At 37.5% G+C, this 72,089-nt stretch overlaps 5 protein-coding genes across 6 annotated transcripts in view; 2 read left to right on the top strand and 3 right to left on the bottom strand.

Moving 5' to 3' along the window:
• The first annotated feature begins 4,978 nt into the window (after window positions 1–4,978).
• neurod6b (neuronal differentiation 6b) lies at window positions 4,979–7,699 on the top strand. Its single transcript, XM_067453316.1, has 2 exons — window positions 4,979–5,280; window positions 6,159–7,699. The coding sequence occupies exon 2, from the start codon at window positions 6,164–6,166 to the stop codon at window positions 7,121–7,123; it is 960 nt and encodes a 319-aa protein (XP_067309417.1). The 5' UTR covers window positions 4,979–5,280; window positions 6,159–6,163; the 3' UTR covers window positions 7,124–7,699.
• A 28,498-nt stretch (window positions 7,700–36,197) lies between these two features.
• xcr1b.3 (chemokine (C motif) receptor 1b, duplicate 3) lies at window positions 36,198–40,697 on the bottom strand. Its single transcript, XM_067453317.1, has 2 exons — window positions 40,187–40,697; window positions 36,198–39,601 (listed from the first exon to the last, which is right to left on the bottom strand). Exon 2 carries the CDS (start codon window positions 39,589–39,591, stop codon window positions 38,545–38,547), a length of 1,047 nt encoding a protein of 348 aa, XP_067309418.1. The 5' UTR covers window positions 39,592–39,601; window positions 40,187–40,697; the 3' UTR covers window positions 36,198–38,544.
• Window positions 40,698–41,236: 539 nt separating this feature from the next.
• On the bottom strand, window positions 41,237–42,634 carry xcr1b.2 (chemokine (C motif) receptor 1b, duplicate 2). Its single transcript, XM_067453318.1, has 2 exons — window positions 42,527–42,634; window positions 41,237–42,406 (listed from the first exon to the last, which is right to left on the bottom strand). The coding sequence occupies exon 2, from the start codon at window positions 42,404–42,406 to the stop codon at window positions 41,339–41,341; it is 1,068 nt and encodes a 355-aa protein (XP_067309419.1). The 5' UTR covers window positions 42,527–42,634; the 3' UTR covers window positions 41,237–41,338.
• Window positions 42,635–46,484: 3,850 nt separating this feature from the next.
• xcr1b.1 (chemokine (C motif) receptor 1b, duplicate 1) lies at window positions 46,485–48,782 on the bottom strand. The gene is made up of 2 exons (XM_067453319.1): window positions 48,670–48,782; window positions 46,485–48,159 (listed from the first exon to the last, which is right to left on the bottom strand). The coding sequence occupies exon 2, from the start codon at window positions 48,157–48,159 to the stop codon at window positions 47,077–47,079; it is 1,083 nt and encodes a 360-aa protein (XP_067309420.1). The 5' UTR covers window positions 48,670–48,782; the 3' UTR covers window positions 46,485–47,076.
• A 1,869-nt stretch (window positions 48,783–50,651) lies between these two features.
• Window positions 50,652–72,089, top strand: part of fyco1b (FYVE and coiled-coil domain autophagy adaptor 1b) — a 28,555-nt gene continuing 7,117 nt past the window's right edge. Inside the window, exons 1-15 of one of the 2 annotated variants that reach the window (XM_067452749.1) lie at window positions 50,652–50,741; window positions 51,276–51,376; window positions 53,422–53,528; window positions 54,648–54,773; window positions 58,166–58,272; window positions 59,106–59,249; window positions 60,811–60,904; window positions 61,535–63,661; window positions 66,387–66,479; window positions 67,458–67,576; window positions 67,677–67,844; window positions 67,993–68,136; window positions 68,969–69,159; window positions 71,280–71,400; window positions 72,050–72,089. The exon at window positions 72,050–72,089 is cut by the window's right edge and continues 59 nt beyond it. In XM_067452749.1, the coding sequence (XP_067308850.1) occupies window positions 51,325–51,376; window positions 53,422–53,528; window positions 54,648–54,773; window positions 58,166–58,272; window positions 59,106–59,249; window positions 60,811–60,904; window positions 61,535–63,661; window positions 66,387–66,479; window positions 67,458–67,576; window positions 67,677–67,844; window positions 67,993–68,136; window positions 68,969–69,159; window positions 71,280–71,400; window positions 72,050–72,089 (3,633 nt within the window). In that variant the 5' untranslated portion in view covers window positions 50,652–50,741; window positions 51,276–51,324. Of the gene's footprint in view, window positions 50,742–51,275; window positions 51,377–53,421; window positions 53,548–54,647; window positions 54,774–58,165; window positions 58,273–59,105; window positions 59,250–60,810; window positions 60,905–61,534; window positions 63,662–66,386; window positions 66,480–67,457; window positions 67,577–67,676; window positions 67,845–67,992; window positions 68,137–68,968; window positions 69,160–71,279; window positions 71,401–72,049 lie in introns of those variants that run through there. The other variant, XM_067452750.1, reaches the window with a different exon arrangement.

Genomic DNA, 72,089 nt, shown 5'->3' on the forward strand with positions numbered 1-72,089 from the left:
ACATACATTTATACATCTTATTTAGACATATAGTAATAGTTATCAGTGTATTATGAATGTATAAAGGCATTATTACATGTTTTCCTACTGAAATTCGTGATTAATTCAGGTAGTTATAAAACATTCAGTAATTGTCAGTGAGCTATTTTTGTGAGGATGATTTAAAGGTGCACTATGTAGTATTTTTGCAGTAAAATATCCAAAAACCACTTGGCCAGTGTTATATATTTTGTTCAGTTGAGTACTTACAATATCCCAAATGTTTTCTCACAATATTTAAATTGTGAGAAAATTGCTATTTTATCTAAGGACCGGGACGTTTCAGCATAGCGTTTGAGCGAGTCGCCTGTCAATCGCGTCATATCTGCGTTACCCTCGGTTTTATTCTGCTGAAGCGCTTTACTCTTAGCAGTGTGAACATGTCACAGCAGCACCGTGCGAACGCACAGAGTAACGTCAGAACATCATTTTAAACACACTTAAATGTATCTAATAAGATAAACAGAGCTGCTTTACCTCATAATCATAACCGGAAGAGCGGATCAGTGCTGTTGGAGCTGCACGCTAAAGCTGATCACCCCCACGCTTTTACCGCTAGCCTAACGTTAATTATTAACCAAATGCATCCTTATGAGATAAATCAGATATAGATAGGCCTGCACATAATAAACACAATATTACAACTTACATTTGAACAAAACAAAAGGCTGCGAATGCACATGCAAACTTGCAGTCATGATGAAGGTGTAACTCCAGCTGTAAAATGGTCCCAAATAGAACTCGGGCACGCTCGCTTCATTTTTCCTCCCGTTTCACGCTTGAGCCGCACACATGACCCTGCTTAATCGATGATCGATAAGTCTTATCGATCAAATGTCTTATCGACAATTAATCGGTCATCGATTAATCGTTGACATCCCTACTTGCGAGCCGTGTGTTTGTATAAAAATCGCTCCAACAGCCGTGCTCAGCTCCACAACACTCGGTCCTGCTCTACTTCACACTACAGTAACGTTAATAATCACATCCATGAACATGATTTCTGCCCGAGTCCTATTTTCCACCGGCTGTGAGGTGAAGACCACATGTCCCAAGATGCTGCGCTCACACTTGGTGTCATCAAACTACACCTTTGTTTAGAATAGGCGCCCTCCAGTGGACGGAAAGTTGCATAGTGCACCTTTAAACCTCATAAAGCTTTTATTAAGTATAGATTTAAAGACTCAGTTCAACAGAAAAAGGAAACAAACACAATACGGAGGAATATGGCAGATAGAAATATTATAAAAAATGAAACTATACTTGATATAACATAAAAACTAAACCGCTGCAATATCATATACAAATTAAAGAAAACTAAACAAGCAACAAAATGAAGAAAAAAAGAACAAAATAAGAAAGCAAGTGAATGTAATAAAAAATAAGGAACAAAATGAATATATGTCAACAAAACAAGCAACAAAATGAAGGTAAAGAGGTTTCTTTTTCATGTTATATCAAGTGTACAGTTTGCATCATGTGAATCACTCTGTGCTGTGTTTGTCTCCTTGAGTCTTTATCTATACTTAATAAAAGCTTTATCAGGCCTAAATCATCCTCACTTTAGACGAGCTCACAAAAATAGCTCTCTGGCAATGTTTTATAACTACCTGAATTCATCACGAATCACAGTAGGAATGCATGTACACTGTAAAAAAAATATTTAGAAAAAAAGTTACCTGGTTGGTTACCTGGTCTTAATTTTGAGTTCACTGAAATTGATATTTTGAGTTAATACAATGAACATTTTTTGAGATTCGACAACCTTTATTAAAATATTATTAAAAGATTTTGTAAGCATATTGGGTAATTGTGTGTTTTATTTCTGATGATGCAGCGAAACATGCCAAATAGTGCTATTTTCATGATTTATCAATTTTTTTATGTGGTTCAGATACAATAATATTTTGAGTTTCTATTTATTAAACAAATTTCCTTCATTGTATCAACTCAAATTTTTTATTTCAATAAACTCAAAATTTTAAGGCAACCAGGTTACTTACTTTTTCAAGTTAAACCAACAAAAACAACCAATTTTTTTTTTACAGTGTAATAATGCATTTATTAATGCATTGAGTAACTATTACTATATGTCTAAATAATAAAATGTATAAATGTACATTTAAATATTTTATTAATCATTTACTTATGTTGTGAACCACTGAAAACTGGTTTGTAAATATAATAATTTAATACTTAATTTAGAAATTATAAATTGATCATTAATCAAGTATGAAAAAATGATTATTAAACACATTACAGATATTCTTATAAATCAAGAACAAAACATTCACAGCTGTATTATAAACTGCCTACTAATGCTTATTACTGCTTTATAAATGATGAATTGATTATTTACTAATGCTTAACTACTGATTAATAACGTGTAGTTATTATAGTGTTACCAAAGTCTTTAATGTCACTTTTAATCAATTTAATGCTGAATAAAAGTATTCATTTCTTTCCCCAAACTTTTGAACGGTAGTATACCGTAGTATTTGCCTAATGCCATGTCCGAAAATATCTGATTCAATTGTTCAGTATAACGCACCCTAAAGTCATTCCTGTCCACAAACTTTCTCCTCGGAGTGTAAGAGGACTCATGTCGAGTGTGTGTGAATCACTATATGGCAGATAAATGCATTTCCCCTCTCTCTCTCTCCATCTCTTTCTTTCAACTACACAATGATTTATTACCTGAAAAGACCAGAGAACTAATTAGTGGAGTAATTAATTAATTTAAATTTGCATATTTGCATTTGCAATTAGTGCAGTCAACTGATTAGTCTGAAATGAGGAGTTTGACTCATCAGATGCTGGTGTGAACTGGACCAGAACGTGCAGAATGCCAGCTGAGGCGTTTTGGGGGGCAGAGTGTGAACATGAACGCGTGTGTGTGTGTGTGTGTGTGTGTGTGTGTGTGTGTGTGTGTGTGTGTGTGTGTGTGTGTGTGTGTGTGTGTGTGTGTGTGTGTGTGTGTGTGTGTGTGTGTCCTGTGTGTCCAAATGTTGCCGTTTTGGGGACTGCCCTCTGCTGCACAGAGAAATATTTACTGGAAAAGTAGTAGTTTGTCTACTATATGATTTAAAGACGATGAAGCGTAACTTAAACACAGCTGCACTTCTAACAGTCTTCTCGCAAGACTGCACTACAGAGATTCAGAGCTGTCAGACACTGTGGACTGAACTTACAGTAACACTGCAACACCAACACCAACAACACCATCAGTACAGTGTTTATCTCTGCTCTCAGGAAATATCTATCTATCTATCTATCTATCTATCTATCTATCTATCTATCTATCTATCTATCTATCTATCTATCTATCTATCTATCTATCTGTCTATCTGTCTGTCTGTCTGTCTGTCTGTCTGTCTGTCTGTCTGTCTGTCTGTCTGTCTGTCTGCCATCATTATCTATCTATCTATCTATCTATCTATCTATCTATCTATCTATCTATCTATCTATCTATCTATCTATCTATCTATCTGTCTGTCTGTCTGTCTGTCTGTCTGTCTGTCTGTCTGTCTGTCTGTCTGTCTGTCTGTCTGCCATCATTACCTATCTATCTATCTATCTATCTATCTATCTATCTATCTATCTATCTATCTATCTATCTATCTATCTATCTATCTATCTATCTATCTGTCTGTCTGTCTGTCTGTCTGTCTGTCTGTCTGTCTGTCTGTCTGTCTGTCTGTCTGTCATTAATCAGTCTGTCTATCTACATTGTATTTTTTAAATTGTGAATAAAAAAAATTGATTATTGTATTATGTTTAACAAGAATAACATCCTATTTAAATTTTTTCTATACTTCTAAATTTCCACTATTATTTAATGAAAAAATTATGCGGTTTGTTGAATTTGCCAAATAGTGGGGCAAGTCATTGCTATACAACATTATAGCATATAGTCGTTGGAACATTGCCATTGCTTCTAAAAAAGTAAATACAATTTTTAAATATAATAACTATAAACTGTATAAAAAAAAAAAAAAAAAAAAAAGTTGTGTCAACTTAAAAGCAACCGGCTGCAAAGCATTCTTGAGTTCACTGAACTTCAGTGGTTGAAATTGAGCCAACTCCTTTTTGAAAGTTCACTGAAACTATTGGTTTGAGTTACAGGAGTTATATATATTGTAATATTAATAAATAGTGGTTCCATAATGAATTTATAGCTTTTAAAATAGTAAAACAATTATAGAAGGCAAAACAATCAATTAAATAACAAAAGCATTCAAATGTAACATTTAAAACAATGTGAATAAAATGAAATAAAATAATAGCATACTGTATGAAACCATAATTTTCCTCCAATGATAATTTGAAACACATATGACAACTCGCCCCAATCTGACAACAATGAGAAATATGAATCATTTTCGTTTGTTCAACATTTCAGTCTGCCTTCATTATGATTCTCTTCCCTCAGTAGTTTTATTCACATGTTTACCTAATAAATATTGCAAACATATGAATTCTTGAGACAAAGCCATTGTGACAGCTTGCCTCAGGGTGAATTCGTGTTGATTGGGACACTTTTTGCCATTGAGATGACTGAGAAAAAGTTTCCTGAATTCACCATAAATATCTAAATATCACAGTTCTGATACCGAAGCGAGGGGTTGGCTGTGTATCACAGATCACGACAGCACAACGAATTCATTCTTTGTTCTGTTTACCATCATAATGCTCTTTCACATTTATATGCATGCAGGCTATGTGCAGAGATTTGATGTAATATCTGAGCATTTATTATCCATCAGACGACTCTAACACGCATACGTGAAGACATCTCAACTGATTTGCTCTTGCCTGCAGCATCCGTCGCCCTATAATCAAACACACGCTCCACTTTAAAGTCTAAATCATTTAGTCGTTTCTACACTGGTATTGCCGCAGCAGTACTGGCATTAATCTCTCTTTTTTACCCGGAGTTTTTTGACGGTAAATGAGAGCCTCCCGGTGCCCATTACCGTGCGCACCAGATGATGAGAGCGGAATGAAGGTCCCTAGAGACTGCATCATGTGACCAACAAAACGTCAGTGGCAGATGGCATGGGTACCAGCGCTGGTGCCTGGCATGGGTGTCATTTCTCTGTGAAAGAGAGAGAGAGAGAGAGAGGGAGAGAGAGAGGGGGAGATTAAAGGAATTCTTACAGCTCCACATCAAGCACATGGGAGGCAGCTCTGAACGTCGCGAGGAATTTGAACATGCAAGCTGAACACTGAACGAAACAGGTGAGTCTCCAGATTTACAGAATGCATGTGTTGTTGTTGTTGTGTTTATTGTTAAAAATCGCTTAGCTCCATTCTCTGCTATACCTTATTTGTGTTGGTACAAGCAGTGTGCCCAATGGCATGCTTTTGAGTTCACCCAGGATCGTTCTGGCTATTTTATTAATTGTTGTTTGTCAGAGTAGGGCAGCACCGCGCCAGATTAACCAATTAGAAATGAGCTACATGTGTAATCTCTATCATACGTGACCACCACCCTCCTGAACCAACAATAGAAGCTGTAAATCTGTGTGCACAACAACAATTCTGAGTTGATTAAGTATCATATCACATCTGGTTAGTAATTTGATTTGTGATCATGTTAATGGGTGTTTAAAATGACAAAATGTGCATCATCTGAATCAGCAGGTTATCATTCGATTGGGCATAAAACATCCACACAAAATGTATCACAATATGCTTAAAAATAAAAACTAGAAATATCCTTCATGATCAGAATGCGTTATCCAATGCTCTCGCACTGAAAAATTGAACAAAATAAACCCAGTCTGTTTTGAGTGAAAATACTGATCATTATGGGATGGTATAATAATTTAATCTGATTACCACGTCAATGCACAAACCATTGAGACATATTGTAAAAATGCCACTCTTTTGATAAGTTCTTACATTTGCGAACTAATTTGTAGCAGACACATATCAAAGTTTGAAACATTTTTACAGGCACGTTAGGCCATGGTCTCGTTATGGCTTTAGCAAAATGTTAAGTAGAAAGGGGGAAATGTTTACATGGTTTTTTAAAAAAAAAATCTTTACTAACCCACGGCTTCCGGGTAATCATGACTGTTTTATTTTGTTGTCATTTTTTTCTTGTTGTACAGGGACGATGCTAACCGTACCATTTGAAGACCCAGATATGATGCGCGAGTCTCAGTTTGGTGCGACATTCACGCGTCAAGAAGACGCGCGGTCACTCAACAGCGCCGATCTCAAGGAGACGGAGGACGACAACACGGACAGGGACGAGGAGGAGGAGAGAGAGGACGACGAGAACGGTCTCACGAAGAAGAAAGGCGCGCGTAAAAAGAAATTCGGCGAAGGACGCGGCGACCGTGTCAAAATGCGCCGCCAAGAAGCGAACGCGCGCGAGCGCAGCCGCATGCACGGCCTCAACGACGCGCTCGAGAGCCTGCGCAAAGTCGTGCCGTGCTACTCCAAAACGCAAAAACTCTCCAAGATCGAGACTCTGAGGCTGGCCAAGAATTACATATGGGCTCTATCTGAGACTCTGAGCGCGGGGAAGAGGCCCGACCTGCTCGCGTTCGTGCAGACCCTGTGCAAGGGCCTGTCGCAGCCTACCACCAACTTGGTCGCGGGTTGCTTGCAGCTGAACGCCAGAAATTTCCTCACAGATCACAACGGGGACGTGTCGTTCTCGGGCAGGCCTCAGTACGATTCCCTGTACCCGTATCCGAACGCTGCTGAGATGGCCACGCCCACCGGCCTCAGCTCTGGGACCCGGGACAGCGTCAAACCGTTCCGGCCGTACAACTATTACGCGTCCTATGAGTCCTACTACGACAGCGCGTCTCCGGAGAGCAGCAGCCCTCATTTCGACGGCCAAATGAGTCCTCCGATTAATTACAACGGGATTTTCTCGCTTAAAAAACACGAGGACCAAGTCGAGTACAGTAAGAACTGCCATTATGGGATGAGATACTGTAACGTTCCCGGCCGGGGCTCCATGTACCGCGTTTCCCCAGACAGCCATTTTCCTTATGACTTACATCCCCGCAGCCAATCGTTCCAGAGCCAGGACGAATTAAATACGGGTTTCCATAATTAAAAGCGAGCATAGGGGTTGGACGCCAGCTACACTAATCTGTTAATTAATTAGTGCGTGTTGCTGATTGTTTTGCTTTGTTTTGGGCACGTTTGATTTCATCATAAAATCCTGTAAAATCAATTCTATTTATTTCAGACTGCTATAGGTTTGCTCATGCATTGACGCAGGCTGTGGTAGGCCTATTACAATCAATGAATTAATAAAACAAAAACAAAAACAATTCTTGTCTCGTATATACTGTGGAAATGGATTTATTTGCGTGTTACATGAAACACAGAATCATGATAGCAATAATGGAACTATGCAACACAGTATCGTGCAGACATGTAAATAGCCTTATTGTGTGAATTTTATTATTTATAGACATCTGTGTCTTTGAACTATACCCACTCATCCTTTTGACTGATCCCGCTTAATGTAAAGAAAACTATTGTGATTTTGCAACGTGGAAATGTTATTTTTTCCCCTTCTTCTTCTTCTTCCTCTTCTGTTTATTTTGTTGACAGAGGAACGCTGATGTGATCTTGAGGGGCTCGTGCACTTCGATCGACTTGTCGAAATAAATCTTGAATGTGATCAACTGTGTTTTGCTCTTTCTTTAGGAAGTCACCTGAAAGATGAACATCAATATACAGCTTTAATGTTTTAATGACATATGTAAAAACTGATGAAAAAATAAAACACGGCACGAGACTCGACATTTAACCTAGCCTATACGTTTTATTAAATCATATTATTATTAGGTTATCAGGCTCATATCTGATGATAAAAACGAATGCAGAATGTACAAATGAAGGAATTAAAAAATCTAGAGAAAGCGTGTCTTTAAGGCAAATGCAGGAAAAACTGCATCACTAAATTATTCGTTTATATTGCAACGCACTTGATAAATAACTTTGATAAACTTTGACACTTGATTCATCCAGCACGAATGAGTCTGACAATCTGATCGAAAGACACTTAGCCTATATTTGTTGTTTGTAGCTAAAGCTTCTTCTTTTTTTTTTAAAGCGAAGGTTACGCAAAAAACTTGAAATAATAAATATTCAATTAGCAATTGTTTGCATTTGACCTTATGTTTATTCATATTTGGATATAAGTGCTCCACTGGGGTTTCAGCATGAACATGTTGAATTCATTATGACCTTTTACAATCTTGTTAATAATGTAGGCTACCAAATAGGCTAACGGACTTTAATGCAATTTATTATTATTATTTATTTATTTATTTATTTGTGTTGCTATCATCATTATAGATAAGATATTAAATAAAACATCTAATGAATTTACACGTTTAGTTACAGCTTTCCTGCAGATTTTTTCAGATCAACAAGATGTCGGAAAACACATGTCGGGAGATGACAGTTGCTGTATGTTGGTTTTAAAATATATATATGTATATATATTTTCCATCCCTTTTTTAATATAAGGTAGGCTATATATATTTAAAACTATTATCAAATATGTTTCAAACTAATTTTCAAACAAAGTTTGCTTCGCAGTTTGTAAAACGGAGACGGAATTCAAGATCACTGAAAAAAGATCGGTGATTCATTCTGATTCTTCTTTATTATTATTATTATTATTATTATTATTATTATTATTAGCTATTAATATTATTATTAGCTATTTTTATAACTATTATCATTATAATATGATTAAAGCGATTGTCTATTTGAGAGTAAAACAAATAGTTCTTGAAGTCGGACATTATTGACTCGGTGCAGCCAGAGTTTGACCGTATTCACACAAATTTATATTTATACATATCCGTCGATTAAAATAGCATATTTAGCCTACTAGATAAAACAGCATTTGCAAATATGTTTATTATTTTCACATAAATAAAATTGATCTGAAACCGAGGATTTCCCAGTCTAATCTGTGCGCGATGAATTTATCAGTCATTTACAGTCATTTAAAGTTCAGGTTATATTTTACAGGTTGTTAGATAATTTACATTAGACGTTATACATTTGCGGATACTTATAAATATATTTTTATTCAGGCATAAAATAGACCCTATGCTGAAGCAGCGAAGACAAAACGTAAACGTGTGTATATTTAGTTAAAATAAAATAATACAATAAAAAAAAGTATTTTATATAAAATAATACATTCTGAAATATTCCTAAAATTGCTGTGAGGAAAACGAAAGCCATGCTGGTTTTTGCTCCTCTGTGACATCATCTTGTCCTGCTCTTATAGTGTGAAAATGTGTCTCAGTGTTTGGCATGTGCATCTCTGGAGCTGGAAACCTCCAGGCCAATGACACCATCCTTCCTCTCACACTCATCCTCTCCTTCAGTCAGCCTCTGACAGCTGCTCCCTGACAGGAGGAGTGTGTGTGTGTGTGTGTGTGTGTGAGAGAGAGAGGAGAGAGAGAGAGAGAGAGAGAGAGAGAGAGAGAGAGAGAGAGAGAGAGAGAGAGAGAGAGAGAGAGAGAGAGAGAGAGAGAGGTCTGCAGGCAAACAGTCTCGTGGGTGAAGGTCTGAATGCTTGGCATGCATTTGCTCTCTTTTGACTGAGAGGTTAACCATGAATGTGCCCCCCCTTTCTCTCTCTCTCTCTCTCTCTCTCTCTCTCTCTCTCTCTCTCTCTCTCTCTCTCTCTCTCTCTCTCTCTCTCTCTCTCTCTCTCTCTCTCTCTCTCTCTCTCTCTCTCTCATAGGAGACTATAGAGGTAAAGTATAGAGCAGCATATGGCATATTCTTGTGTGGGTGGCAGAGCTGGGGGCGTCAGTCTGGCTTTTATATGGACACAGTTTTCACATTCATATCTGTTCTTTATGAGTCCATGCGACCCATATTAAAATGCTATTCATAATGTATGCAACACATGCATATATGCATATACATAAACACATACAATCAACTTACTCTAAGTGAATCAATTAACGAGTGGCTCATAATTGCACCCCATGGCTTGATTGTCAATATGTCACAAGTAAATATGAATAGCATTTACAATAAATTACACTTCTTTGTGAAAATATATACAGTATATGTGACAAGAAAAAGAGATAGATAGATAGATAGATAGATAGATAGATAGATAGATAGATAGATAGATAGATAGATAGATAGATAGATAGATAGATAGATAGATAGATAGATAGATAGATAGATAGATAGATAGATAGATAGATAGATAGATAGATAGATAGATAGATAGATATTAGTATAATTTTTATTATTGCATAACATAATTAGTCTCTTCTCAATTCACAACATAGCTCTTGGAAAAAAAATATCACTGAGGATGAGAAAAGAGAGTTAAAATGAGAGTTTAAAAAAATCAATTAGAAAATCAATTGAAATGTTTTTTTTTTGTTTTTTTTCTGATATAATGAAAGAGGAGATATAGAATTACAGTCCTCATAAATAGTGATTATTTAAATGGACAAACAGTGTCTTGAATGGTTAAAGGGCACAATCCCTCTGAGTCTGGCATTGCCTAAAATAAATAGCCTGTTAGAAATAATCTTGGTGATTAAAAGTGAAAAATGCTCTGCCCCCACAATGGTGATTTACCACCTTAAACTTTGGCTGCAGAAGTGAATAATAATTCCCAGAGAGAGAGAGAGAGAGAAGAGAGAGAGAGAGAGAGAGAGAGAGAGAGAGAGAGAGAGAGGGGGAAAAGGACAGCTCTAGTCACATCGTCAACCCTCCCCAAATTTCCAGCCTTCCCCGGGACACAGATGGCCTGGGACACAAAACTCTCCCTATTAAATTCCTAATAATCATTTCTCTTGTGGAATGGTGTGAGAGACTGGGGAGGGGAGGGGGTGAGGCCGAGGGATCTGCTGTTTTAATTAGATGCTTTAAGGAGCAGAGGCGGTGTGGGAAGCAGTGCATTCTGGGAGTGATGGGTGCAGGGCTGCCATAAAATGACACCACAGCAGAAGCCAGGAGCTCATTTGCATGTCAGATTGGCATCGGATTGGCACGAGGCCTGGGCACGGGGAAACACTTCTGAACTCAGCAGTCAGAGGTCTGAAGAGGAGAGAAAGACTGCAGTTATGTTCCAGGGTGTGAGAGACTATTCGGAGAAACGAGAACAAAAATTACGTAACACTAATGCACGATAGTCATTTTAGAAATGGCATACGCATTAAGACGGCTCTGTAAACGTTCGTTCCAAAACAAATATCCGTGCAAATCTTGACTGATTCATGTTGTGAATGTTTTGTCTTCATACAATGCCACCACAAATTTACTGCTTGTGTGTGTGTGTGTGTGTGTGGGGGGGGGGGGGGGGGGGCACACAAATGTGTAAAATGACATAGGTATGACATAAGTACTATTACAAGGAGAGGGTGAATATGAGGACATTGGCCATGTCCCCACTTTTCAAAAGGCTTATAAATCATGCAGGATGAGGTTTTTTTAAAGTAAAAATGCAGAATGTTTCCTGTGATGGGTAGGTTTAGGGCAGGGGGCAGTGGAAGGGGATAGAAAATATGGTTTGTACGATATAAAAACCATTACGCCTATAGAATGTCCCCATATGTCACAAAAACAAACGTGTGTGTGTGTGTGTGTGTGTGTGTGTGTGTGTGTGTGCATATAGGTTATTCATATATTAATATGCGGGTGCTGTCAAATTCATTAATCGTATCTAACATAAAAGTTTGTGCTTATATATAAGTGTGTTATACACACACACACAACACAAACTTTTATGTTAATTGCGATTAATCATTTGACAGCAATTAATATTTAACATTTTTAATTATTTTTTTAATTTATACTTTTAAATATATTACAAAAATCCAAAAGATTTATAGACTATTTTAATACTAGGCTATATACTATTTTTGTTAAAATGTAATAACATCACACTGGCATACATTCTGACAAGAATAAAGAAATATTTGTTCAGATCATTCTTAAATAACTTCATATTCTCTCTCTCTCTCTCTCTCTCTCTCTCTCTCTCTCTCTCTCTCTCTCTCTCTCTCTCTCTCTCTCTCTCTCTCTCTCTCTCTCTCTCTCTCTATATATATATATATATATATATAGCTCTGGAAAAAATTAAGAGACCACTTAACATTGAGAAATACATGTTAAGTGGCCTCAATTTATATATGTGTGTGTGTATAGAAAGTAAATGCTATTATAATACTGTACGAGTATGTGCACACCCCCACACACACTTACAGGCTACATATGCACACACACATATAGCTTTATGATAATAATAATAATAATAATAGCATTTACACTCTGCAGGGCTAACTTGACAGACCTATTTTCATACAGTAGAAGTTTTAATTTAATGGGAATGAATATGATACAGCCATTGATTAAACATGTATGAGTTCCCGTCATTTATATAAATCATAAGTTTATTGGAGCCCCAGAAAGACTAATAAGAGACATATTTAACTCCCATTAGTAAAAAGTGATGGCAGATCATTTATAATAGCGTGGTTCTTGCTGAGAGGCGCAAAGCTATTACCGTAAAGAGTTCATCGCGAAGAACTTCATATTCTATTGACACTTGTCCAAAGTCGCGTTTTACAGCACAAGAAAATGACGAACAGACAACGCGACTGTGTAAAAAGCTTTATTAACAGACGCGTATCGTGCCTGAGGGACGAAACAGCACTTCATTTCCTCTTCTTACCATCAGCAATTTGAAATAAAAGTGAGTTTAAAGTCTCAGCACAGAAAATAATCCGACATTAAATGAACATTAAACTGAGCAGCTTTCCGTGTGTCAGATTTCTTCATGTCTGTGCTGTTTGTCTGTGAGCTAATGGGACACGTTCCAACTGCCATTACCCAGGAACACACCTGCTGTTCACAACTGATACCAAAAAATCTCAAATAAATCAAGACGTGGAGTTGATTGGAAAATAAAATCTAAACTGTTCGAGTGTGAAACTTCTGCCACCATCACAATCATTTTAAACTGTTCAAACGGAACTCTGCCTAAACTCTCAGAAGAAAAGGCACCAAAGCATTCACTTAAAGGAATAGTTCACTCATAAATGAAAATCACCCCATGATTTACTCCCCCTCAAGCCATCCTAGGTATATATGACATTATTATTTTGATTCGGACTTATATAAAAAAATGTCCTGGCTCTTGGCTTTAGGGCAGCTCAAAATTTGAAGAACCAAAAAAATGCATTCATCCATTATAAAAGTACTCCACATCTCCGGGGGGTTAATAAAGGCCTTCTGAAGCAAATTGATGCGTTTTGTAAGAAAAATATCCATATTTAATACCTCATAAAGTAAAAAATCTGGCGTCCACCAGACCGTCTTCCGTATAAAAAAGCTCAAATGGTGTGACAAATGACGTAACCTTTTTGAACTGCAAAAACTAGGCCAAAAAAATGTAATACTGACTTTGACACTTTGACATGCTGTACCAAAGAAAATTCTACACAAATTATAGATCACAAACAAACAAAAATTATTTAAAATGATCAATTGATTTACAGTGTCATACAAGATAAGGAAGAAAAATACTCATGTAAGTGTATGTGTAATGTTTGTGGTACTTTTTTTTAAATAGCTTTCAAGATTTTATAATAGGACTAACTTTAATGAACATTAGCTAAATTATACGATAAATAGAGATGTCATGGTGTCATACCTCATGGGTATCACTTTGGTGAGTAATGTAGCCAATAACAGACATGTTTGTTGATTTCCAGAATGCAATTATTTTTTGCCACACTTTTTCCTTCCCACAGACTTCCCACTGAGGTGCCTTGATACAGCACTCTGGGAACAGCCTATTCGTTCAGAAATGTCTTTCTGTGTCTTACCCTCTCGCTTGAGGGTGTCAATGACGGCCTTCTGGACAGCAGTCAGGTCGGCAGTCTTACCCATGATTGCGGTTTTGAGTCATGAACCAGGCTGGGAGTTTTTAAAAGCCTCAGGAATCTTTTGCAGGTGTTTAGAGTTCATTAGTTGATTCAGATGATTAGGTTAATAGCTCGTTTAGAGAACCTTTTCATGATATGCATGATATTTTTTTGAGACAGGAATTTTGGGTTTTCAAGAGCTGTATGCCAAAAATCATCAGTATTAAAACAATAAAAGACCTGAAATATTTCAGTTGGTGTGCAATGAATCTAAAATATATAAACGTTTAATTTTTATCATTACATTATAGAAAATAATGAACTTTTATCACATATGCAAAGTTTTTGAGAAGGACCTGTATATGGCTAATTTTGCTCTTCATGACAACTGTAATGGGGGAGATTTTTTTTATAACTCATTTGTTTACATTATAAAGTTCTGCATAATTAAGGCCACTTTGAGTGACAGGTGGATAGCAATTTATCCTGTCTGTTAGTCATTGCATCACCTCAGCTCCGCCCATGTCCCGCCTCTTTGCCCATTTTCTGTCATCTGGGCATGATGTGCTGGCAAAAATAACATTGAATTTACTAACCTGATCACCTGATCAGCCGCCCTGCAGCTCAATTCATTGGATGAGGTTACATTGACGAGTAGATTTAGGGATCAGTGTTTGGCCAGTACTGTCGGTCAATCATCGGCTGCAGGGCGGAGTTACTGTCGAACTGGTATTGAGGAAAAATTGAGCTGTTCAGAAAAAGCGCAGACTTTGTGTCAGAGAGCGGCGAAGTAAAAGTCACCTCTTTGTCATTGTCAAAAGTGCTTTTCAGCTTGCACAACAGGGGTGGCCACCCCTTAGCTACACCCCTGAATACACCCCTACATCTTTTGATTAATGATTTTTTATTTGTTCTGAGCTTTAAAAATATATAAATCATATTTTCATTTTTTTTTGTCTTATCATATCCTGTTAGTGTAGAATAAGTAAAGCTGATTTTTATTATGACAAAAAATGTAAAAGTAAAATTTTTAGGCTGATACATTTTTATGATACAGTTTTATTATAGAAATGTTCAGCTACGACAGTAATAGACTAGTGATGCAATCTACTCAACTTTTTATGAAATTTCCATTTTGAATGGAAAAAATGCAATCACGATTCATGTAGGCTAATTCATAAGTGAATGTGACAATGAGGCAAAAGTGTGCATTTTCTACATATTAGACATACGAATAAGAGTGAATTTGTGCACATTTTAAAATAAAATATTATTTGCAAATAGTTTAAATGGATTACTTAATTAGCCTACAAATACAATTAGACCTAGCATTCTTTAAAACAGCTCAAACATGCATTTTAGGACTATAGTTAGTTCACCCAAAAATGAAATTGATGTCATTAATGACTCACCCTTATGTCGTTCCACACCCGTAAGACCTCAGTTCATCTTCAGAACACAGGTTAAGATATTTTTAAAATTTAGTCCGAGAGTGTATCCGCACACTATACTGTCCATGTCCAGAAAGGGAATAAAAACATCATCACAGTAGTCCATATGTGACATCAGTGTGTTAATTAGAATCTCTTGAAGCATCGAAAATATAGCATTGTCTACTCTTCCTTGTTTGTGTTCAAACCTCAAAAAAGATTCAAATGGTTGTGAACCAGTGAATCAATCGATCAATGATTCGGATCGCATGCCAAGCTACGGAAATCACGTGACACTGGCGATCCGAATCATTGATCGATTCACTGATTCATAACCGTTTGAATCTTTATTTGAGGATTGAACACAAACAAGGAAGAGAAGACAATGCTGAATAAAGTCGTAGTTTTTGTTATTTTTAGACCAAAATGTATTTTCGATGCGTCACGAGATTCTAATTAACCCACTGATGTCTCATATGGACTACTTTGATGATGCTTTTATTCCCTTTCTGGACATGGACAGTAAAGTGTGCATAAACGCTCTCTGACTAAATATAATAAAAAAAATCTTAAACTGTGTTCTGAAGATGAACGGAGGTCTTACGGTGTGGAACGACATTAGGGTGAGTCTTTAATACATCAATTACATTTTTGGGTGAACTAACCCTTTAAGCTTTTTCTGGGAAACCGGAGGCTAGACTATGTTTATGTAACTATCTGGTTTCACAGACTGGATTTAGATGAAGCTAGGACTAGGCCTTAGTTCAATTAGGGCATTTAAGTAGCTTTTATTAACATGACTTAAAAAAAAACCTGGTGTGCATCTTGAGACAAAAAAATTCAGTTGTTTGTGAAACTTGCACTGACATATTTTAATATATCAGTGCAAGTTTCACAAACAACTGAAACATGCATCTGTAAAAACCTGGGGAAAAGTGTATTAGTGCCTATAAATGGTACATATTAGGGTTCTTTTTTTCTGAGGGTAATAATGTGAACAATTTGTGAATTGTTGCATATCGTCTGTGTTAATTAATTCTGCATAACCAGGAATATAGAAGTATATTTAGTTGTCTACTCTCTGGGAGTAAAAATTGTAATGTGTCGGTTACATAAGAAAGACTAAAACCTTGATAACAATCCATGCATTCATTTATTTCCTGGCCTCCGAGTAAACAACACAACAGCAGGGTGAATTCATGAAGACTGGGGCATTTGCCCCGAAGGCTGCGAGTAATTTTTTCAAGGTGGAGGTGTACTTGACCCAGGGCTCCCGGAGCTTCAACACCAGATGTGTGATTGTGTGTTTACACTGCTGTTCGCTGAACTATGAACTATTGAAGTGCTCATTCAAAGTCATTTGCCGTTTTGCATTGCATGCTTCTCTCACATATGATCAAACAGTGCTTCTTACATTATGTGTATTTCTACATAGAGCTGTAGAAATATCATAAGATGCTGCATGGCTTCAATTTTTGATGAAAACATCCAGGTAATTAGAAGGAAGGCGGAGCTTTGTGACACGCCTCATACTGGGCACCTTTTGATGTACATCAGTATGCAAATTTATTCTGCACTATTGGGTTTTTACAAGCATATGCAATGTTTACATTTCACACAAATTCAAACACAATTGGTTGCAGGCCTGTTTTACACCATTATTCACTCAGTGGAAGCTTACATTCAAAATGAATTACAAATGAGGAATGTGATCTGTCATAAGGAGAACATGGGAAATGCTGAAAAACGAAATTACGAAACTAGAAGTGTACGAGCTAGTATAGAAATGTAAATGTTAATGTAAGTTAACCCTTGATATACTGTTGGGTTTTTGATCATATTTTTAATTAGATTGTATATTTATTATTATTTTTTTTATTATTATTATTATTATTATTGTTTTGGTATTAGGTAGCCCTGGTAGGCTGTGGATTTATTATAATTATTTGATTTTAGTTCCAAAGTTTCTAAAAGCAATATTTTGTTATCATTTTTTATTTTATTTATAAGACCCACTGATGTGTAAAGAAAAATCATACGGGTTTGAAATGAATGTGGGTGATTATACAGTAAATGACAGATTTTATTTTTTTTGGATGCATTATTGCTTTAAGTACACATGTGGCCTAAACAGTACATTGATTTTTTGACAGTCACATTTCACCCTCTGTCCTCCTGTCCTGCATGCCGTTCTGTTGTTCAGCTCATGATGTTCCTCTGTTCCACCTGTCCACCGGGACAGCCCTGTTCTCCAGGACTCCGCCCCTGTCTCTTCCTGTCCTGCGATTGGACGGAAGTGAGCTATCTGACTGCAGAGGGGGGAAAAAACTTGGTTCTCATCCAACAAAGTGTCATTGGGGACACGCATGGCCTGCTGGAGGCAGAGACTCTGGCGCTAATGGGGCCCGCAGCAGCACCTGGGGATTTTGCAGAGAGGGCTGGAGGAGGAATTCAGAATGCCTCGGTAACCAGAAGGACTGTTTCCTTCTTTCACTTTTTTGTTACCTTACTTTCGAAATGCCATGGTGTGGTAGTCAGCAATCTGTCATGTTTGTTTGTCATTAGCTGTTGGTTGACAGCTTGGTTTTGGAAAGAGAGATGACGGACGGACGGATGGACGGATGGATGGATGGATGGATAGATAGATAGATAGATAGATAGATAGATAGATAGATAGATAGATAGATAGATAGATAGATAGATAGATAGATAGATAGATAGATAGATAGATAGATAGATAGATAGATAGATAGATAGATACGCAGTCTGGCTTCCTGTTACAAAAGCGATGATCAAAAGGCGCGGAAAAAACACTGACACTTTGTAACTGTTCACTGTGAGTGCCGTATGCTCTTTGACCAGTCATTTACGCTGTCATCAGCCGGGTGTTGACAGGGCGCGAGCCCAGGTGAGCCCTGTACAGCACATGTTGCTATCTGTGTTTAAACTAAACTCATTTAAGTCTTGCTAATTTAAACATTCAAGGGAAAGGTGCGAAAGAGAACTGCGTGCACACCGTAGTCGCGTCGGGCAGTGTGCAGATACTGAGTTCTCTTTCGAGCCCTGCACTTGAAGAGACAAATTCACACACAAAATTATCCGTTTGGATGAAAAAAATCCGTTTGGATTATTATCCTAGAAAACATAGTTGATTATGTCTTAAAGTTACACTGTGTAATTTTTAGCGCATAGATTGCTATATAGGGCTATCGTAGAAACATGGCGGTGCAAAATGGCGACTTCACTGTGAGGGGACCTGTGGTGTAAGTAGGCTATAGGCTATATAGAAACTGCTCAGTTTAAGGTAGTTAAAACATAATGGCTCATTTTGTAAGGTCGTTATACACCACTGAAAGCATAGTTATGTATATTAGATTGCATTTCTGTCAATAAATCCTCATAAATGCTACACACTGCACTTAAGTAAAGGTAACCCATTGAGAAAGACAACGCATGTGCAAATACTGGATCCATGCTCTTCCAGTGACAGCAGCCTAATATTCCGGTTAATGTCTGTCTGTCTGTTAATCAGACAACAAAAGAAATGGAAATCCCTCACTGATCTTAATTAAATAGCTTTTGTAACTTCAATTAATGCCTACTATAGGCATTCTTAATAGCAAATCTTGTAATTTATACATTGAGTATATAAAATGTTATTTTACATTTGAGCCTACTTTATTCAATTTACCCTAAAGTTAGATTCTAATACAATCTGAAAGGCACTGTTTAATTTTTTTAGATAGATTTTTATAAACCATATAACGAAACCCTGATTATATAATTTTGTATTGATTTATTTTATGCATATGGCATAATGAACCTGAACTGAATAATAACTCGATCTATGTTTAAATCTTCTTTCTCTCTGTAAACTTCTTTCGACAAAACTTGTGAAGCGGATTTCATATATAAAGCACATATGTTCACCTAAACAAGATAAGACTATATTTACACGAGCAAAGAAAAACATTTATTATTTCATTAAAAGCTTGTTTGAAAAAAAAATCAGTATGAGAGAGAGAGAGAGAGAGAGAGAGAGAGAGAGAGAGAGAGAGAGAGAGAGAGAGAGAGAGAGAGAGAGAGAGAAGTGGTAAACAGGCAGGGCAGGTGTTGACGATGCTAATGAAACGGATGACAGATGGCGAGTTTCTCCGTCGCTCACTGTGCGGATAATGGATGAAGGTAATCAAATTCCTCTGTGGCTCTGTGACTTTCCTCACAACTTTCCCATCAATAGTGCCATCAAACGCCAGCGCCGCACCTCACGGCTGTCACACACTCTGTGTAGCTGTAAGAACCCCGTAAAACTCCACACTGCCTTTAATGCAAAGAAAGATCCTTTAAAAAGTTAAGGTCCATTCATACAGGACTTATTTTTGCATCCGTTTTACCGTGCTAGACATGTATTTGATCACCGTTTGCGACGCACCAGACGCATCATAACGACAGTAAGAACCTCCATTCTGTTGTTTTTAAGCACAAGGTTTCTGAATCTGAGAAACATCTCAGGTCTCCTCCTTTTCATTAATGTGCATAAACACAGAATAAAATGCATCGAAGCATATATATATATATATATATATATATATATATCAAGATACTTAACTCATGATATGATATTATTGCAATACTCAAACACAAAAGGTTAACAAATGTAGGCTACTGTTTATGTACTGATTAAAATTCTGAATGAGGTATTATTGGGTGTGGTAATTAATAGGATAGCCTTATGCACAGAATAAATATATTCTATTCATGATTCTAAAGCTGAAAATGCAGAATTATTTTAGACAAATATGCTTGCACTATATTCAAAATAATCTAGAACAATTTTTACTAGTCCTTAAGACATTTAGCATTATCAAGACCCACAAATATTTCCTCATTGCATTATTAAACATTATATTTAACATTTTGTTTATTGTAGCCTAGTACTGACACTAAAACTCTGTAATCGTGAATATTTTCTCACACATTTTCATTTTGGGTGAATTACACAATGCAGATCATCACTATACACGATACAATAGTGTTGCGTTTTTGTATTGTGATATACAATATATTGTTAGACCCCTAATATATATATATATATATATATATATATATATATATATATATATATATATATATATATATATATATATATATATATATATATATATATATATATATATCCTATATATTTAAAAAGTGATTTATAAAATATATAGTAAAACATAAAGGCATTATACGACAGAAGTAAATACTTACTTATGTCTTTTTTTTTTTGCCACTTTTTTGATTCCACATTTTGAGAAATAAGCATAATTAGAGAATTCATGTAAAAACTTAAAAGCCTAAATATAAAAAGTAAGAAAGAATTGGAAGCCGTGTCTCCAAATCCCACAGAAATGCTGCCTGTTTAGTCACCGACTGATTGGGCAGCAGGACAGCTGCCTTTGGTTTGAGACACAGCCAAAATTCACAATAAAGCAGCCTCTTGTACCTTATTGCTTAATTATACTGATTCTGAATTTGATTACAGGTTTTAAGATTTGCTGACATGTGTAGAGAAAAACACACTCCTCTAAAGTGCCACTTGACGACAAAAAGAGAACCAATACACGCAAACAATTTAGTTTCCGTACTCATGATTTAGTCCCAACACTGACAAAATACATTAATAAATTCTATTCTTCAAAAAAAGCAAAGAAAAAAAAAAGCATATGAACCCTCACATAGATGGGGAAGAATTAGTGAGTGAGACATTTTCACAGGTCTGTCTTATAAAACAGATTTCTCTTGTCAATCTTGCTTAGAGTAACAAGGTGCTAATTACGGCAGATGAATTTCCAGGGCGGCAAAACATATTGGATCTAAAAAGTGTAATTCCTTGTGTGGGAGGGGATGGTGTCAAATTGTGCATTTGTTTCATTTCTTTCTATTGATTTATTCAATTCTTTCTTTGTTTCCTAATCATGATTTCTTGGTGAGTGAGATAGATCTGTTCTTTTGTGCTGGAATTAATTAAATCTTTGGTTAAAAGTAGTCTCGCAACTCTAGGCCCCGAGAGAAGAACATAAACATAATTATTATTAACAATCGTCACTATGGGTTAGAGCATTGAATGCTGAACCCTCAAAATGTTATTATTGCAAAATGAGGATAAATAAAAGAAATATATACAAATTTAAAATCTAATAATACACAAAAAAACTCTGCCTTTTTTGTAAACCGGCAGTGGAAACTGAACTGCAACAACTACTTGGCACATCATACAACTTTTTTTCTTCTTCTTCTGGTGCATTAGGGTGGATTCTGATGATTTACAGAAAGGGGTACAGGGGGCATATCATCTGAAAGTTGTGGGTCCAATCTCTGCCTTCCACCGTAGGTCCTTCTTGTCAGTTTTGTGGTCTGTATGCGGTTCAAGTTCTGCACTCTTAACTCAGGTCAATCTGTAACCAGACTTTATGTGATCAGACAACCAGTGTTGTGGATGTCGTCATCTTCAATATTCGCTTAAGTCACCAAAATTAGAAAATGAGCTTCAAATCTTCATCCAATATCGGCTTGAATACTTGACTTAGCAATGTAAAACTCAAGGCTTGTAATATGGTTGTGGGTTTTAGTCATCAATAAGGTTTTTAAGTTCCAACTTTTACTTGCTCTGCCAAAAGTTCACCTTTCAACAAAGAATTATATTTTAAAAAATGGTCAATGTACAACTATATATACACTGCCCGGCCAAAAAAACAAAAAAAAAAACAAAAAAAAAAAAACGCTGTTTGGATTTAAACAGGCAAATGCTTAAGAGTCCATGACAGGATCAATATTGCAGTGATTATTATGATTAGAATGTTATATGTTTGGCAACAGTTCTTCTAACCCTAAGTGATGGAGTGTGTAGCTTTTCAAGAAGACACATCATGGCCATATTCCAGGATGACAATGTCAAGATTCATCAGGTTCAGACTGCGAAAGAATGGTTGGTAGGGAGCGTGACGAATCATTTTCACACATCAATTGGCACCTTTACAGAGTGCTGGACTCTGGCATTGTCAATACAAGATCTTGACCAATAACATAACATTTCCATCAAAAGGTGCATTCATTTTCGGTCAAGATCTTGTATTGAGAATTGGTTGTTTAAGAAATCAAAAGCCACACTCCTTATCAGGGTGAGATGAACTGTTGCCAAGCATATAACACAAGAATCACTCAAATGATTCAGTCATAGGTTTGCCTATTTAAATCCGAGCAGCAACTTTTTTTAGCCGGACAGTGTATATTTTTTTAAATATATAGTAGGTCTATAATTGGGTGTAGTACATTCATAATAATGCTTTTATGACACCTACATTTGTGCACTTTCAACATCAAGCCAGCTAGAAACATTGTATTGGTGAAAAATCTGAAGATTTTGCAATAACAGTTGTGGAATACATTACAGAAAACCAAACGTGTAACAATAGGTGTAGGCTTAACTTGGTCTAAGACCAAAAGGGTTAAAATAGATGCAGACTTTTGTTACTTGGGCAGTACGTTAACAGATTACCCTAGAAACACCTTAGCAACCACCTAGAAAACCCCAGCTTGAATTTTGCACTGGAAAGCACCAATCTAAGATCAAAAATACCACTGTCTAAATAAAACGTTTAAGGCAAGTCGCTACAGGTGAAACCCATGTTTTTTCCATGCTCAATTGAGATTTTTGTACCGATACTTGTCTATTTTCAGACTAGTGGAAAGAAAAACAATCACATGTATGTGTTGAATTTATTATGTCGATCACTTTATATGATGAACAGATTTAATTTAGGCTTTTATTCACATTTAAATTTTGGTCAGCAGACATAAACCTAACCAAACCTGTTTGTTGTGCGAACCTCATTGGTTCTTGCTGAAGCTCAAACGTGCTGCATAACTTGTGAATTAACCTCATTGGTTCTCACACATCAAGTGAACATTTACATTTACATTTATGCATTTAGCAGACGCTTTTATCCAAAGCGACTTACAACTCAGGAGAACAGGAAGCGATCCGTCAAGAAGAGGCAACGAAACACAAAAAAGTGCCCTAAATACCAAGATTTGTACACTGCTCAGAGTAGCAAAGACCAGAAAAGGAAAGAAGAAAGGAGAAATAGAGGGGGAAAGAGGTGTTTTTTTTTTTTTTTGTTTGTTTTTTTTTTTTTTTTAAATGTAAGATTAAGTGCTCATGGAAGAGATGAGTTTTTACCTGTCTTTTGAAGTGAGTGATTCTGTTGTGCGTATGGAGGACGGAAGATCGTTCCACCAACCAGGAACAATGAAAGAAAAAGTTCTAGAGAGGGATTTCATGCCTCTCTGTGATGGTACCACAAGCCTGCGCTCATTAGCTGAGCGAAGGCTTCTGGTGTGTTTGTAGACGCGTAGGAGTGAGTCGAAGTATGCGGGTGCTGCGCTTGTGGAAGATCCATGAGCAAGAGTCAGGGCTTTGAATTTGATCCGGGCAGCGAGTGGTAGCCAATGCAGAGAGATGAATAGAGGTGTGACATGAGCCCTTTTGGGCTCATTGAATACAAGACGTGCTGCAGCGTTCTGTGAACATGCTTGAGCTTGCGTTTATCATGACTGATGTGTGAGTTGATGAATGTTTATATGTGAATAAAAGCCTAAATTCAATCTGTTCATCATATAAAGGGATCGTGTCTCTTTAGAAAATTTGGACTAAACCGCTCAATTCATATGGATTAGCTTGATGAGCTCTTTATGAATTTTTTGAAGCGGTAGTTGCGTATCTGTCAATGGAGGGACAGAAATTGCTCCGATTTAATCAAAAAGATCTTCATTTGGGTTCTGAAGATGAATGAAAGTCTTAAGGGTTTGAAACGACTTGAGGGTGAGTAATTAATGACAGAATTTTCATTTTTTTTAGGTGAAATATCCCTTTAAGCATTCATGCCATCCAGGGCCGTTGTCAACAATGTGAACCTGGTTTCATTATGCATTTGAATAGCCTCTTTGTGCTTTGCAAACAAACTTATAAGCTAATGGAAGCAAGGGCATATGGTTTTACATGCATAAAAAAACAATCACACTTGCACATAAGAGTGCCCATCCACGCATGCACCCTCCGATGTTAATGTATAGATAGTTTGATGATCGCGATGGCGGCGGTTGATCCGCGTATGGCTCAGAGAGCTCTGATATCCTCGGGCACCGCTGCCAAGCTGCCAGTCGGTATCGTCACACCTTACTGCCTTTAAAGATTGCCCTGCAGAGACAGCAGGGAACGCTGAACAGCCGGGCAGCCCTGGAGAGTTACGAGGTGGGAGCCATGCCAAGACGTGCCCACCAGAGAGAGAGAGAGAGAGGGGGTGAGGGAGGTATCCATCCACAGCTATCATGAAGGACAGAGAGGGGGAATTTTAACAGAACCGACACGGATCCTACATGTACCTGCACAGCCAATCAATTCTCAGAGTCTTTGCGACGATGCTGCGTGAGATATATGCGCAAACATGCAGGCCCGCGCCGCCGTAATCCACAGAAATGGCAATGGAAGACAGAATGTAAATGAGGCTGTTATTGCACAGTCGCGTTCATCAAACTGAGCTGGAGAGACTTCAATGGCCCTGATGAATATGCATGCAAATTTGTTAATTAAGTTAATTATTCTGCTGAAAATTCATTTGTCTTCCCAAGGACATTTCTGCAATGATTTTAACATGTTTCTACCATTAGTCATGCACAGTGCAGTTTAAAATCACTTTGTCCACTCTGTTTATTTATTTATTTCTCAAAAAGTTTCACTCCCAGTGGGGGACAGTGTGCAAAAGCTCAGAGGTCGGCAGGGGTTACGCATATGTGTGCATGTGTTTAAGAAAAGCAAGCTGGTGCTAGCACAAGCGTAAGAGGTCAGTGGATGGCCAGTGTCATTTCAGAAAAACGAGGCATGCCAGAACAAAAAAAGCTTACGTCTTGATCCATATAAGGAAACCGTGAAGAACGTAAAGGTATGATAAATGTCGATATACAAATTCTTGCACTATTCTATGCCGTTCTGTATAAATACTGTGAAAATTCCAAAATGATGAAAGTGCACTTTAAATGCTTGAAGGATGCACTTAATTCACCAGATAAAAAAAAAGTGTGGAATGTTGGACACGTCATGCACTCAACTTTAATAGTGAGGCAGGGTTGATGTATTTTTGTAGGCTGACACGGAACTAGCATCACCCTAGTCTCAACCTCAGACATTACGCCCACGGACCTGAACGTCTGATGCATATGGCACACTTAACTGGAAACACTTTAGGATTTTCATAGTCGTCATCTGATTATGATTATTGAATTCTACAGGATGTCCGGGAGACGTGTGTGTTGCATTCTTTAACGGTCCTCCTGGAAACAAAGCCGTTGTGGCGCAGAACGCCGTCATGTTTACAACTGTGACAATGAGCGCTTACCAGTATCAGTTAAACGCTGGATTTTCAAAAGTAGGCAATGTGAAGTTTGCGGTTCAATTGTCTTGCACAAAATTCTTGAATGAATCATTTATACATGCACTCTGGTCTGTTATCTTGGGGACATCGACATTTTTACAATGGTTGTGTTACATGTCAGTCAAACGTCCTCTTGGGCGGTCCTTGGCCAATTAAAGCTGCGTAAAGTCCAGACTTTCTGCCGTCAGTCTGAAGGTCTGGCTACATGAGAATAGCATCCCCCGTCTCTCATAACGTCTGATGCATGGCACACTTAAAGGGTTACTTCAGCGATTAGCATATGGCTTTCTATCAGTAGAAACCCTGGAGTATATTCGAATGATCATGCTTTCCCCCCTCGTAGTCTCCTGAGACAAGAGATTTATGCATTTTATTTCTGGAAAAAATCCTCCGATGACGAAAATATCGTCAATTTGCGTCGTCGGAGGATTTTTTTGCCAGAGGCTAAATACTACAGCCAGCAGAGGGAGCTATTTCCAGATGTTTTCAACCCGTCCATGGGGGATGGAGATCACACTCACAGCTCAGCTCGCAGCTGCAGGCATTCATGTAAACGGAGCGGCCGGCGGAGCAATGTAAGTGTTTTAACTTCTCAAATTAATTCCCATAAAAGTTAAGCTTCCAAAGGTATGGACTGAAAAACGCGCCAGACTGAACACACGCTGTGAATCTATGCCGCGGTCGTGATTACCTCAGCTCTCATCACGAGAGCTCATTGATCACAATGCATGTAATCTGACTCCTGCAGCGTTTGTGCTGACACTCCCTCAGCGGCTAAATCACATTATATTGAACAGACACGTTCAGTTTTTAACCCTCTATGGTACGGTGTTGCCTCCAGGCAACATAGTCTATTTTAGATTATTCTTAATCAAATGAAACACCAATGTATTGTTCAAACCTATCCCTGGGAAGAAGAACTCAAATACTAACCAATGAAAGTGTAAAAAAATGGGTCACATGACCCACAGGGGTCCATTTTGTGTCCTGTTTCAGTCATGTGCACAGGTCACATGACTCCATATTTTCTCCAATGAAAATGGCATTTTTCACTAATTTCCTGTCCAGATAATCACCCACAAAAATATGAGTCACCTTCACTGGTTAGTAAAGAAGTATTTTCAAGAACTTTACATTATACATCATCAAATGTTTTAAAGTAAATAACAAAAAACTGTGTGTTGCCTCAAGGCAACATTGTACCATAATGGAATCATGTAAGGCCATAGCAGACACACTAGGTTGGATATAAATACAGCATATTTGTAAGGAAAAGAGTTAGAATTATCTAAATATATCTGCATTTTTGCACTATTGTAATGCATGTATAAAAATAGTAATGCACATACTATAACTGCATTTATTATGATCTGCACATTTTCTATAGCACTCAAAAAAGGTATAAAACACCACTGATGAGGATGAGGATGAGGTGTCGTGATGAGGAAGATCAGGCCATAGTGACAATCCGGTAGGGAGAGAGTGAGGGTGAGATCGAAGATGGAAATGAGGATGAAGATGGTTATGATATGATATAATAACTTGATGTAATAACTTGATGTGATGGCTTGATGTAATGGTTTGGTAATACATGTTCCACGATGGTACAATGTTGCCTGAGAGCAACACCTGAATTTGAAATGTTGCTTTTTATTAAATATGAAATTTGTAATACATTATAAACTGGATAAATGTGTTTGTTCAGGTCTCTGGTTAAAGAAATTGATTTTTTCAATACATTTATTCATTTTTTTCTACATGAAAACATAAAAAGTTTAAATTTGTCCATTGTGGTACAATGTTGCCTTGAGGCAACAAACTTTTAAAAAATAAATAAAAATAAAAATTATGAATTTTTTTATTGCTATTGTTAAAGTGTCCTATTTTAAGCAGGAAAAACACCACAAATAATTGTTTTCTCATTTAAATCATATTGCGTACCATAGAGGGTTAATTGTAGTGTCTGTTCTCTAACTGAACTGATTTTATGAAAATGAACGCAGTGGGGAAATAATCAGTGATTCAGTAGCGGTGGCTTTGGGAGCGGCCTCGTAGGGCTGCGAAGCATTCTGGGAATTGTTGTCTTTCATCCCCATGAGATAAAAATACATTTTTTTTTGTCTTTTCTCAGTCTAGAAAGCACCAAATTCAAAAATAATTTCACATTTCTACTACATTGATGACCCAGTTTAAATACAGATTCATCTTCCCAGCGCTGAAGTACTACCCCTTTAACTGGAAACACTTCAGGATTTTCGAAGTCATCATCTGATTAGTTGAATTGGTAGAAAGTAAGGTCTCCTTAGTGTGAAGCGTAAATAATAAAATCGGCTACACAAAAACGACAAAATCTACACAACTAACTACACCCCGGTCACATGACTTCAACGTGACCATCATTAGGCTTCCGAAAACTCTTAAAGTTTGAGTTAGTATAGTTTGCAAAAGCAGACTAGTAAGTAATTCTTAAATGAAATCCCAATTAAATCAAGTTTTTTGGGCTTTTAGTATGAATATATTAGCCTTACTGTTATCTATAAGCGAGTGTGCTCTTGTCTGGCTATCAAGACCAAGCTCAATTTAAGATTGAAGATTGGTCTGGGGAGTCTGCTCTGTATTTTCTACTGCACAAGAGGCGTGATCAACGAGCATAATTCAAATGACTCTGTACACAATTGGATAGTCCTTTAACCAATCAGACCACAAGAGGCGTGATCAACGGGCAATGACCTATTGCTTTTCTATCCATCATCGTGTTAAACCCGCCAATAGGCATCCAGGTGGATAAGACAGTCTCTGATTGGTTCCCACAAAAGTGTAACAGAAGCAAATGAATGCACAGGTTTGCAGAATGAGTTGCTGGGTGAAATCAAATTGCTGTCAGATCAGGCTGGGTTTACCCAGTCTAAGTGTGCTCCGAAACAATGAGAAAATTCACATTAAGAAGATAAGCATTCAAACTTACAGTCTCTCATTTCTGTCAGTATACGCATCAATGATTTTGATGACATCACTGCACTTCTCATCAGATTTTCTGTCCAATCAAATGCTCTCTAGATTCTGAAGCATCCCACCCCCCTAAATTAAAAATAGACACAACAGTGTAAATATGATTTACATTAAGGCGAATGAAGTCTGTGACACAAACCGGCGCAGCTCTGGTCCAGAGACACGATAGCACAGAGACGATGCAGACCAGGAAGTATATTGGACCCATTTGCACATTATGCTATATTTTAAATTGATATGGAGGATTAGGTGGAGAAACGGTTAGGTCAACGGCTCTGGCCGAGTTGTCATATAAACCAGTGGTTCTCAAACCACATTTTGCATGTCTCCCTCGTCTAACACATCCAACTCAACTCATCAGCTCATTAGTAGAGACGGCAAGACTTGAATTAGTTAAACTCTATTTGCAGCCATTTTAGGAAAGGGGAGGTGCTGTTTGATATGTCCCACTCTGTCTTCCTTTTTCAGTGGAAATAACGTCAACACATTGAATAATGCTGCACGTTTCATGGCACTTCAGTCACTTGTTATAGACACTTGTTAACAACCAACTTTAAGGAAAAACTTTAAAAAAACATTAGTGTTTTAATTATGTATTTTATATAGTAGAATAAAACTTGATCTTGTGTTCACCAGTCATTGACTTCTTGACGAAACGGAAGTGCTAAGATGCAAACTCCGGGTTTTGACCGACAAAACTCTAGCCTGGTTAAAACCAGACCATTCTCAGTAGTAACTGAGTTATGGTCTGGCAAAGCTTAGATAAATCATTTCCAAAGGAGCGTCACCAACAGACGTCGCTCAAATTTGGATAGACCTAAAGACCAATCAGAGCGACGGAGAAACATCTGAGACTCTGACAGCAATTCTCTGTTTGGGGTTGCGAGGAAGATTTTGCAATGGCTTCTGAAGAATTTTGCCGTTGTTGTAAAAGAAAGATGATAATAGCATGGTGTCCACCGCCACTACATCAACATTTTTGCTAAATTTGGAAACCAGCATCTCAGATCGACTGAAACATCTCGGATTGACGGTTGAACAGAAAACATCGAGCTGATCGCATTTGCCCCTGTTGTACGGCAACTGAGTCTTTGGAAAATTGTGTCTCACAAACTTTATTTAACTTTAGATTTTTAGATATGTTAGAACATTTTCAGACTTGAGCATAGTTACACTAGTTATTTATTTATAATTATTTACATTTTTTACATGATTGCCGGATCTAGTGTGAGGAAATAAGCACAGAAAGGCCAGATCGAGAGCTGCTGTGTGTGTTAGCACATGATCACACTCCTACTCCTCCTCATCAAAGTAGCCGGTGTAATCCACATCTGGTAGGCGAGTGTTGTTATTTGCTCGGGTTTTAACAAAAAGGAAAAGTTTAAATCGCTTAAAACAGAAGCGATAGCTGATTGGAACGAGTGATGTTCCACGCCGGCCTCCATCTTGTAATAAGCAAAATCTGCTTCACCGTCGCTGCGCTGTCGTCATCGTGTAAAGCCCGCCCCACCATTTCTGATTGGTGCCGTGATTTCGACGGATTAGAAATGGGCTTGAATGACTCTTTGCCAGACTACTTGCAGAGCAAATCTAAATTTGCCGGAAGTTGTCTGGGTTTTCCCATGGAGGCTAACAAAATACGTCTGTCAGTTTATCATCTGATGTTGAATGATAAAATGACCATATAAAGTTCATAAACTATGGTTGAGTGCATAAGAACATAGTGTGTCATTTGGGACACAACTGTGTTTTAACAAATTTTCAACTCATTGTCTTCCTTAAATGTAAGTTTATGGGATTTCCCTTACCCCCCCCCCCCCACCCCACCTGTTTATATGTTTTCCAAGAGAAAATCGTATGTCCGAACATTTAGAACAGTAAAAGATGTGTGGTGTATTAAAGTCCATAGCACAAATACAGGACAAGTTTTAAGCCCGGGAGCATTATGGAATTGTTCAAATTCACCCTAAGTAGCCTACGCCTTAGCAAGCGCTAATAAATTAGACGGTTCTGGTTATAATGAGGAAGAGATTAGTGTAAAAATCCTTTAGAGAACAGATGTCTATCGGCTTCAATCAATGCCACACCTGGTTATTAAAATGCATCGTTTCATAAGCAAGACCTTTGAGTGAGCAGAGAATAATTCCTTTGATATTTAGAAGAGAAGAGTTTTGTTTTCATAAGATGAGTCTCTAATTCTCTGTTCTGGCGGTTAAATTAAAATCATGTAAATAAAGAGTTGTTGCGCAGAACATCATAGGTGTAAAAAATGATGAAGAAATAAATATAGTTGTAGCCTGTATTCCATAGGTCTGACCCTGTAGATTAGCTGTGCAGTGTGACTCATGTTTTTGGTTTGATCAAGGATGATTTGAACACTGTTTCCCTCCAATCTGCTCTCAATTAACCCTGATGTCCTCCGAGGTTTGCTGGAGGCATGTGCACCTCTTTCCCTCATATACAATACGGACTCTGTATCTGCAAATGCAGTTGTAAATCTAGTTATAATGGATTTTTTGAATTATATATAATAGTACATATTATATTTATACTTTTTTTTTGCATATATATTTATATTTTTCTACACACACACACACACACACACACACACACACACACACACACACACACACACACACACACACACACACACACACACACACACACACATAATTTATAATTTTTAATCATAAGAATGTTATATGTATAATAGTACACATAATAATTTAACTTTTTGTGTATATCTGTATATTTCTAGGCTATCATTCCTAAGAAGATTTTATATTATTGTAGCCTATTTAGTAGATATATAATACATCTAATAGTAATAATGATTTATTTTTTCTATTTAATAATTTCTTCAGTATATTTCCGTATTTTGTAATCGTATGAGAAAGCTAGTTGTCACACTTTTTACTCCAGTGAACATCTCATCAAACTTAATAGTGGAGCATGTTGTCACACTGTATGGGGTAAGTTGTCTCAATGGGACCCTGCCATTAAATTTCATGCAGTAGTGTAGATCACAAAACATGAAGAAACATGAACACAGCAAAAGTAGGCCATCATACCCTTGTTTGGACCAACAGATATTGAAATGGATCCATTTTATAAAAATAAAAAAATAAAAAATGTAATATGACATTTTGCTCAGATCTATTTTTTTTTTTATAATGTCAAGGATGAAAGACAGGCATTTGCTTATCTAATCTACAGACTTTCAGAAAACAAGGACATTGAAAGGCAGCAAAAGAAACGAAACCTCAAACTACGTTAAATAAAGACAGTAGGAAAGCAGGTAAGAACAAGAAGGTCTAATGAGACTCTATTGAGCAGAAAACAACATCTGTTTGGCTCCTGGCTATAATCTGAGCACACATTTGCCAGAGAGGTACAGTATGGTAAAGGAGCGCGTCTTTCAAGAAACTCAAAGTAAACAGATGAAGTGAACAGGTTTGTCTGTTCTCAACTTTTCCGACGAGGAGAAACTGTTTCCGTTCAAACTGAGAAGATTTCTTCGGTCTTTGAAGGAACGTTAGATAGGTGAATAGCAGGTGTTTCTCTGAAAACACAGAGGAATGTAAAATATAGCTCCATGTTATGAGCAAGACCTCCATCACATTCTGAAATGTTGTTCATGTTTGGTGAAACAGCACGATCAAGGACATTTAGCGAGGCATGGCAGTGCTATAAACAGACTGTCATTTTAACACTGCTGAAATGTCAAAGCAGACGTGTTGTCGTGTTGGCATCATGGAGAGATCATAAAATGATACACTTCTGTTCAAAATGTTCGAGTCTGTACGATTTTTTACATAAAGAAGTCACTTGTGCTCACAAAAGCTATACGTTATTTGATTAAAAATAAATGTTTTTTTATTGAATATATTTTTAAATGTAATTTATTCCTGTGATCAAAGCTGATTTTTCAGGATCATTCCTCCAGTCTGCAGTGTCACATGACCCTCCAGAAAACATTCTAACATGATGATTTGCTGCTCAAGAAACATTTTAGCTTGTTATTAATGTTGAACATTTTGCTTCATAATTTTGTGGAAACAATGATACTTTCTTCTTTCATTAATTCTTCTTTGAGACAAAAGAACAGCATTTATTTAAAACGAAATCATTTTGATCAATTAAATGCATTGACACTATAGAAAGATTTTGTTAGCTTGTCAATGTTCAGTTATGTTGGACATGTTTTGAAATGTATGGTTAGCATTATGTGTTTAATTTATTTTGCTCATACAACTAAATTGTAGGCTATAGTTGCATGGAACCCACTTAAAATATTTTTTTGTAGAAAGAGAGTGTAGAAATAACTGAGTTTTTAAGTAATGAGAACAATGATGGGATTAGGATTTATACCTAAATGAAAAAAAAAGAAAATACAAATTGTCTGGCTGTTTTATTTTTTAATAAAACTTGTAATTATTATTTTATTTTATTTTATGTAATCAATCAGCTGGGGTAATATGGTGATATTGATTAGCCTTTTTTTAAAATATTCTGTGAAGTAAATACTACAGAAAAAACGAATGTAATTTGAAAAAGAAAAAGGTAGTTCATCATAACAAAATGAAAAAGGTAGTCCAGGCTAGAATACAAAAAAAAAAAAAAAAAAAAAAAAACATTCCTATAGGCAAACTCTATACGTATTCCATTCAAACTTGCACATTAAAGTGTAATTATAAACACTATAAAATAAAGTAAAACTATTCAACTTTTCTGATTCCCCTCGTGTACTGGGGTTTGAATAATTAATGAGGTGTATCACTGTTGTCCTGTATTTAGCTGTTTTAGCTGTGTTTTATCATTGCCTTTGCTGTTATGTTTAGTAGCTTGCCATTTTGTGACATTTGGGGACCTTTTGAAACGATCTAAGCACAGTCTAAAATGCACGGCACAAGTTCACTTAGGCTACATGTCCGAATCCACTTTTGCTAGTTTAGCTACGGGAAAAATGGCTGTGGTATAAAAGGGCTGTACCTATTCTCTTAAAGAGTCATGATAGTGAGTCAATAAACCAATCAGAGTCTCATCTCCCATTCCCTTTAAAAGCCAGCTGCTCTCGCACTATGGCGGATTCGCCGTTTACAGCAGAGCATTTGCAGAAGTTTGCTAACATACAGGGCTTAGATTAACACAGGAATCGTTCAATTAGGACATTTAGGTAGCTTGTATAAACGTGTTTTTAGAAAAGAAAACATTACTAGTGTGCATCTTGAGACCTTGGCACTGATATATTTTAAGATCTGTCAGTGGTTGCCTTCAGTTAAAACAGCTCAAACATGCATTCGTGACTAAACCTTGTCTGTGAAACCAGACAGTAACGTACTGGTACGAAGACTTCATATACATATTCAACTTGATTTGAATGTGTGTTAAATCTCCCCAGAACCGGGCTAAGCCTTGTCTAGGAGAGCAATTGACTGCCGTCTGTTAGAGGTTTGTGGTTTGGGAGTTTAATGGGATCAGATCAAGACAGAGATGGTGTGGGAATCTGAGTTGCACTGAATGAGATATCTCAGGCTATTAGACAGATATCACACATAATCACGTTAGGTGTTATATTAAAGATACCTTGGAGTATATGCGTCTGTGATATTCAAAACGCAGAGGCGCGTTCATATGAAATACTCCAGTGAAAAGCAGAGAGCTGTCAATCATTCAGTTTGTCATCTGAGCCGGACGGTTTACTGGCAAATAATCGGCTTTTATTCACTGTGAACTGAGACGACTCCAGGGGTCCGTGGGTCCAACAGTTACGGTTTGATTCCAAACTAGCTTTTTGTGTGTGAAAATATCCATTAAACAAAAATACAATACCTCCAAACAATTACAATTGTAATGTTGTAATGTTGTAAATTACAAAACAATTGTAATGTTAGCTAAAGTTCGGTTAAAATATTAAGCATTTCTTCCACAATAAAATGTACAAAACCTTCATTTGAAGCATGACTTCCTGAATTACACAATGTCCTGCTGCTCTTATATATAGGCTAGCCTATACACACACACACACACACACACACACACACACACACACACACACACACACACACACACACACACACACACACACACACACACACACACACACACACACACACACACACACACTTAAAGTTAATGGAAACCATAGTAGTGAAGCAAGGTTTTCAGTGAATAACTTTTGCCCTGTTTTTCATACAAAACAAATTTATGAGTTCAGATTTAGTGAACACATATTGTAGCCTACTGTTTTAATGGTGTTTTATGTTGCTTCGAAGCTATTTCTTTAATATTACTGCAAAATTAATTATGAAAAAGAAAAAAATTACAGTAATAAAAATAACATTTGAAGAATGTTCTTCATTGTGCCAAATGTGTCACTTGTTGATAACTATTGCCACCTAGTGGATACTGACGGGAATGACTCATCCTGTGCCCTTCTTATAGATGGTAACCCAGAGACCTAATAAAAAACTCATGAAACATTTCGGTAACACTTCATTTTTTTTGTCATTGTTGCATATGTTACATGTGGTTACTATAGCTGTAAATGTTGACTAATTACATGCAACCCTTTATCAACTTTTTTTTTGCAACTCTCATGCAAACCCTAATGAAAACTGATGCCTAATCCTAACCCTTTAGTAAGTACATGTAGCTACTTAATATTATTCAGTAATTAAATGTATAATTACAGCATAGCAATGATACCTTCAAATAAAGTGTAACCAATATACTTTAAAAAAAAACATAATTAAATAAAAAAACTTTTTTAATACATAATGGAAAATTATTTTTCTCCGAATTCTGCAATCACACTTGGTTTTCCATCTGCTTTTTTTTGCCTCTGTTCCTCTTTCATTAAATCTTTAGGACACATTACATTCATGTAGAGAACCACTTCTCCAAACAAACTCAAGCATACATCTATTGATGTAATACATGCAGTTCAATGACACTTTTCTATTTTTGCTGACCTATTATGTTACATTAAAATACATTTAGGCTACATTAAGTTCATAAAGACAGTTACTTCAATACACATATGATAAACATGTTTTCATTTGATAGTTTGGGTGAAACTGGTGGTATAACTTTAATAATAATAATAATAATAATAATAATAATAATAATAATAATAATAATAATAATAATAATAATAATAAATAAACACTAAAGAAGTTTGGTATAAATAATAGATGGCTTCATTACAAAATAAGCAGTGAAGCCATTTTGTTTTGTAATAACCAACATTGAGAAAGCCATTCTGTTACCATGTGACAGTAAAATAAAATAAAGTATACCACAAAGTGACCCTATATAGACCCTCATGGCTGTGTGTGTCAAGTATATTTATAGATAATGTGCCTGTTTTTATGACATTCAGGTTAATTCAAAAACTGTTAATGTATAAACCAACATAAATGCCATTTAAATTATGGCGTTCAGGTTTTTTTTTTTTTTAGATATATTTATTTGATTGTTTTTAGGTTTTATTCAACTTTGACATTCAGGTAACTCTTAACAATAAGATTTCATTTGTTAACATGAGCCAAAAATGAAAAACACTTCTAGAGAATTTAAGCGTTTTGCAGAAAATGCTTACCAACAGTTTTTGTTTTTATTTTTTTAAATAACTATGGCTCCATTTCCCAAAACTCTACACATAAAACCAACCACAAAACCCACATGATGCAAAATATCTCACATTTATCACTTCATTCAAATTTATTTTAACTTCTCTAAAAATGCTCCTTTGACTATACACACAAACATAAAATGATTATCCACATACAAATCAAACTTCACACAGAAAAATGTAAAACAGTACTATCGTGTGTGTAGTGGAGTGTGTATACAGCATGCATGCACAGAGGATGCATTTCACAGTTATTGATCTGAACTGCCTTAAAGGGATAGTTCACCCAGAAATGAAAATGATCCTTAATTTACTCGATTGCTTGAATAATTTAGTATTAACTTGATAAAATAATGGATTTATCTCTAAGATGAATCCAACTTAATATATGAGAGCTACCACCATATACCATATTTTTCCCATATTCTTCCGTTATTGAAAAACTGCTTTAAAGGTGCAGTATGTAATATTTTTGCAGTAAAATATCCCAAAACCTCCAGGGCAGTGTTGTATATTTTGTTCAGTTAAACCAAGGACCCGGGGCGTCTGAGGGAGTCGCCTGTCAATAGCGTCATATCTGCGTTACCCTCGGTTTAACATCAGAGAGTAACGTCATAACATTATTTTAAACACACTTAAATGTATCTAATATGATAAACAGAGCTGCGTTACCTCATACTCATCACCAGAGAAGCAGAAATAGCCCCAGCGACTGTGTCCCGTTAAAATAAAAGTCCCGTTGCTCACAAGCAGTTTTGCGTTCAATCACTCCAGCGGCCTTGCTCAGCTCCACAAAGGAGCCTTTTACCACGTGGACCCTTTAGCTGCGTTGTTCCCAAGGGGGTAATCTAGCACTCAGAAAGCTTTCCACCCATAGGGGCGGCCATTGCTAACCAAGCCATCACCTGCTGTTAGCATCCCATTGACTCCCATTCATTTTTGAGTCACTTTGACAGTGAATAACTTTACATCTGAGGCATTTAAAGACTCCATTTGTCCATTGTTTATTTATAAAGAAACACGACAATGCATATAAAGCTCCGTTACCTTGTATCTTACACTATCACCCGGCAGAAGCTGTTTTTGTAAAAATAGGCTAACGATTGCGTCATAACCAACGCGACTCTGTCGCACAGTTGAGAAATTACCGTATAGACCTGAGGAGACGCTCGCCGACAATCTTTTACTGTCTATGAGACAGTCGGGGGGACGTGGAGACATAAAGTCTGATAAAGTCAAGGGAGAAGAATGGGGAGAAGCCCATAGTGAGCCAAGAGCAACGGGAGAAAACATTTAAACAACGTGATTCAGCTTTCACTTTCCACAACTACTAGAAGACTTACAACTTTTTTCAGACAAGGTTGCTCACCTCACATCTACATCGTCAAGCTCAGTCTGAGCCTGCGCAGATCGCTCCGCCATCAGGAAGTGAGTGCCTCTAATTGACTTCACTTTTCGCCGCTGAAGTCTATGGGGTCGCTGTGCCCATTTCTTTTACTGACTATGGTTGTTCCTTACAGCTCATTGTTCGTTAATAATATTTATTAATGCATTAACTAATGGGACCTTATTATAAAATGTTACCGAACATTAATTTCTCATCTGATTCTGATTGCTTGATTCTTGATTGCTGATAAATAGTAGGTCTGATTTCCATAGGGGAGAATGCCTGGAGAAATATATCCTTTATCTGTTTGTTATTCCTCATTCAACTTTTTGAGCCAATCATCTAAGCAGAACTGTCCTGCAGAGTTTAGCTCCAACCCTGTTAAATACACCTGAACCAGCCAACCAAGGAACTCAGGATCATTAGAAAATCAAAGGTAGGTGAGTTTTATCAGGCTTGGAGCTGAACTCTGCAGGACAGTGGCCCTCAGGACTGAGTTTGAGGAACCCTGTTCTAGGGCATCCCCTTTTGGAACCTTTATATTGTAAAAGTTTATGTCAATGTGATGTGTGGCATTTCTAACCAGCATGCACTTCTTCAGGTCAGACCACGATGAGTCGAACACACCTTATGATATCATGACACTTGACCTTTGAAATGGTCAGAGATGAAACTGCCCTGAGTAGCTGCTCTGATTGCTGAACGTTTGAGTGCTGAACCTCTGTGAGAGCAGACGGAAGCCTCTGGTCCACGGCAGGTATCTCCTGAACTTCTTCCCTCCAAAGATGTGGACGAGCGGGTTCAGACAGCAGTGGGAATACGCTAGAATATGGGTGATACTGTAGATGCTATCCAAAGTGTTTTCCCACCCTGTCTGCCAGAATACAGGGACACCTAAAGACTTCAAGGAGATGAGGAAGAGGAAGATGTTAAACGGCGCCCAGCAGATGAAGAATCCCACGGCGATGCTTAGTATGATGCTTACAGCATGGTTTCTGCTTCTGATGCGGCTCCGATGGATGGTTAAACCCATCCGGGTGTAGCAGAACGTAATAACCAGGAATGGCAACAGGAAAAACAGAATGATTTGCATGAAATATCCGAACAACTCCACAAACAATGAGTTGTAAACGGGAATGCAGAAGATGCCATTAGGACTGTCCACAGTATCAGAGAAGATCATTTCAGGCAGGCTGAAGCCCATTGAAATCAACCACACCACAGCAGAGGAGACGTGTGTGTACAGTCTGCTACGATTGCCTATCGATGAAGCGAACACCGGATGCACGACCGCCACATATCGATGGACAGTCATGACTGTGAGGAACATCATGTAACTGTAAAGGCCCAAGAAGATGCCCCAGGAGAACAGCCTGCAAGCCAGATTCCCAAAGACCCAGCCCCAGATGTGAGTGACGGTCCAGGGCACCAACGTGAAGGTGAAGATGAGGTCGGACGCTGTCAGATGGAGGAGCAAGCAGTCGGCAGAGCTCCTCAAACCCATCTTCTTCACGACCACCCAAAGCAGAAAGCAGTTTCCCGGTACACTGATGCAGATGATGAAACTGTAACAAATGGCGTTGATCATCGCCAGTGAAAAACTCTCTTCCTCTAATGTAATCAACGGAAGCCCATCATCCTCATATGGGTAGTCATAATAATCATAGCTGGAATTTAAGTCCGTGTGCAAAGTGTCTCCGTTCATCATAACGTCTGCACTGTAAAAAAAAGGGGCTTTTTTAAAGTTGTAAATAAAGATTATTGGACTATGTTTTACAAGAAAATACATTTTCAGTCTCACTACTACTTCTAAATTTCATTATTTGTCATTTCATTGTAATTATTTGTGAAATTTACAAGCAATTTCTGAGGGAAAATCATTTAAAAGCCTTACTGTAGAATGACAGCAACACACACTCAATCTTCTATAAATATTATGCAAAAAGATCACATCAAAAGCCATATAAAACAAATGTAGTTTATTGTATAAATAAAATATATACAATTTCAGTTTGTCATTAATCTCTCAGTATTCCCACATTCATTCACTCATGCTAATGCTGTTTTTATAATCACAAAATTATACAATTATTTTTCATGCAATGACTATTTATAATGATCAAAAAGCATAAATGAACCTTATTCAACTATATTTCAAAGCTTTTGAAGCCTTGCAGAACAGAAAATAAATGTATAGTTTGTCCAGAGGATTTGGAGTGTGCCGTGCACATGGACATTTTCTTTAAAGCCATTGTAAATGCAAGCAAAGAGTGAAGGAAAGAAAGCTGTAAAACAAGAAATACCTTGATTGTTGTGATGACCAATTATATGTTCCTTAAAACATGAGGTTTGTCTGTCATAGAGAAACTGAAGAAAACATACTTGCTCTGAATGTTTCATTCTTCAGTCACATGACCGCCCAGCCCACTCAATAACACACATCTTCTTTAACAGATACGTTCATCTTAAAGTCAATTTTTAAACACAGTAGGCATAACACAAAAATCCATAATCCACACCAGGAATTGTGCTCTTTCAAATATTATAAAACCACCCACAAATTTAAATAAACCTTTAAATAATCATCCATATCACAAACTGGGAACTTGGACTTATTTCAACTTGAATCTTAAATAAAAAAGTTGAAAATTGTCAAAATTGTCTTAACTTATTTTAATGAGTTAAGCAATGTAAAAGCATATTTTGTCATAACTTAACTAATAATATTTAGTCATAACTTTTATATATACATATTATGCTGTCAATCGATTACAACAAGTTACTAATAATTTTTTTCTGTAATTAATTGCTATTAAAAAAATAAATTATATATATATATATAATATGAATACATTTTTTATTTTTTATTTAATTTTTAATTGTAATTTTTTAATTAATTTTATTAATTTGATAATAACTTTTCTGTAATTATATATATATATATATAGTATTTTTTATTTAATTTTTTATTTTATATTTTGGATTAATTTTATTAATTTTATAAAAACATTTCTGTAATTAATCATGATTAATATCTATCTATCTATCTATCTATCTATCTATCTATCTATCTATCTATCTATCTATCTATCTATCTATCTATCTATCTATCTATCTATCTATCTATCTATCTATCTATCTATCTATCTATCTATCTATCTATCTATCTATCTATCTATCTATCTATCTATCTATCTATCTATCTATCTATCTATCTATCTATCTATCTATCTATCAAATCACACTTATATATATATACAATTTTAAATATATAAAAATATGAAATATGAAATATATATATATTTCATATTTCATATTTTTATATATTTAAAATTGTATATATATAAGTGTGATTTCCGGGGGGAAAAAAAGCAAGATTTGTTCGAAATAAAACCAAAGTTTATAAAATCTTTCTCTTGGTATAAATGAATTGATCAAGTTTGCATTCTCCATTTTTATATTGTGTTCAGCTCCGTGACGTTTGTTTGTCTCACTTCACAGTTTTCAGGAGCTCCGTCATTCATGTACGGATGAATCCTGGAGTCGCTGGGATCCGTGGGTCCTCTGTAGAGCCCCGACTGCCTGAGTTCAGGAGAGCAGAACAAAAAGCTGGACAAGAGTTTTCTGTACTTCCCTCTGAGAATGTACAGCGCTGGGTTAATGCAGCAGTGAGAAAATGCCAGAATTCTGCAGACGACAAACGCAACATGCAGCTCGTAATGCTCGCAGGGATCAAATTCATAGATGGACATCAACACGATGATGATATGATACGGCCCCCAGCATATAAAGAAAGCTATAACAATACACAGCACCAAAACCACAGTCCTATATTTCTGCCTGGTTGACGTCATCATGAGAGTAAGAATGATTTTGGTATAACAGAAAACAATGATGGCCAATGGTACCAGGAAAAGCAGAATGAGTTGTGAAAAATACCCCATGTTATCATCGCTCGTATTTGTGCTTTTGCAAGCATAGGTATCGATATGCTCTTTTTGTGCTTTTGAGGTTATTGAATCTCTCAGACAAGCAGTCAAGCTTATGATCCATGCAGCAACACAGGCAGCTTTTGAACATTTGAGCCTTCGCCTCCGTGTTAGCCAGTGACTTCTCACCACCACCACGACAAAACGATCGAGGGTCATGGCCGTGAGAAGAATAAGACTTCCGTAGATTCCCACAAAATAAGCCCCGGTCATGATCTTGCAGGCAACGTCACCGAAAACCCAGTGATTAAGAAACTCCACACACCAGAAAGGCAATGTCAGTGTGAACAGAAGATCAAAAAGTGCCAAACAGAACATGAAAAGGTTCGTGGCCCTTTTCAGGTCTTCGTAGCAGGTCAATGCACACACGAGGAAGCCATTTCCAAGGATGCTGAGGCAGAAGACCGTGGCGTAGCAGGCGGCTGTGACCTGCTTATAGTCATCAGCATCACACATTTTGATTAACCCATCTCCAGAATCGTTGTAATCATATGAGAACTCCTCATAACCACTGGTTGAGTTGGACTGTTCCATCTAGTGTGAGCATGAGCAAAACACTTCAAATCACTTTTACAGTCATGCGTAATCAAAAAGCTGTACAGCTGTTTCTTGCATCTTCAGCATATCAAGAATGAAACAACACCAAATGCTTACCTCTGTGTTGATTTGTCCGGGTTGTATAAGTGCTACAGGAAAATTGTCTATGTGACAACAGAGTTCACACTTTTGTCAGGGTAGTCGTTTCCTTTTGCTAATGCGAGCAGTTTCGCAATGAATGCATATGGTGTGGCTTGGCTTGGCATTGAAGCATGTCTTCTGGGAAGTTTAAAATCCTCTTAAAACATTACAGCACTGTAAAAAAATATTTTTAAAAAAGTTACCTGGTTGCCTTAAAATTTTGAGTTAATACAATGAACATTTTTTGAGATTCGACAACCTTTATTAAAATATTTTTTAAATATTTTGTAAGCATATTGGGTAATTGTGTGTGTTTTATTTCTGATGATGCAGTGAAACATGCCAAATAGTGCTATTTTCATGATTTATCAATTTTTTTTATGTGGTTCAGATACAATAATATTTTGAGTTTCTATTTATTAAACAAATTTCCTTCATTGTATCAACTCAAATTTTTTATTTCAATGAACTCAAAATTTTAAGGCAACCAGGTTACTTACTTTTTTAAGTTAAACCAACAACAACAACAAAAAAAACTAAACAATTTTTTACAGTGAGATGCTAATAGTCTGTAAAAACACCCCCCCCCCCCCCCCCCCCAACCCAACCCACTAATATTGATGCTGATTTAGCAGAATTTAAGCATTTCCAGTTCCTTATTCATTTTCATTTATACTTCAGGGGAAATTCAGTTGTGTTTCTTTTTACATTGAGATCATTTCTTGCAAAAGATATGACTTTTGCTGACTTTTCACAATCTTTTTAGTAGCATAACTACAATCCAGATACTGGTTTTTAAATTAATATTCAAAAAAGTATTTTGGGGGGAATGCAATTGCATTTCTTTTTTCATTAAGACAATGCCGATAATATACATAGGACTAGAACTAATTAAACATAAAAACAAAACAAGAAAATAAATGTGGGATGCGTCTCATTCAGTTCCCTAGCTGGTGAATCGGTATATCATGTACACAAATTCGGGAACTGTGAGGACTGTAAAAGACGCTGTCTCACTACACATTGGGACACTGAGGAATCTATTTCTGGTGACATGACAACGCCCTCATTGTACAACATCAGTACTGATATTTATGAACAGCATTAGAACTGATATCTTTCTGACATTACTTGTAATGTTATTTAAAGTACATTATGATAAATATTTTGCTTACATATACATACAATTATAAACGTTACCTATATTGTGTTTATTACCTGTCTAACGATGTATGTTAATGCTGAAATGCTTGTCGGTATATACATTATTTTGCCATTACCGTGCTATACTTTATACATGAACAAGTTATACAGGGTTCGTTTACACAAAAACAATGTACTAAAAATGGGAATGTTTTCCCTTTGCGTTTTTCCATACGCAGACGACAATGGTCTCACAAGGTATGCGGCACCACGTGGCGATGTCACTTTCACTGTAAAAAATTATATGTTCAATAATTTATGACAACATATGTTTTTACATTGTTTTAACTCATCAAAATAAGTTAAGAAATGTTAAACTTTTTTTATTAGTTATACAAGATGTAACTCATTTTTTTTAGTCAGTTTAACATAAGTCAATTGTATTGCAAAAGTTCAAAATTTGCCTTTTTTTACAGTGTTGTAAAGAAACTATGCTGAACACATACATACCAGTACGCATGTGCATGACGTCACCATTTTCACAAGTTCACGTTTTTGAATTTTACACGGAGATGATAACGGGATCATTTACAAAAACTTGTATTTTTTTTTTATTATTTGCATTTTCAGCCCCCCAAAATGCTTTTGTCATGTAAATGAATGACCAAAAACAGCCCATGTCCATGTAACGGACATAGGCCTGCTTTCTTTTGAGCACTTGTTAGCGCTCTGTGCAGGTAGAATAGGACTTGTTACATTTGGTGCCGTGACCCAGGAAGGAGTGAGGTTTAGGGGTGTGTGTGTGTGTAATGTAGGCCTCAATAGAGCCCCTTTCACACTGCGATTCCGGCAAAATACACGGATAAAGCGACCCGGCATTTGTTCCCGGGCCGTTAGATTTGGTCCATTCACACTGCCAGCGAAATACCGTAATATGTGCGCTTTCACACACAACCCGGAACGGTCCCAGATCGAGTTGACACGTGACATCCTGATGTGACGTGTAACGGCGAGCAATCTCAGCTTCAGCGCGGATAGTAAGGAGCTCCGTGGTCTCGACTTGTGTCCAGTTTGCGCACATTTCTGCTTGTTTAATTTTAGTTTCTTTTGTATACGAACACTCTCTGTGTTTGACGAGCTCTTCTGGCACTGCAGGGTTGTATTATTGAAAAACAAGATCTAGGAGTCGCACGATAACTACACATAGTTTTGGCTTTTGTTCACACAGCGCTCGTCCCGGGTCGAATCCCGCAATGTTAATAGGTCCCCGTCCCGGGTTCAATTCGGTAATCAATTCCGGGACGTGGTTGCTTTCACACAGAAGGCGACCCGGCAATGTTCCGGGAATATTGCGGGTCCGACGTGCAGTGTGAAAGGGGCTTAGGTGTGCTAGCGTCTGATTCTAGGGCTGAGTGTAATGTAGACTAGTAAGAGATGTGCATGCAACTAAACATTAGAGGCTGCAAACTTTAGCATTGTTAACAATATCAATTGCTGTTTTGGCATCCCCGAAACAGCTGTATCTGCTGTTCCACCAACAAAAGGAGTGTTGGGGACATGACACTGTACACACAAAAGACACTGGACTATAAGTCTAGACAACTTATTAAAAACATCCTGCATAGTATTTCCATCTTAGAGTACACAGATTAAGGTAGAGTAAGTCCCCACACTAAAGTTAACAGTCATTTGTTTTTTCCTGTACTCATATCACACTCAGCTAACCACAAATGACTGCTAGTTGTTAAGCCTGTGGTAAATTGAACAATAGATCATAAACTGCATGTACGAGCAGCAATGTGGTTAGGTAAAAAAAAAAAAAAAAATGTTTTATGCATTATCATCACTCAGAGAAACCTGATGAGGCCACAGCTATCATCCACATTGCATTAGTTTACGAATCAGATGCTATAATTGTGAGATCAGTGGGTAAGGTTAGTAGGTACTCATGATAGTAGTACCCATAAAACAGGTTACCCATAGTGGCTTGGTACTTTCTGCCAGTTGTTTCCTGACATGATATGGTAGTATTATTCATCATGTTTTCAGGTTGTTGTTTTTTTTTCATGATGATGCAATCTTACCTACGACACACACACACACACACACACACACACACACACACACACACACACACACACACACACACACACACACACACACACACACACACACACACACACACACACACACACACACACACACACACACACACACACACACACACACACACACACACACACACACACACACACACACACACACACACACACACACACACACGTCGTGTTTCCATGTTTTATGGGGACTTTCCATAGGCGTAATGGATTTCATACTGTACAAACTGTACATCCTATCCCCTTACACTGCCCCTGCCCCTAAACCTACCCATCACAGGAAACATTCTGCCTTTTTACTTTCTCAAAAAATTCCTTCTGTGTGATTTATAAGATGTTTTCCTCGTGGGGACCTAAAAATGTCCCCACAAGGACAAGGATTTCGAAAATATTGCCATCTTTGTGGGGACATTTTGTCCCCATAACGTAGGGATTGCCAGGCTACACACACACACACACACACACACACACACACACACACACACACACACACACACACACACACACACACACACACACACACACACACACACACACACACACACACACACACACGCACGCACACACACACACACACACACACACACACACACACACACACACACACACACACACACACACACACACGACCCCTGACATAGAACCGCTTTGTGCAGAGATGTAGTTTGGTGTAATTTATTTTTTATTGGTTGTAGCTTATGACATTTGTGACAGAAGTGCAGGAAAATATTTACAGCACGTTTTCAAAAAAATGTAATAAATCAGAACAATATCAAAGTATAAAATGATAATGATTCATTCAGTGTGAGTTTGTGGCAGTTTGTGTTAATATTTCATGCAGTGATATTCAAACATTTTTTAATTGTCTCTTAAATGTCTAAATACTTTTAAGGCCAACTAAGTATAAAAGCATTATGCAATTTCTTTTTTAATTGCTTTTTATTAGTAAAGCTATTTAAAGTGGATTAGGAAAATGTGAATCATTTGAAACATTCATAATGACAAATGCAGTTGGACATGGGGTCACAGCTACTGTGTTTAATATATACACAGCCCATATTATTAGTTCATAATTTGTTGCACTAAAGTATAAATGCATAAAAGAAAGCAAATTAATTTAACATGTACATCCAATTTTTAAAACTTTTTACATTGAACTAATATGATTAGTTGGAACATTTTTAAAAGTTTGTTCAATTACAGTACAGACACTTTACATTGCATTGATTATGTTGCCTAAAATCCATTGTTTTGACTCATAGTTGGCTAATACATTGATATTTCTTCACCATTGGAGTAAATAAGCTTGCTGTGTCGATTTTGAGGCTCGCTGTTCTTCTTACGGAAAGTCCATAACATTTTCTTCAAGTGGTTTCTGAATTTGATCCCCATAAAAACATAAAACACAGGATTCAGGCAGCAGTGTGAGAAAGCCACCATGCGAGAGATGTACATCCAGAGGTCTATGGATTTACTGACCTCACACTCATTAAAAGGAGAGATTTCCCAAGAAATCAGAGAGTCCAGAAATATGGCCACATTGTATGGCCCCCATCCCAAGAAAAAAAACACCACTATGAAGAGGATGAGCTGCACCGTCTTCTTACGAGTGTGAGATGTTGGTCGAAGCAGCCGTGTCAGGATCACAGTGTAGCAAAAAGCAATGATCACAAATGCGACGATGAAAAAGGCGTTTTGCATGTATGTAGTTGTATGCTTCCAATAAATTTCACCGTCAAAATCACAGAGCTTCACTGCATTGGTGCTCTCATTTGGACCGTCTATCATTATTTCAATGGGGCTGTTCACAACGGAGTTGAAGATGGCTTGTGGGATGGCAGCGCAAAGACTGATGATCCAGATGACAATTGAGGTTGCGTAGCAGTGCAGGCTCTTCCTAGACATGACAACTGACATGGGATGAACCACGGCCATGTAGCGGTGGACAGTCAAAACTGTCAGGAAGATGATGCTGCTGTAATATCCCGTGTAGAACACATAGTTAACTGCTTTGCAAGCAGGATCTCCAAGAGTCCAGCCATACATGTAGTAGTGGGCCCAGAACGGCAGGCCGAAGGTGAAAATCAGATCAGAGAGAGCCAGATTTAACAGGAATGTGTTGGTGAGGGATTTCAGATTTTCATACTTCACAAGGACATACAGGACCAACGAGTTCCCCACACAGCTGAACAGAACAATAATGATAAAAATGACTGGCGTGACGGCTCTTCCAAACTGGTCACCTTTTGTCTCCAAACAGATGCCGCAGTCATTGGGATAATCACAATTATCATAGTAATCAGGAGTAGATACTTCAGGCTGGCTTTCAGTTATTGATTGGGCTGCCATCTTGATGCATAAATGTAAAAAAGCGATAATTAATACAAAAATAAGGAGAAGATAGATTCAAAATCTGAAGATTAAATATTTTTTTTCTTGTCTGTTTCACAACTGAAGTTTGTGTAGATAAAGATTTGCCACTAATGCAACATTTAAAAGGTACCATGTTCAAATATTAATATTGTCAAATATTAAAGGGATAGGTCACCAAAAAAATAAATAATAATAATTTACTCACCTTCATGTTTTTTCAAACCTGTATGAGTTTCTTCTTTTGAAGAAGGTAATGGGCTCCCTTTACTTCCATAGTATTTTTTCCTACTTTTGAAGTCAATAGCTGGTATACCATAAACTGATTACAAACATTCTTTAAAATATCTTCTTTTGTGTTTGATTGATGAAAGAAAGTCATATAGGTTTGGAAAAACTGCCTTTTTGGGTGAAATATCCCTTTAATTTACCAATTTGAAAAATATAACAGTGATACTTATTGCAAATGTTCAGAAATGTGTCACTTACCTTTATGAAATTCTTCAACGAAAATGTTTGGTGGCAGGCTGAGCGAGTGAAGAAAGTAACCTAAAACTATGAAACTTTCTGAATATGTGACAGTTCCCATTAGTATCAGTAAAGAGTTCAACCCAGCCAATAAATGATGCTCAGATCCCACAGCCTCACATCCAATAGGCCCATGTCCTATTTTCTGTTCCTCACTCTAAAAAAATAACCTGTTGAACGAACATCCTTCAATTAAGGAAAACATTTCCATTTCCACATTTCCAATTGAATTATGCTTTTCCAACAAAATCCAATTAGATTTAAATCATTTGTTGCAATCTTGTTGTATGAACTTAAAATCATTAAAACAAAAACAAAAATCATGTCATTCCATAAGGTAGGATGAAAAGGGGTAGAATTGATGACCATATTTAGTCTATGGGAACTGTATTTCTATAAAAACTTTTACTGCTAAATGAGAACAGCACAGCATAACCACCCCCATTCACCATAATGGTAACCTAAAAAAAAGACACAACATAACACAACTTTTAAATGTCAAATATAACATACAACGTTAAAAGGTTTTCCCTTTACTAGAAAACACATTAAACAGCACTTAAAGGAACACTCCACCGTTTTTAGAAATATGTCTTATTGAACTTCTTTCCTATATTTAGATATGTGGGAAAATGCATTTTTTGTCTCAGTGCATCATTGTTTTAGTTTGGCAGGGTCGCCGCTAGCTTAGCTTAGCATAATGAATGGAATCCTATGTTGCCAGCTAGCATGTCCAGAGTACAAGTGATCCAGTGATCCAACTGTGATGCAGTTTAAAGGGCTAGTTTACCCAAAAATGAAAATTCTGTCATTAATTACTTACCCTAATGTCGTTCGACACCCGTTGCTTCATAAAATGATTGTAGTTGCTATTCTCGTCGCTTTATAAAATGATTGTAGAGCCACTGTAGTGAGATGGGCTTCGTAATGACGTCTTTAGTGCCTTGTCTTGAGAGAGGAAATGACATTGGTGTCAATGAAGGCCTTTCTGAGCCATCAGATTTCAATAAAAATATCTTCATTTGTGTTCACTTTTACACTTTTTTATAGGATTCCATTCATTATGCTAAGCTAAGCTAGCGGCCACCATGCCAAACTAAAACAATCCATGCACTGAGACAAAACTGCATTTACCCACATGTAGGAAAGAAGTTGAATAAGCCCTATTTCTACATTTCAACATTTACTCTCCTTATCAATTCCTACACAAAGCATGCTGGGAACTAGAAATACACTGCCCAGTTCTGTCAGCGCAAATGAATCATGTAGTCCCAACACAAATGGTTTAGGTTAATTTAACAGTAATTTTTTTTTTTAGTTAATTTAATGTAATAAAATTGAGTAAAATGGCAATTAAGTAAAAAAACACTAAAGATTTGTGTTGTTTCAGCTTATTTTATTTAAATAAACTGAGCAAACAGCTAGAATCATTTTTTGAGTGCTTTATGGCATAATTTAATTGGCTAAATATAGAGAGGACTTGCCATTTCACAAAAAAAGGACTTGAATCAAGAAACCTGAATAAAAAAATAAAAATAAAAAAATAAAAAAAAGTTGACCTAGGCCTATAGGTCTATATATTAAATATAGATTGTTGAATGCATTGTTTAAATAAGACTTTGCAACGAATTAACCTCTTTTATACTAGTAGTCTATGATGTCTCTTCTTAGCCTAAAACACCTGCTATAGTATCATGACTTTAAAGGTGACATTGATAAAACAGTTATTTGTTGGATTTGATCTTTCACAACGTGTTAAATGTTATACAGTAACACTTAACACATATTTGTTTACACCTGAGTTTGTTTTGTGTCAGTGATGTACTTATTACTGATCATCACATGACACTACTCTTTTAACTGCGTTTCTATCGCGCAACCAAACTTGGTGTGCTCTTGACCAATCCATATCGCGCTTTCGCCCCTGATTGGATCAGCGTGCTGTCAGTCAATCTTAGTAACCCCCCCTGTAATGGCAGCACGGTTGTAGCTACTGTAAATACTCGATGAGGAAGATCATCTTTCTGTATGAAGTATGTCTTTATTTTACATCTATGTATCATTGTTTGCATCGGGTTATCTTATATACATGTATTTATCCTGACGATAAACTGTTAGACGTATGACTCAAACGATAAAACGCTGTTGAGAAGTTGTAAAGTTCAGCAGGTGCGTTGTCTCCGCAGTCTCATTTAAATATTAAAAAGGAGTATTTATAGTTTTAGTTTTTTAAACATGTTAATCATGATATACTATTTAGGGTTTGTGAATGTATGACTGTGAAGTTCTCCACGTTTAAGAACAAATCAATAAAAATCCACAACACACTAATATATTTAATTATTCTATATTGCTCTTCTTATCCTATGTTATCATACAAAGCATACATAAATATATATATATATATATATATATATATATATATATATATATATATATATATATATATCATAACATATTATGTTTTTATGACATGGTATCATACCATCATAAACAGTTTGAGGTTTACAGTTTTATTGTTGTCTTTATTATTTTAGTACAACCCTGTTTTTTCTTTGCTTTTACAGACATAATGTTTACTTTATGAACCATCCACACTAACATATTCAGCCCACCATGAGTACAGTCGGAGAAAACCAGCTGCAGAGAATAATCAGAGATCTGCATGGTAAAATCTGGCTCTGTCTCACCCTCACCCTCACACACACACACACACACACACACACACACACACACACACACACACACACACACACACACACACACACACACACACACACACACACACACACACACACACACACACACACACACACACACACACACACACACACACACACACACACACACACACACACACACAGAGTGTGATTTATTGCATGTTCGGAGAGTCATGTGAACTGAGTCTCTTGATGCTGTGGTTGGCCAAGAGATGTTAGAGCTTATTCTAGATACACTACAGCTGCGTCCAAAATCACATACTCTCTTGAGTAACGTTAGGTATTTTTTTAAAAATGCTCTTTATAGTAAGAGTATATGTAGTATGAATGTACATTATACACATTCTGGACATACCACATTTTGACATGTTGTCATTATCATGTGAACTACCTATCAATCCTCTCTGAACATAAATCATCTTCCATGCCCTTATAGGATAGTAAAGTGTCCATTGTATGTGCACTTTAGAATCGCGCCGGAAGTAGTAGGTCATCCGTGTACTTTTTGCCTACACTTTTATGAGTACTGTGAATTCGTACATACTTCTTTTGTCACATACTGTTTTTCGGCTACTATGTATTAGGGAAGTATGCTATTTTGGATGAAGCCTACACTATTTCCCTACATACTTTGTATTCTCGTAGGTATTCATCTAGCATGTTATCTGCATGGGCAGTATTGAAATCATGATCTGTGAAATTTAGCTCATTGGTGCTTATTTAATAATATTAATGTTTCTCATTAATGTAAGGTGAAATTTGGAAACTAGTTGTTCTTAATTCAAACATCATGCAGTCTCTCTACAATATATAACAATCAGGGCTTGCCATACATTTTTTGCACACCAGCTACTGTAGCTAGTGGTTTTCCAAAGTTAATACTCATCATTTTCACTGGCCAAAATGTTGATATTGATACCATGGGGAAAACTTTATAGATATTTTTAATAGTATCTCATAATTTTGCGGCAAGTGACTTAGGCCGCTGTCACTTTAAGACCTGACGGACAGATCCATTGTTACACATACTTTTTCTTTCTCAACTGTTTACATTCACTTAAAACATAACTGACTGTGTTTACGTGAATACTCATTTTGACTCTATTTTGTGTGCGTTTGACTGGTTAAGCGCAATAAGCAGTGAAAAAGAACTCAATTTAGTACTGAGAGATGCACACACTTTGGGTGTGAGAGCAAAATCTGTGTGAGGGAATGAGTACAACTTTGTGCAATACGCTCAATCCCAAAACAAAATTCAAGCTATGTAACACCAACAATATTCATCCGGACCAATGTTCATATTCATGTCAACCCTTTATAATGTATTAGGGCTGTAACGATACACCAAACCCACGATTCGGTTCGTATCACGATTTTTGACCCACGGTACGATACAAACCTCGATATGGGGGGGACAAAACAGTTTTATTCTGTACAGTATTCTGTAGCCTATTTTGCCGTCAATACCATATATCTGTATGGTCAATAGGCTACTGCCGACGTTTTCTTTGCGGTACCAATAGGCAATATATATTTAACATGAAGTATAGGGCCTCCTGTACATCAATACCAAAAGAAGCGCGCGTCAGACACGCTTCTGGTGTGCAAAGAAAGAGAAAACGCCACGCAGCCGCCCCGCGAATAACACGCAACAGAAACGCCACGCTCACACCACGTTGCCAGCTGGTTGGGGAAGCTTCTTGAAACACTTACGGCAAATTGTGTGGGTCTTGTCAACTACACGATTGCCATCCTTGTTCTCCACCGGGTAGCTGAAATGTTGCCATACTGCTGACTTAAAAGTTGGACCTGGACAGGAAGGATAATTCTGGGAGTTGGAAGGGGTGTGTCGCGATTCTGCCTTCTCACATCGCGATACAGGTTCGTGGACCTGCGTATTGCGATTTCGATTTCATATCGCATATCGTTACAGCCCTATAATGTATATACTCTTTATGTAACTTCATGAATCTATATTGCACTTCACCTGCAGATGCAGTTTCTGAGTTGAGCAAAGAACACTGTGATACTGGAGAGCCCATCAGCGATGACAGTTCCAGCCTTCACAAGTTCTGCTATAAACTGGAGTACCTACTGCAAGTATGGCAGAGTTTTTAAGGTTGTTTACATTTTTATGCTTAAGATTTCTTTGTTCATCATGAACTCTGAAGTTCATGTTCAAGTTGCAGTTAAAATGCATGGAATCTGCACCTACAAAACTTTCCACAGAATTCAAATGGTTGTAATCCACATCTCTGCCCCTTTTGTGTTCAATGATTGGATTAAAATATCATCGACCAAAATATTAGTTAAGTACCTTACCTTAGCATATTTAAATAGGGGTCTGATAATAATACAGAAAATTCCTTACTCCTTTTCTCCCTATTATGAGTCAGAGGAAATAATTAAATTAATTACTTTTATATCATTATTATTTTTTAAATAATTAGTTAAATTAATAAAAATGAATTTAGGTCCTTCATTTGACAGTTATATATATATATATATATATATATATATATATATATATATATATATACACACACACACACTATATTATTTAATGTTTTAAATTCTTTTATTTATTTAGGGTTTATTTCAATTTTAGTTTGTTTTAGTAATTGTTTGCTTTTATCATTTTTACACTGTAAAAAATTTGTAAAAACATATTTTTTACATCACTTTAATTAATTTTTTAATTAGTTATATAAGATTCAACTCATGTTTTAAGTCATTGTAATGCTATTTAAGTTTAAATGACTTAAACATCAAATTCCATAGTTTTTTGTAATTTCAGTACTTCAACCTAAACTTGTTTATTTCAGTTGTGTCAAGGCATGATTTCTCATTGTTGTTTATGTTTTTAATATAATATTTATATTTTATTTCAAATGTATTTCAATTACTTTATTTATTGATTTGACAACTGTAAATTGTAATAATAATAAAAAACAAATTTAGCAATAATTTATATAAAATCACAGACTTGTTGCCCACAGTCAGTGCAGGAAATGTTTAAATAAGTTTGCAGATTCTGGTGGAACTAGTTTTAACTTGAGCAAAAGTGGAATGTCATGTGGAATTCAGTTCACACCTGAACTGGATTCTTGCAGATTTTAACATGACATTCTGTGGTGGCCTGGAAGATTGGTGATCTCCGCAGTCATATTCAATCAAAAGTGATAGCTTTGAGATTAACCTGTTGACTGTTGTGTCCAGTTTGACCAGAAAGCGAGGACCACATTTCTGGGCAGCAGGAAAGACTACTGGGATTATTTCTGTGACTGCCTGGCCAAGATTAAAGGAGCTAATGACGGCATTCGCTTTGTCAAATCAATCCCTGAGGTAATCCACAAACCTCTGCAGGAAAACACATCTCTTCAGCCAGTGCGTGTTTGGCTCCAGCGTACCTTCTCATTTCTCTTTCACAGTTTCATGTCGCTGTTTTTCTGACATTTTACATACGTCTTTTTTTATCTCCACCTCTCTGGAGGGTTTCAAGAAGGGAGCAGTGACGCTCAGCCGCAGGTTGGTCATGTGCTGTAGGTGTTCGACTAGCAGTAGAGGCTCTCGCAAATATAACTGTTCTGTTCGTAGATCAAAGAGTCATACGTTATACACATAGGCAGGTGCTGATTTTAGTGCTGTTTGCTAATGCATGCAGAACTATTACTATTACTTTGGGTTAGATAGAAACCACTTAGGTCAACTCATAACTTCACCCAAAATAAAAACTCATAAGTTACTCACTCTCAAGTTGTTCCAAACCTGTATGAGCTTCTTTCTTCGGCTGAACACAAAAGAAGATATTTTGAAGAACATGGGCAACCAAACTGATTGACTTGATTGACCATAGTTTGGGCAAACTTTTTATATAAGGGATCCCACTTAATTTATCAGCCGGTTGGACAAAAATAGTGGAAAAATCATGGACTTACGTTCAAGGAGAGACCTTAGACTTATTTTAGAACCAGAATATTATTACTGTTGGACCAATTTTGGCTCTAAACAGCAATAACCCTGACTCTTAGCCAGTATGTAACCACTAAGAACTTCCTAGAAACCACATAACAACATCCTAGCAATCACCCACAATATACACAGAAATTGCATTCTGCACACTGCAAGGCTGTAGTGAGTTGTTATCTTAATTTTTTTGTGTGTAGTGTTCCCAAAATAATCTGTTTAAGACACCTGTTTTACATTAATGTAATCAATTATAAGAACATTTTCCTTTTTCTTTCCTTTTAAAGAACGACTTTCACTAATACATACAATTTAAACTCTTCAGAATGAATTTGCCACTGAATGCAGGTTTATGTGAGTTTTGAATCCAGAACAAATCTAGCATCGGCTGTAGTGTAACGTTTCCATCTGGTGTCCTTATGCTCTTTGGTCACCCACTGTAATCCTCCATCTGTTCTCCTGACCATTCTGTCCCCGAGACAGACATTGTTTGCGTTTAGAATGGCGTATTACCATACTACTCATACAATATTTTCAGTTTGCGTTGCGTGTATACACACATTTTCTGAATATATGGAATACCCAGAGGTCCTTTTACTATACTTGCCAAAATGTGCAGTATATAACCAGAGCACATGGCACACAGAGTGTATCCCACTATGCATTGCACTTAGCTTGACCTTTCATTTCTAGTTTGCCAGATCAGCAGAAGGGAATATTGAACAGGATTTCTTAACTATTTGGTCGGACTACCAAAAGTTTAGTTTTATTAAATTATTTTAATACTAATAAGGAATGGCCCTATTATTCTGTTTTCTTGCTAATTTTGTTTTGGAGGTCTCCTACATCAGGTTCACATGCATCCAAAGTAAAAAAAAAAAAAAAAAATATATATATATATATATATATATATATATATATATATATATATATATATATATATATATATATATATATATATATATATATATATATATATATTTTTTTTTTTTTTTTTTTTTTTTTTTTTTTTTTTTTTTTCTCATATAATATATTGCATATGTATTAATGACCTAATCCGAAAATGGTTTGCTTGAAGATTCAGTCCAAACACCTCCTTTCTGCGAGTCTACTCTGCTCTGATTGGTCAGATGGCCCAGTCTGTTGTGATTGGTCCACTGCTTACAGTGTGTGTTGGAATGGAACGCTTTACCATATCTGAATACCTGCTCCGATGATCCAGAGCTGGAATGCAGATATGGTAAAGAGTTCCTTTCCAGCACTTTCCAGCATACGAACAGCAATGATGGTGTCATTTTTTTCTATATCCTCATCCTTTGGAAGTGCAAGCAAAGTGGATTTGCAGAGGTGAAAACAGCATCAACGCGAACCAAACTCTTACAGACCTCAGCTACAGGGCGAGTCAAAGTAGACATTGTTCACGGGCAATGAAGACCAGTGTTGCTGGTTAATAACTTTTCTTCAAACAACTAGTAAAGTAACACATTTTTATTGCACTTTTGGTGTGAAAGGGCCTTTTTTGGTTATTATAAAGCAAACAAGCAAACCCAGCCCAGAAAAAGCAATGCAAAAGTAATGTAACATATTACTTCCCATAGAGAGCAACACAATATTGTTATGCATTATTTTTTAAAGTAACTTTCCCAACACTGATGAAGACCATTAGCTGGTAATGCAAAGTTGGTACATGGTTATGTACGTATATAACAGGAAGTGATATTGAATTCCTGATAATGACTCGTTCCAGCAGTTCAGAATAAAATCTTTCTTTTAGTAGACAAATCAATCATTCTGTGTTAGTTCAGGCAGGCTGCATAGTCAAGCTCCGCTATCAGCTGACATCAGCTGATAAAAATGTCAGACCCCAACCATATCAGCTGATCTGATTCCTATGCTCTCAATTTGCAACTCTTAAACAGTGCACCTTACTTATAAGCAGCTTTGCAACCCACCTCCTCCCCAGCTTCTCCTTAAACTTGTGTTTAACTTAATCAATGTCATTCTCTTGTCATTGATGCATGCTCTGTTCTCAATGGGGGAATTTATGCTGCTAAAAAAAAGGTGAGGTTGTCCCCAGAAGCTGCTGCTGTTCCCTGTCTTGGCTTTTCATGGAGCTCATGAATAGGATGAGGAATTTAGAACAGAGCCATATCGCCAAATGTAACTTTGCAAAATAAGCCAATGAAAAGGTTTTTGACTTAGGTGGTCCTCACTAAAGTAACTTTATTTGTTGTGCACTTTGATCTTTAAAACTTTGCAGACCTTTTACATTCACAATCATCTGTATTACACACTGCAATAAAGGTAATATTTATTTAAAAAAAAAACATAATTGGGGCACTTTAAAAACTAAATATAATGTAGTGATCTTCATGTTTTTAAGCAGATGATCTGTTCAATGACCTCTAAACTATGGAATACCTTTAAAAACTCAAATGTTTGTCAGGTGTTGTTTCACTGAAATACAATTTCAATCTTTCCATGTCAAAGTTTCACGTTTAATTCAATGTAATCTTTGTAATGAATTCTTCTCCAAATTAGTTTTCAGTGTAGCTCTGTTGTGATGTTCACATGTTTGTTGTAATTGTTCTTCAGCATGCCTCATTCCACTATCATAAGGATCTTTGGGGTTTTGGTGTGAACAGCAAAATAAGAATCTGATTGTGGTCTGGCCAAACTGAACGTCATTCTCAGGATGCTCTGTGATTTTAAAACATGTATATCTTTTTTATTGAATGCAAGGTCTATGTGTTTATTGTGTGTGCATTTAGCTGAAGACATCATTGGGGAAAGGAAGGGCTTTCATCCGCTACTGTCTGGTGCACCAAAGGCTTGCAGACACTCTTCAGCAATGTCTTATGAACTACAAAGTCACATGGTAATGTGATCATCAATAATTTGACCATCTTAATGCAAACTTATCTTAATACATGTACAGTAAGATTATGATTCATAGCTCAAAATGCATACATTTGCAATTGCTATCTCCCCTAAAGTGCAAAGTATAATTTGTATTTCCAGTAAACATCCAGTAAATGTTTATGATATGGCATTAACTAAAAATTAACATGAGAAGAAGTAGAAATGAAGATGAAAATGAGTTAATATAACATTAGTATAACATTCTAGTGTAAATATTATCAGTGGTATGTCTGAGACTTACACTCAAACATGCAAACAAATGTTTTGACGGAAAGCACAACCACACAACATTCTAAAGTGTGGTAAAGAATTCACACGAAAACAAAGTGTAAATGAAACCAGAAACTAGATCTATTATATTTAAACAGTTTAGGCTTCACTAAATTAGTCTACAATAAATTACAAATAATATTTATTTTGCATATAACTCAATATAGTCATGTGAATGAAAAATGTTGATGCATTTGTGCATATATTAATGCATTCATTAAAATTCACAAGTATCACAGTTTTGCAAGCTGTTTTTTTACAGAACAGCAGTGTTTCCCTTCCTCCACCCGCTTTCACTTCTTTTTTAAAACTTGTTGTCTCAAAGTAGCATACTTGCATGTCATGTTAGCGTTTTTTATTATAATACTGACAACACAGTGAATTGCAGGCCAAAGGCTGGTGTCTGTGTTATAAAAGATACATTCACTGAAATGCACAGTGTATAGCATCTCTTAAAAACAAACATTCTGAGAATTTCAGTTTTGATTATCATTGCTCACTGATTTTTGTGTATCACAGTGAGTGGTATTATGAACGCGGTCCCTTTCTGAAGTCCCATCTGAACATCGATATCATCAACCACCTGTATGAACTCAATGAGGTCCAGTTTGATGTAGCATCCCGAGGTCACGATCTTGACTCTGACTGGCCTACTTTTGCCAGGTAATTTGGAAGGTTTCAATTAATGAGGAACACAACAATAATGACTTACATTGACTTGCATTTGAAATACATTTAACCAGTTGTATTATTTAGATTTTTCCATTTATTGAGCAGTCTGTTTTAATAGCATTGTTACAGCCTAATACATTGTATTATTGCAAATTTCACATACACTATATTTCCAAAAGTTTTGGGACATCTGCCTTTTCATGCACATGAACTTTAATAACATCCAATTCTTAATCTCTAGGGTTTAATATGGAGTTGTCCCACCCTTTGCAGCTATAACAGCTTCAACTCTTCTGGGAAGTCTTTCCACAAGGTTTAGGAGTGTTTATAGGAATTTTTGACCATTCTTCTAGAAGCGCATTTGTGAGGTCAGGCACTGATTTTGGAGGAGAAGGCCTGGCTTGCAGGTCTAATTAAAGGATGTTTTGAATTATACCAAGAATGCTCGCAGGTGTTTTATCAGGTTGAGGTCAGGACTCTGTGCAGACTAGTCAAAGTTCTCCACACCAAACTCACTCATCCATGACTATGGACCTTGCTTTGTCATGTTGGAACAGGAAGGGGCCATCCCCAAACTGTTCACAAAAAAGTTGGGAGCATGAAATTGACTAAATGTTCCTTTCACTGGAAGGGGCCAAGCCCAACTACTGAAAATTAACCCACGCCATAATCCCCCTTCACCAAACTTTACACTTAGCACAATGTAGTCAGGCAAGTACCGTTCTTCTGCAACCGCAAAAAACAGACTTGTCCATTACATTGCCAGACAAAGAAACGTGAATAGTCACTCAAGAGTCCAGTGTCGGCGTGCTTTACACCACTGCATCTGACGCTTTGCATTGCACTTGGTGATGTAAGGCTTGGATGCAGCTGCTTGGCCATGGAAACCCATTCCATGAAGCTCTCTACACACTGCTCTTGAGCTAATCTGAAGGCCACATGAAGTTTGGAGGTCTGTAGCAATTGACTCTGCAGAAAGTTGCCGACTTCTGTGACTGCGTGCCTCAGCATGCGCTGACCCCTTTCTGTGATTTTATGTGATCTACCACTTCATTGCTGAGTTGCTATTTTCCCCAATTGCTTCCACTTTGTTATACCACTAACAGTTGACCGTGGAATATTTAGTAGAGAGTAAATTTCACGAATGGACTTATTGCAAAGGTGGCAACTTATCACGCTACCACGCTTGAGTTCACAGAGCTCCTGAGAGCGACCCATTCTTTCGCTAATGTGTGTAGAAGAGTCTGCATGCCTTGTGGATAATTTATACACCTGTGGCCATGGAAGCAATTGAAACACTTGAATTTAGTGATTTGGAGGGGTGTCCCAATACTTTTGACAATAAAGTGAACGGGAAAAATTAAAATGCAAATTATTTTTACAGTATTTGCACATGTATTAGGGTTTAGGAAAGTGGTACATGAAAGGGCATTGCCTACAATAACTTTATCTAAGCTCTACATAAATGTATACTTGTTTTTTCATGGTCAAATAATATTAATAAAACAAATGAGCAAAAGAATATACACTTATGTGCATTTTACACATACAGAAAGACTCTGGGATCAGCTCTCTCAACTGCCCATGTGTGGAAACCACCCAGTCGCTGCTCTAGTGTCAACAGTCTGGTCAGCAATTACTCACAGGTTTGCTAACACATTAAAAACAGCAATAAAATGGTCTGTTCTGTTCATATCCTCACAATCTTTGGATACATGTTGTCAGATGTATCAATTAATTTATTAATTTCATGTTGGTGAGCTGTTCTTTTAAAAGTAATCTACTGCAATATTGCATCACCCCTAAAAAACTAAATGGATGTTCAATATTAATGAATGTTCAATATTAATATTTATTAATATTTTTGAATTAGCTTTTATTTTTTTATATTGTCAGTTTTTATTTTAAATTTAGTTTAAGTAATTTGATCATTGGCATACATGACTACAATATAGAAAACTGAGAGGTTTTCAAGTTTGTCTCTCAGTAATTAAATTCAAAAAGAAAACTGCTACTTACTGTAAAAATTACCTTGCTATTATGGAATAAACTCAGCACTCTGTACTTCGAAAAAGTAATCTTATGTAAAACGCATTGCATGAATCATGCTACCCAGAACACTACTTATTTTTAAGTCTGTTTTCCTTTATTTTTACCACCAATCTAATTTAAGATTCAATACATCTAATTTAGTGTCTTTCATTGTCCAAAATAGACTGTTAGTGAATGCATTTTTTTGTCACTGTTGAATAATTGTATTTTTCCCCCTAATGCAGCAAGCTCAGGAGTTCCTCCCAGGCCAAGAATTTGGCTCCAGTTTGCTAGGTGATCTGGGCGAGTTGGGCGAGCTGTCCTGTAGCGCTTCTGAGGAACTGCGCATTGAGCTTGACCAGTCAGAACTGAGACAAAAAAAGCTCCAGGAGAAGGTTCAGCAGCTCACAAGCGAGGCAGGTGGTCTGAGAGCTGTGCTCAGTGACCTACAGGAACAACTCTTGGCTAAAGGTCCTAATCAAGAGAACGGAGGAGGACAGTGTGCAGGGGAGGAGGAGGTGGTAAAAGCTGTCAGAGAGTCCACCAATCCCACCACACAGGAGCTGGAGGTTCTACGGACATCAGAACGCAATCTAGAATCCAAGCTGAACATTGCAGAGAAAAGGAACATGGAGTTGCTGGCAAAGCTTGACGGAGCGTTGAGTGAAAAAGGACAGCAGGCTGCTACTTACTATGACTCGGCCTGGAAGATCCAAGAGCTCCTGACCAAGCTAAAGGAGGCTGAAGAAGAAAGGATTGAATCTAGAAGAGAGAGCGAAGACCGGGCTAGACTTGCTGAGCGACTTGCCCAGGAGCTGACGCTTCAGCAAGAGAAGTTAAAGGAGATGGAAGGCAAACTGGACACATGTAGAGTCTCTGCCGACAAGGAACGAACAACTGCAAAGCAACAGGCTGATGAGCTGCAGGTGACTATCAACCACCTTCAGGGAGCACTATCTCTGAAGGAGCGGGAAACTGGGAACCTCCAGACACAGCTTCAGGATGTGCAAAGGGCATTGGAGGCCCAGGAGAGTCAACTGGAGGAGCTCAAGAAAAGGATGCAAGAGGAGCTGCAACATAAAAGTGTGCTTGAAGAACAACTAAAAACAAAGACGAATGAGTTGTCCACCAGTACCCAGAAGATTCGGCAACTGGAGAATCACAACCAGCGGTTGACTTCAGAGAATCAGAGCTTACAATTGCAAGCCAAGAAATTGGAAGAGTACAAGATCCAGTGCACAAGTTTAATGGAGATCAATGCTAAGCTGATTCAGACTGTGAAAAGAAATGAAGACAGCAGCAAGGAGCTGGCGCAAACCAAGACCACTTTAGAGAGAGAACTGATTACTGCACAAGCCTCCGAAAGACAACTGAGAAGTAGACTGGAGTCAGCTGGACTGACTGTAGAAAACCAAAATCCGGAGAAGTGCATACAGAATGGCCAGATGAACAATGAGGAAACCGAAATTGAACAACTTGGGGAGAAGAGTATATCAAGGCTGGAAGAATTAGATGACAGTGCTGCAGTCCCACAGGAAAACAAGAGAACATCTTCTAAACACCTACTTGAAGCCATTGAATCCTCAAGAACTGATAATGGAGAATCCACTTCCAGGTTGGCGCTAGCTGAGGCCCAACTTGAACTTAACATGAAGGAGGTCTCCAGACGTCAGGAGGAGGTCATGGAGCTCCGAGCTCAGCTATTGGTAAGCTCAGAGGAGAGGATGAAGATCCAGGCTCTGCAGGAAGTGACAGAAGCCTCCAGAGAAGACCTCCGTGCTCAGACAGAGCAACTCAAATCCCAGGTGGAAGAGTTAAATCGTAGGCATGTGGAGGAAATGCTACACTGCCGTGAAAGAGAGGATGCTCTGGTAAAAGAGAGGGATATGGAGGCTAAGGTACGGTCAGAAATCCAAACAAACATGACTGCCATGAGGGAAGAGCTTCACTTGTTGAAAAATGAGAACAGTACACTTGTATTTGAGAACGGAGAGGCTCGTGAGGCCTTACATAGGGCCAACACTGAGACAGCAGAGCTTGGGGTTCAAGTTTGCATGTTGACGGGCCAAAAAGAGGAGGCTCAGTTGCGTTGGGAAGAGCTCTCTGCCAAACTGAAGGAGCTACAGATGGAGGCACAAGAGGAGGTGGAAACTCTAAGTGTTTCGATGGATTCCATGAGTAAAGATAATGCAAGACTCCAAGAGCAGCTAAAGCAGACAGAGGGACTCCCAGAAGCCATGCAGAAGTTGCAGGAGAGATTTAACCAGGTGGAGGAAGAAGCCAAAAGCCTCCAAGAGATCCGGCAGAGGGAAGTTGACACAATGAGGTCCCAGTTGAGCGATGAGGCCGAGCACCACCAAAGTCAAATACAGGTAACTGAAGTACACAGTAAAGACCTGTTCAGGATAGATTTTTCAGTCCTGATCCTGCAGGATTTTGTCCCACTCCCGCAAAAATATACATTACCTTCTCCCACCTATAACATTCAAGTTTTGTCCCGCTCCCGTCTGCAAAAGACTGCATAAAAGTATAAATAGATTTTTTCTATACATTCATTAAATAGTTTAAAGTAATTTAACATAAAAACAAGTGCGTACATGGTAGGGCTGGGCGATATGGCCCAAAAAAATTATCACGATATAATTTAGCATATCAGTCGATATCGATAAATATCACGATAAATGTAAAATCTTTATTTCTTTAAAGTTTAAAGGCATATTTTTGCTCCTGAGTGAAATATGTAGAAAACAAACAGTTAGCTGTGGTTTTAAAACTAACCTTTATTGTCAAAACATGACAAACACTTCCCAAACAAGTGAAAAATGTATTTAAACTGAGGTAGATTTATTTATTAAAATCTTAACTGTGGTCGGCATTATTTTACTCAACACTATATATCAATAATATCATTATACAGGGCTTGACATTAAGCATGTTCATGTGCTTGTCCTTCGAACAAGTAAATCGTTCAAGCTTGTCCAAGTAAAAAATTAGCTTGTCCGGAAAAGTGTGTGTGTGTGTGTGTGTGTGTGTGTGTGTGTGTGTGTTGTAAATATAATTTATTCTGAAGCATTATTCTCACCAGTGTTCAGTCAGCTTTGACATATTTAAATCTGCATATTTGTGGTTTTTATTTTTATTGAATCATTTGAAATTTGTGATATTTTCACCTTTTATAAAGGGCATTTTCCCTTAATCTTATTAAATATAGGCTAAGCTTCATGTTTCATTTTATATTTGTAATTTTGATCAATACAATAAATTAAAATAAGACACTATAAGGGCTGTTACCAATCAAAATAAAAAATTTACACTGAAAAATTACAACAGCATTAAATAATGTTTTGAGATTTGTAGTTTTGAATAGACAAATAAGACATGTTGGAAAGTATGTTTAAAGATCAAATTAAACCACCAGTAGGTGGCAGCAGGTGGCCGTCTTAATGAGCGAGTCATTGAGTCGTTCATTCAAACGATTCATTCAAACACTGAATCGTTCATTTACCCACGTTGCTGTGAGACGCGTTGCGGTTCTCTGCTGTGAACGATTTTCGCAGCTGAAATAGAACAAAACGCTCAATATTGCATTATATATATTTAATTGTGTAAGTAAAACACTAAAAACGCAAACGGGCAAAAAAAAGCGTTTTAAGAAACATTTTGAGGCCCCTTCTCTTGCCTCACAGTGGATTGGTCCACCGTGCATCTCACCGACACACACACACACACACACACCTCACCGACAGTGGGCTGGTCGGGAGAGAAAATTTCAGTATTTGTGGATCTCCAGTAAGGGCTGTCTAGTCTTTTTTATTAATTTTAAACACCAGATGACATTATTTCTCTTTTGATACAGGCGATGCGGAGTCATGAATACATCACCAAAGACAAACAATTATGATAGCGATGTACAAGTCCGATGTTTTAGTGATTATAGTTTGGTAACGTTAGCTTGTTGTAAGTCACCTACTACAACTAAAAAGATAATAAGCCGGTGTGTGAATGTAGTTAATGTAGATTCACCGCTGTGTTGGGCTCAATGTTATATGGAAGAACTTTGAAGAAACACGACAGTTTAATAATTAAATTCCGTGTGGTGAACGTGAACCTATGATAAGCAGTCCATGCACGTCGCTCTGTTTTATGTCGGATGGGATCGCTAAAATATCTCCAAACCACTGAAGTTGAGGGAACTAACTTGTCAACGATATCTGTGTCCTCCGAGCTGGTCGTGAGCGCTGCATTTTCTTCACTATTGCTCTTTTTTAATCGCTCCACTTCACTCCGATCCTCCAAGCTTGTCAGCCACAGACTGTAAACATCACCACGTGCAGCACCCAGAAGCCCGGTCTGCAAAAAGCATGCGCAGCATTACGCATAGCGCGTATATCGAGAATTTATCGACTTGTTGTTATCGTTTTATCGAGGAAAATTATATCGTGATAATTATCGTTATCGTTTTATCGCCCAGCCCTAGTACATGGTTAATAATTCCTAAAAAGTGGACATCTCAGTTCAGCGCAATCTCACAAAGCTCCGTTATCAATGAAGCTGACTTCACAACGAATCTTTCATAATGTCTACACATTTTCCTTGTTATAATCTCAGGATTTGCCAACATGCAGAATTTAGCACTGAACAAAAGCTCACTTTGAGTTGTGATACGATTCAATCTTAAATAAAACTGATTGTCCATTGTGTTCAAGAAATCAACACATATGTCTGTGATAGGCTACACTGCACAATGTTGCAAAAACATGTTTTTAGTAGAAAATCTGCCCATGCTTGTGCCTGTAAATCCTTTTTATTTTGTTTTAGTTATTCTTGTTGCTTTTGCGCAGTAGATGAATAACAATTTATTTGTTTTTAGATGTTTTATTTTTTAGATATTTCTATTTTGCAGAAGTCCCCCAAATCTTTTTATTCTCCTGCAACCCGTACACACACACGAGTACCTTACCGACCGCGGCCATCAAATCTAGTCCTATGCCGCAATCTTATTGCGTTGGGTTCCACGAGTGTAGGTCTTTAGTGTACAGTGCCTATGGGTTTTGGATTTGTCATATTGTACAACTCTTTATAAATTTCTTTCTGAAGGGTCTGAATGAGCAACTGGATGCACTGAGGAACAGGTTGGAAAACGAAGTCGAGAAAGTCTCAAGTCTTGAGTCCAAAGTGTTGGAGCTTGAGGTACTATGATCTCATTAGATGTTTGCTGAGGTCATTTCACATTACTTGGCATTTCATTACATAGAGTAATTGAAAAACATGTAAATGAATCAAGTGAATCCTATATTAATACACTGAATAGTTTTCTATAGTCTTGGCAACTGTTAAACAGTCTACTCTTAAGGTTTGTCCACACAGAACATCCTTTTGCTTTCCACTGAGCTGACTTGAGCAAAAGCTTGAGCATTTCAAGGTGGGGTAAGTGCTTTCTGGTAACCGTTGTTGATATTTCAAATCACCAAAACAAGCACGCCTCTACCCCCAAAAGGGTCTCGGCCCTATTTTGATAGTGGAGCTCCGCCCCACAAATACGTAACCCAGGCAATGACTATGGCAGAACCTGTTTGTTACAGATCGTATATTATTATTCAATGAAAAAGATTTAGATGCTCCATACGGTGGTGTGGAAATGAACGGGTCTTTATCCTCACTGAAGATAGCGACAATATGATCAAAATTGGACAAACAAGCGAACATGACACACAAGCATAGTCAAGCAAAAGCCAGCATATATTAGTTCTCGGCTAATGTCCGTCATTTGTGTCGTCTGTTTTGAATAATGACCTGCACTGAGCGTTCTCTTCTCACCATCAATAGCAGAAATGCCCCTTACCTGCTGATTGGCTTCAAGTTTGTTATTTGAATCTGCCTTAATCTGTTTTGTAAAACGGTTTTGAAATAACACTTACCCTACCTTTAAAGCTGTAAATTCTAATAAACAGAACATTATGCTTTGAAGTGGATGGTATTATAGTTATCATTATATAATACAGTTATCTTTATAGTTATCGTTCTTGGTGTGAATGGCCCTTTAGGGTACCATAATGCTATTGACATTGTTTTATATACTGTTTTATAGGACTGAGCATGTAAATTAAAATTGCTGGTGCAATATTTCCAACCCTAATTTAAATATAATTTTGCATTTGTGTTTTAAAGTCTGTCAACAGTGATCACAGTCAGATGATCAAAATGAAAAATGCCCTCATTGGCGATTCTGAAACTATAATTTATCAGAAAGAGGAACAGATAAAAAACCTCAGAGTGGATTTATCAAGGTAAGAGATTTCTGTACTGCTTTTCAGGTAGACCATTTATTAAAAATCTAAGCAAAAACAAAACAAGAGTTGATCAAGGCCTAATCCTTGTTTTCGTCAGAGCTGAGAAGGAACTGACACTTGCTCAGCAGTCCTGTCATGAACTGGGGGTGAAGTTAAGCAGAAGTGCAATGGAGAAGCAAGAGATTGAACTGAAGATGTCTGCCGAGATTGATGACCTTTCTCGTACCAAAAAGAACCTAGAAGAGAGACTTATTGAGCTTATAAGGTGACTTAGACAGTTACCGAATGTTTTTTCCTTTTGCATTTATTTAACACATCAGGACCCAACCCAAAAAATTCATTTGAAAATTCCTTTATTCTATCTGCTAAATTGTTGCAAGCTGTTCTTTATAGAACTCTGGCTCCCCCTGTAGGGAGAAAGATGCTTTATGGCAGAAGTCAGATGCACTGGAGTTTGAACAGAAGCTGAGAGCTGAGGAACAGACAGACAGAGACGTCACATACTGCCTGAGCTGCCGCAATCACTTCAGCTGGATGTTGCACAGACATAACTGCAGGTCAGGGGTGAAAATTTAAGGGGAAATGGCATTTTTGTTATCCATTATAAATGTCATGTACTTGTGTTCAAACCATAGAATAAAACAGAAGTATCAGAGTATCTGTGTTAGGGCTGCACAATACTGGAAAAACATAACAATGGAATATATTTTGTGATTATGAAAACAATTTCACCAGATTCGAATAGCTCTATTTGTAAAGAATTAATAATTATCGGATGATTGGGGTGATTTTGTTGGGGTCCTTGGGGAGTGAATCTGCATAGGAAATAATAAACAAATTACAAGCATAGATGAATACACTAGAAGAAAGATGCTGATTAAATAAGCAGTGCTTATGTTTTTCAGGTAATTCAAACAATATTTAGATACAGAAATTAAATAATCACAAGTAAAATAGTCTTCACTATATAAATATAAATGACTAATATAATTAATTAATATAATTTATCTTTGTTAATCACTGATCAACTATGATCCCTATACTATTGTGGATGCGCACATTGCGATATCAATGCTAAAACAATATATTGTGCCACCCTAATCTGCATGTTAAGTCATGACGTAAGATTACCATTTCCAGACACAAGCCTCTTAGTGACAGCATATTAGAAATAAATCTAATATGCTGATTTGCTGCTCAATAAACATTTCTTATGAATATTACTGTTGAACACAGCTGCTGTGATACATTTTCAGGATTCTTTAATGAATAGAAACTTTAAAATATTATCTTTTCTACTTTTGAGAAATTGAATAAAAGTATTAATTTCTCACTGACCTTAAACTTTCGAAAGGTGGTGTATAATTGGTTTTCTATATTTTTTGGCAGGTTATGTGGACGGCCATTCTGTTACTACTGCTGCAGTTATGCTGTGAGTGTCCAAGGTGGTAAGGAGCGCTGCTGTAAGGACTGCTTCACTCAGCACAGTGCTGCACAAGAGCGCCACCCAAAGACAAATCCGAGTAGTCCTATACGTTCAATGTCAAGCCCCACCCGAACCAGCACACCTAGAGCCCCAGGTGAGATGTTATAGAGTATAAAAACTTACATGCTTAGCAAATATAACTGAATGGTCCTATCCGACGTGTCATATATTCTTTGTGTTTTGGTGATATATGATAGGGATTGGAAAAAAAAAAAGACTGAAATTGAATGTGTTATTTAATGGAAACCCTGACCTTTGCCGTTGTTCTTCTGTGCACTGCTATGGTATGCGCGTTTGTAAGACTCTATTCCGGGCCGCAGTTCACTCCGACTCAACCAGAAGTGAGAAATCAAGACTGAGAAAACCCCAACAATTTTCATTTTAGGGTGAACCATTCCTTTAAAGGGGTAGCACAGTGGCCTTCTGTGTGGAGTTTGCAGGTTCTCTCCATATCAGCGTGGGTTTCCGCCACACAGTCCAAAGATATGCTCATTAGATGTAATGAAAGAATGTATGTGGCCATTGGTGTGTGTGTGTGTGTGTGTGTGTGTGTGTGTGTGTGTGTGTGTGTGTGTGTGTGTGTGTGTGTGTGTGTGTGTGTGTGTGTGTGTGTGTGTGTGTCCGTCCGTCCGTCCGTCCGTCCGTCCGTCCGTCCGTCCGTCCGTCCGTCCGTCCGTCCGTCCGTCCGTCCGTCCGTCCGTCCGTCCGTCCGTCCGTCCGTCCGTCCGTCCGTCCGTCCGTCCGTCCGTCCGTCCGTCCGTCCGTCCGTCCGTCCGTCCGTCCGTCCGTCCGTCCGTCCGTCCGTCCGTCCGTCCGTCCGTCCGTCCGTCCGTCCGTCCGTCCGTCCGTCCGTCCGTCCGTCCGTCCGTCCGTCCGTCCGTCCGTCCGTCCGTCCGTCCGTCCGTCCGTCCGTCCGTCCGTCCGTCCGTCCGTCCGTCCGTCCGTCCGTCCGTCCGTCCGTCCGTCCGTCCGTCCGTCCGTCCGTCCGTCCGTCCGTCCGTCCGTCCGTCCGTCCGTCCGTCCGTCCGTCCGTCCGTCCGTCCGTCCGTCCGTCCGTCCGTCCGTCCGTCCGTCCGTCCGTCCGTCCGTCCGTCCGTCCGTCCGTCCGTCCGTCCGTCCGTCCGTCCGTCCGTCCGTCCGTCCGTCCGTCCGTCCGTCCGTCCGTCCGTCCGTCCGTCCGTCCGTCCGTCCGTCCGTCCGTCCGTCCGTCCGTCCGTCCGTCCGTCCGTCCGTCCGTCCGTCCCTCCCTCCCTCCCTCCCTCCCTCCCTCCCTCCCTCCCTCCCAGGCCATGTAATGGGGAGGGTTGGGGAAACACCTCATACACTGCCAAGAAAATTCATGCATATGGCCATAGAATCACCATAATTTCAAATACTGCCAGGATATTATCATTTAAAAGTTGTTGTTGCAGCCCTCAACTGATGTTGTGTTTTGGCCTGAAGCTCTGCCCTCCATCTACCTACCAATCACGAAGTCAGTAGTGTTTCGCCATCCGGGTTGCCAGATCTGCTCTAGTTACCACAGCTGCAGATCTACAAACGTTCCTGCTGATCCTGCAGCCTATCTGGCAACCTTGAGTCAGAGGGAGGGGGAGAGGGCATAGTGATTGCAGTAACAGATTTGGCCACAATCTTACATGCACTTCCTTTAAAAGGACCTTATTATACTTTTCTTTTCTTTTTTTATGTTTTCCGTTTTCTTTAGTGTGTAATGTTGCTGTTTTAGCATGAAAAAGTCACCGCAAAGAGAGTTATTTTCTATATCAGTGCACAGTTTCTGAATTCCTGAAACTCCTCCATTAAATTTTTGAGTTCTCTTCAGGGAACCAGCACGTCACAATATTCCTCATTTAAATAATTCCCGCCCAAAGCATATGCAAAATAATGCCTAGTTGAGTTTTTGGTAAGGTTGTGGTAAGGGGTGTGACATTTCTGAAACCCATTTTTTTGACCAATCACAACACACTGGTCCAGCTGGCCCGCTTTTCAGATGGAGGGGCGTCATAGAGACAGGAACTAAGCAAATAGTTTCTGACAGACTGGGGAGAGAGATGCTGCAACAATGGAGAATATGTGAAACATAATGTGATTTTTACAATCAAGCATGAAAATCTATTCTAGTAGACCCGAAAACAAAGTCAAGACTTTTTAATTACGTGTTTTTAATTACGGTCCCATTTAATTACGTGTGTAATGTGACTGTTTTCCTCACAGGGGCACTGAAGTCCCCTCGGCCAGATGATGCAGCGTATGACATCATCACAGAACAGGAGGTGAACTGTGTCCATGACAGCGACTCTTACTACACTGCACTGTCACCAGAGACACGACAGCTGTGAGACACACACACACACACACACACACACACACACCTGTCTTGTTAGCCCAGATTCTCTGCACTAAACACAACACTCTGAATTTGTGCTGAAGTAACAAACAAAATTAAATTTGCTCCTGCTGAGCTGAACTCAGTTTCATTATTGGATTTATTTTCATTTATCAGAGCAAATTTGACATGAACACATGGTGCCTGCCAGTGTATCTTAATGTACTGCTAAGTAAACTACTTTATATTGAAACTTGCTGGTTTTAATTTTGTGTATCACTTGGATGAAGTGTGCAGTGCACATTTTATTCTGTGATATAATAAGTGTATGACAGGAAATTAAATGTAAGTACATATATGCTCATCAGGCACACATGCTCATTTCTCTATACCTTAATCATTAACAACATGTATACTTCACTTATTTCTGTGCCTTAATTTAATTGTTATATTGATTAATAATACTTTGTTAGCTAATCTGTGTGCTCTGTATTTGGACATTTCTGAAATGCATAACGTGGACAAATCACTTGAAATTGTAATGTAGACGCATTCATTTTCTGTGAAGCTTTCTGTGAAGTTTTGTGAAAAGCGCTATACAAATAAATGTGAATTAAATTAAATTAAATTGAATATATATTTATATATACATCTTCAGAAGCAGCAGTGACATTGCCAGCACCGAAGATTCAGACGAG

The sequence above is a fragment of the Pseudorasbora parva genome, chromosome 9 (genome assembly GCF_024679245.1).
Source record: "Pseudorasbora parva isolate DD20220531a chromosome 9, ASM2467924v1, whole genome shotgun sequence".
In the NCBI taxonomy this organism is placed as follows: domain Eukaryota; kingdom Metazoa; phylum Chordata; class Actinopteri; order Cypriniformes; family Gobionidae; genus Pseudorasbora; species Pseudorasbora parva.

Bases quoted from the DNA above. Each gene is read 5' to 3' on its own strand.
- neurod6b (XM_067453316.1), top strand. From the start codon at position 6,164: ATGCTAACCGTACCATTTGAAGACCCAGATATGATGCGCGAGTCTCAG.
- xcr1b.3 (XM_067453317.1), bottom strand. From the start codon at position 39,591: ATGATGAACGGAGACACTTTGCACACGGACTTAAATTCCAGCTATGAT.
- xcr1b.2 (XM_067453318.1), bottom strand. From the start codon at position 42,406: ATGGAACAGTCCAACTCAACCAGTGGTTATGAGGAGTTCTCATATGAT.
- xcr1b.1 (XM_067453319.1), bottom strand. From the start codon at position 48,159: ATGGCAGCCCAATCAATAACTGAAAGCCAGCCTGAAGTATCTACTCCT.